The 72089-nt window shown below is 47.0% G+C and overlaps 6 pseudogenes; 4 read left to right on the forward strand and 2 right to left on the reverse strand.

The window, feature by feature from the left end:
* The first annotated feature begins 23830 nt into the window (after positions 1–23830).
* On the forward strand, positions 23831–23947 carry LOC136662571 (5S ribosomal RNA; annotated as a pseudogene).
* A 387-nt stretch (positions 23948–24334) lies between these two features.
* On the forward strand, positions 24335–24451 carry LOC136662569 (5S ribosomal RNA; annotated as a pseudogene).
* A 29-nt stretch (positions 24452–24480) lies between these two features.
* On the forward strand, positions 24481–24603 carry LOC136662757 (5S ribosomal RNA; annotated as a pseudogene).
* Positions 24604–47393: 22790 nt separating this feature from the next.
* On the reverse strand, positions 47394–47516 carry LOC136662839 (5S ribosomal RNA; annotated as a pseudogene).
* A 116-nt stretch (positions 47517–47632) lies between these two features.
* On the reverse strand, positions 47633–47747 carry LOC136662855 (5S ribosomal RNA; annotated as a pseudogene).
* A 15081-nt stretch (positions 47748–62828) lies between these two features.
* Positions 62829–62946, forward strand: LOC136662916 (5S ribosomal RNA; annotated as a pseudogene).
* The last annotated feature ends 9143 nt before the right edge of the window (positions 62947–72089 follow it).

Genomic DNA, 72089 nt, shown 5'->3' on the forward strand with positions numbered 1-72089 from the left:
ATTCTAAACAGTGGGTCCTGGTGATAAAGATTTGAAACCACTATTCTAGATCAAACAGACCAGAACCATAGACTTCTTTTTCAACCTCAAGGGTCACCTTCAGGGCCAGCCAGTTCATGGGTTCACCTAGTTCAATACATTGACCAATAGCTTCCTTCCAGGGTTTGCATCTTTTTCCAGCCCTACCTGAAGATCACATCTGAGACTTTGCGCATGCAAAGTATGCACCATACCACTAAGCCCCTCCCCCTTTCCCATGTAAATGTCAAAAGTGCATCCTCTCTTGTCCTCCCAAATTGAGATGGCAACCTAAAACCTTGGCAGCAGAAGAAAATGGCCCAAGAGACACCAAGCCTCCACACAAAGAAATGCTATTCTGTGTCATTATTTTTTTTAAAAAAAACAGCAACAGTGCCTAATGAAGTGTCTAAGTGATTAATTAGGAAACAATATTTGTATAAAACCTCATCACTGGGGACCAAAACGGCAGCAATAAATCCTTTGATGTCATAATTCAATGGACCACAAATCTCTCCTTTCTGTACATGGGAAAGAACAGAAGAGAGCAAATACAGATGTGACCAGCTATAGCCTGAAAGAAGGTTTCATTTTTAATTGTTCAGAGAACCTAAATGAGTGCTTATTTGTCATTCTGATTCTACTTTCCTTATAATGAACGAGTATCACTGATTTTTAGATTAAGGCAAAACCTTTTCATGCAACACGTCTCGGTACACAATACACTGCTTAAAATTTGTTCTTTAAAAAACAAACACACACACACACACACACACACATGAACGCACGCACGCCTTTGGTTTCTTGCTTTTGTCAGGGACGGGCTGTAGTCCTGAGATACGGCACCAGATTTGCAGACTGAGGTTTGAAGTTAAATCCCTGCCATTCATAGGGACGATTCTATATGGAATGTTTTTTTCCCCCAACCTGCCTGGTGATGCCAGGCATCGAAACTGACACCTGTCAATCAGTGTTAACATCATCACACTAGATCAGGGGTGCCCTAACCCCAGCCTGGGGGCCACTTGCAGCCTTCGGGGACTCCCAATCTGGCCTGCTGGGAGCCCCAATGAGCCTCTGGCCCTCTGGAGACTTGCTGGAGCCCATACTGGCCCAATGCAACCGCTCTCAGTGTGAGGGTGACTGTTCGACCTCTTGCGTGAACTGTGGAACGAGGGCTCCCTACACTGCTTGCTGTTTCAAGTCTGTGATGCAACAGCAGAAGCAATAGCAAGGTTGGCCCTGCTTTGTGCAAGGCCTTTTATACATCTTGAACTATTGCAAGACCTATGCAGCAACTGTTACCCTGCACATGCCCAATCTCGTCTGATCTCGGAAGCTAAGCAGGGTCAGGCCTGGTTAGTACTTGGATGGGAGACCGCCTGGTAATACCGGGTGCTGTAGGCTTATACCATAGTCTTTCGAGACTGAAGGTTGCCAACCATCTCCCTATACTGAACACTATCTCCCGATCTTGTCTGATCTTGGAAGCTAAGCAGGGTCAGGCCTGGTTAGTACTTGGATGGGAGACCGCCTGGGAACACCGGGTGCTCTAGGCTTATACCATAGTCTTTCGAGACTGAAGGTTGCCAACCATTGCAAGACCTTCAATCATTTGTATAAGCAGTGGTGTAGCTATTGAACGTGTAGCCCGGTACGGGGCTCAACATGATGCCCAGGAAGTGATGTCCCAACCGGAAGTGACGTCACACTTGGGCATTTTTGAAAGTGCAAATTGGGGGGAAACCTGCCTCCTCCGTATTAACACCTTATTGGTTCCATGCTGTATCATAATAATATCTCTTTGCCTCTCAGAACAATCAGTCTCATAGGTCAGTTCTGAGTTAAAGAAATCCACTTTTTGTTCCTTAAGGCAGTTGTGTTTTTGTTTTCGGGATAATTGGCCATACCTTTTGACAGAATACAGATATTCTGATGTGGTTTGTTTCATTGCATTCTGCCTTAAATTACCTTTCCAATGATATATAACATGATAGTATTATTCGTACATACCAAGATTTTCACAATTTTGGCCACTAGTGTCAAGCTCAGTTTGTTGCCCCCCTAAAGCTTGTTGCCCAGTGTGACTGCTACCCCATGTACCCCCTTAGCTATGCCACTGTATATAAGTTCCATCTCTAATACATTGATTTATTCAAATTTCAAATTTAAATTAATTCTTTTTTTCCCCGGCCCCTGACACAGTGTCAGAGAGATGATGTGGCCTCCTGTCAAAAAGTTCGGACACCCCTGCACTAGATGGATCAGCAAATGACTCATCATTAACTTGGACCAGATTTTTTCAAGCTTTGGCAGTCTTCCGGCATCCTCAGGTTTCCTGTCTTGCGAATTTCAAATGTCGGATGCATCCAACCTCGCAACTAGAAAGCACAGTGATAGGGGGTGCTTCAAGCAATGAATTTGGCATGAAACTGAGAAAAGCCAGTTAGGCAAAGAGTCATCATCATTTCCAACTCCACCTGCTGGTGTCTTTTTAAGCTGAACTGTGTCCCTTCCTCCTCAGGAAGTAATACTGATTGCCCTGTGAGGGAGAGGAAAGACCATAAGAATCCAGCAGTAGCATATCTAGCAGGAGGTGCAAGGGGGCAGAGCACACTAGGTTCCACCACCAATTAACATGTAGGGGGTGTCCGGGGCAGCCTGGCCAAGATGGCGGCTGCCTCCTCTTTTGTGAGGAACCCACTCAGCCCACCTTCTTCCTTGTTGGAAGGAAAATGCAACAATGGCTTTCCAATGTGCCCACTACTGCCTCCCTCCTCAGAGCCTCCAGAGGAAGGTGGAGGTGAGCACATTGCTAATCAGATTAAAACAGCGGCAGGGATCAAACACCTGCTTCTGATCCATTCCGATTTACAATGCACCTGATGCCACCTTCCTCCTCCTCTGGAGACTTAGGGCCTCCAGAAGAGGTGGAAAGCCATTGCAAAGCCATTGCCACCACCTTCTTCTCCAAGGAGTGACACGATGACATCACACCAGTACATGACCTCATGACGTCACTTCTGGGTTCTCCAGGTGATTCTAATCCAGGTTCCCTGGGGTGTTGGTACACCTCTTCAGTCAAGGACCCATCTAGTTCAGCTTCCTTTGTCTCACAGTAGCCCACTAGATGCTTCAGGGAATAATCAAGACCTGATACCTGTATCTTGCTCTGTGTGTGTGTGTGTGTGTGTGTGTGTCTAATGACACACACACACACACACACACACACTATAGATAGATAGACTCTCTCTCTCTCTCTCTCTCTCTCTCTCTATATATATATATATATATATATATATATATATATTGCCAGAACCACCTTTCAGAGCGCGATACCATAGTCTTTCGAGACTGAAGGTTGCCAATACAGTATATATATATATATATATATATATATAGTCAGTATTGGGAACTGTATTGGGAATATTGGGAATTGGGAATATATATATTGTCAGTATCGAGAACATTTTGGTAGGAAGGGGATCAGGGGGATATAAATATTTTAAATAAATATTTAGGGGTGGAAAATTTTGATCTAATTTAATTTTTAAAAAAATGACAAGCAAATAAATGTTTCGGGAACAGCAAGGGTCTTTCCAAGGTGGTACTGAGCAGTAGGAAGAGGCAACTCTTCTCCATGGTAATTTGGTTCTTGCCTGAAGGCTTGTCTGGGGTTGGTTCGATAAGCTCTTGTCACCGAGATGTGTCTCTGTGTCTTTGATCTCCCCGTGTCGGTTTGCTTGGGCAGTGAAGAAAGTGCATTTTGTCCAGTTCTCTGTTTCTGCCAGACCAGTGGAGAATGACAAGAATTCCTTTCAGGCAAGTGTAAAACACATTTAGTCCTGCTTTGCGGTTTGCACGGAGAAAGTGTTCAAAAGGTATTGGTCCAGTTTGGATGATGCCTTCAGCACTCAAATGGCCTCCCCTCCCATCCAAATGAGAACAGGATACTTTCCTTAGGGCCAAACTTTCCAGCACTGATGCAGTCACAAGGTAGCTCAGAGGTAAGCGAACAAACGTTCTCTTACCTTGAGGAGGTCTCCATAACTGTTGTCCCACTGCAGGATGAAGCGCACTCCCCATTGGCTCAACTGCATCAGCACTGGAAAGTTGGATTGGGCCCTTAGGCTGCACGATAGCTAACTACCAGGGGTTTGCCCTAGCCACTTCCTCGAGTCTCAAGCAGGCCTTTCCTTACTGTAGCAATAGGATACAGCAGCGGTTCCCAAATGGTGGGTCCGTGGCCCACCAGGAGGATCACAAAGCAATTTTGGGTAGGTCATGAAAATGACAGGGCAGATTAGGTTATGTCCATCAAGAGTTTAACAACCTGCTTCCCAGTTACCATTATAACCACAGAGGCTTGAGGGGTGGTGGTGGGGGAGAGCTGAGGCAGGGCAGAGGGAGGGCTGGGCTTGGGAGGGGGTGGAGACAGCAGCAGCCTCTGCCATGAATCCTAACCCCCTCCCAAGCTGGGCAGTCCGATATGGACCTCCTTGGATCTGTGCCTGCTCAAAAGGAGACCAGAGGGGACCCATTGGCACCACGGCTGCAAATGTCCGTTTACCCAGAGAAGACTCCTGGTACTAGCCTGGTACCCATAGGATCCATTTCAGCACCACCGGAGTCCTGGGCACTGCCAGATTTAGGATTGGGCTGTTATTCTTCTTGGCCTTGATACTTGACCTGGAGAATTTTTACTCTCCCCCTAGTTCAGGTCCAAGTGGACAAACACTGATTACCTTTTCTTGTACAGTTATTTAATTATTGACGACTCTCCTGCAACTGATTCCCAAACGCGCACACCATAATTCTTAACGAGAGCTCATTGGGCATTTCAACCCCCTCTCAGATACACGGTGAAGTAGAGACAAAAGCCCTCTGTGTTCTCTCTTTCAACTTGCAGCTCTTGAGGCATTCACAGCAAATGTTCCTGGCTAAAAATCACTAAAGACTCTAATGATCCATACCTTCCATCTCTTTTTCTTGTCATGTTTGATTCATTCCCTCGGTGAATCGCCTGCAACTTTTTGTCAAACGTCATAAAATCCAATATGGTCTCACTTCCTTGTTCTTACAGACTTCCCCAGTTATTGAATGATTAATAATCAAACGCAAGACCAAAAAACAAATAGTTCACAAACAAAGGCATCTATTATTGATTCTTTTATTTTTACAAGTCAATCTACGTTCTTGGAAGGATCTGCGACTCTCCAGGACCAGCAACGTTCTGTGACAGCATGTATTATTTAACCTTTCTTTGTGGGGCTTCCAGTTGGGCCAAATTCAGAATTCCAGAATTCCAGAATTCAGCCAAATGACTACAACCCTGAAGCCTCCTGACAGTCCAAGAGGTCAACTGAGGAGCCACTTCAAGCAGTAGACAGGCAAAGAGTGTCCACCTACACCCTGCCTTGACCACTCCAACTCATTCTCTCTGGAATTGAAGATGAGGACTGGAGGAGTGGCATGGAAGAGGCAGTGAGGACAGGAGAGTGGTGGATTAGCCTGCTCTCACCTCCATATGGTCACTTCCGCTCCATTTCCCTCTTAAAATGCAGGGAGAAGAGGGAGTGGAAATGGTGGCAGCTGGGGCACCACCAAGAATAGGGCAGCAGTTTCTGTCTCAGATACTGGAAGGACTTGGGTCTCAAACTAGTTACCTGGTATTAAGGATTTGCAAAAACTCCCTGATACTTTTTGCTTGATTTAAAGAAACTCTTTTGACTTCCTTTGAATCACAGAGTTGGAAGGGGCCACAAGGTCATCTAATCCAACCCTTGCCTATAGCTGGAAATCGTTCCAGAGCAGCACTTCCCAAGCAGTTCCATGATGCCCTGCCTGCTGCCTCTGGTTGTGGAACCCAGAAGTAAGTGTTGATGATGTAAGGACACTTCTGGATTGCATTAAAAACAAACAAACAAAACACCTTAAAATTGGCATGTAACCGCTCAGGAAGTGGGCCACGTGGCAACACACTATACAGAACCTCTGCTCCGTGATCTCTGGTGCTGTCTGCAAGTAGCATCATAGAGTTGGAAGGTGCCCTCAAGGTCATCTAGTTCACCCCCTGCCTGTAGCAGGAAATCCTCCTAGACCATCTCCATCAGGTGCCTGTTGAGCTTCTGTTTGAAGGTCTCGAGCGAGGGAGACTCCACAACCTCTTCGCCTTCAAAAATTTCTTCCTGATGTCCAACCAGAATCTCCTCTCATACTGTTGACTGCTTCTGACCAAAAGCACATGGACAGGATCAGGTCAAAAAACACCTCTGCTTTCATCCTGCTGGGACGTAAGCTCCGAGACCTTAGCAGAGCATCTTTACTTGACCAGGATTGGTTCCAGCATCACCGGTGGGGGAAAAATTGTGCTCTGTGAATCTCTGCCTTCATACTTTCCAAAATGGCGACCGCTACATCCTGTGGGTGCCAAGGCTACCATTTGCTCCCTTATCCCGGGTAACGCCTCTGAGGTGCCAGTGGGTCTCCACACCTCTGAGCCCATGTTTGAGCAGCTACAGAGTTGAGGGAACAGCAACCGTTACCCTGCGCATGCCAGATCTCATCTGATCTCGGAAGCTAAGCAAGGTCAGGCCTGGTTAGTACTTGGATGGGAGACCGCCTGGGAATCCTGGGTGCTGTAGGCTTATACCATAGTCTTTTGAGACTGAAGATTGCCAACCATTAACCAGAGTCGAGGGGACCTGAGTCGGGTCCCCGGGTTTGGGATAGGATTCAGGATTTGGCGGCAGACTCTGCCACTATCTCCACCCCTCCTCGCCTTCCACTGTCCCTCCTCTGCCCATTCTCTGCATCCCCCGGCCCTGAAAATACCGCTGGTGCTGGAAAAGCACCGGCTGCGCGGCACTGAGATCCTGTTCCTACTGGCATTGAACCAGCTTTGGTGCTCCCTCCTCCCCCAGTGTCACGGACACGCTTTACAGCAAGATTGTGACAGTTAGAGCCGGTGGTACATGTGTACCGCTGGCGACTGAGCCCTCAGGATCAGGCCCTGAGTCCCTGCAACGGGGAACCTGGGGACATTTAGAAAGATGGTCAGGGAATGCATTGGCATGAGCTGCGTGGCTAACCCATGTATTCGCATTCCCCCTTCCTCTAGATTCAGATTGAACATGAGGACACCATCTGTGGAAGAGTTATGCGCTGCTCCCTTCTGTTCCTTTTACCTGGATGCATTACGTCCCCACAGCTGCAGAGGCTTTAAAGGAGAGAGAGAACAACTCATATGTTTACAGCATCCCTTGAAGGCTGTTTGGGCTTGATATATTTATTTGGGCAATGTTCCAGTTGCTTCTTCTTCTTTTTTTGCAAACAGTATGGTAATAGCCACTAAGGACCCGTCATCAGTGGACAAGTTTTAAAAAAAAAGGCAAGCCTGCTCAAAATCTCCCATAAGCTCCATAACATCCCCTAAGTGAATTTATTAAGTGTTGAGTAATCAGCTCCGAGGCAGTCCCAAGAGCAACATGCTGTCCTGGTTTCTTTTAATTAACGTGGTTGGTCTACCTGCTGCTCGTTCAGAGCCGAGATACAGTTCGCTTCCTTGGGTGGATTCAAAAAATAATCGCTGGAAAATAAAAGGGAATGTATACAAGTGGACTGTTTGGTACGGATGTGGGTGGCAGGCCTTCTTCTACCTGGACACACAACGCACACGCACTGCCACACAAGCCCTTTTGAAATGAATAGCTCAGGACTGGGACGGCTTTGGCTGTAAAGTGTGGACGCTTGCCCAACGCCTGGGATCAGCTGAAGAGGACTACAGAGTGTATCTGAATCCTCGGTAAAATGAAGAGAGCATTGCTTCTGCTCTCTCTTTCTCTCTCTTCCCTCATATGCTACCTTTTTACTCACCATACAGACTCTGCTGCTGGTGTTTTTCTGTTGCCCCTAAGGTCTGGTAAAGAGGAGGAAAGTCATGCACACTGGGGCAAAAAATCAAAACTTCACATATAGGCTAATGGGTTCTGAGCTGTCTCTGACAGTTCAGGAGAGAGATCTTGGGGTGGTGGTGGACAGGTCGATGAAAGTGTCGACCCAATGTGCGGCAGCAGTGAAGAAGGCCAATTCTATGCTTGGGATCATTAGGAAAGGTATTGAGAACAAAACGGCTAATATTATAATGCTGTTGTACAAATCGATGGTAAGGCCACACCTGGAGTATTGTGTCCAGTTCTGGTCGCCGCATCTCAAAAGACATAGTGGAAATGGAAAAGGTGCAAAAGAGAGCGACTAAGATGATTACTGGGCTGGGGCACCTTCCTTATGAGGAAAGGCTACGGTCTTTGGGCCTTTGGGCCTCTTCAGCCTAGAAAAGAGATGCCTGAGGGGGGACATGATTGAGACATACAAAATTATGCACGGGAAGGAAAAAGTGGATAGGAAGATGCTCTTTACACTCTCACATAACACCAGAACCAGGGGACATTGAGTGTTGGGAGAGTTGGGGCAGACAAAAGAAAATATTTCTTTGCAGGATATGGTGACGGCATCTGGCCTGGATGCCTTTAAAAGGGGATTGGACATGTTTCTGGAGGAAAAATGCATTACGGGTCACAAGCCATGATGCGTATGTGCAGCCTCCTGATTTTAGAAATGGGCTACGTCGGAATGCCAGGCGCAAGGGAGGGCACCAGGGTGCAGGTCTCTTGTTATCTGGTATGCTCCCTGGGGCATTTGGTGGGCCGCTGTGAAATACAGGTAGGTGGACTAGATGGGCCTATGACCTGATCCAGTGGGGCTGTTCTTATGTTCTTAAGAGGGTCAAAGACTTCTGGAATTTCACTTCCCTAATTCAATGGAATGGCCTGTTTCACTGAAACTGTTTCAATGAATTGGGAGTGGAAGAGTGGCAGGGGCAGTGCCTGTATCACTGAGGAGCAGCTCCAGCTTTTGGGAGCCCTGGGGCAGAAATATGCTGTGTTCCCCCCTCCCCCCCTGACTACATGGCATTCCTTAATTATCAGCCCAGTCATAACTAAAAATCTCTGTGGGATGATGCATGGCTTCTGATGTATCCCATAGGGGATTTTCCCATGCCCCCGGGGCAAATCACAGCAATGGCCATGGGCCAACGTGGTCCTGCATCAGCTCGATCGCTGGCACAAGTCCACGTTGGCCCAGGAAGTCAGATCAGGCCTGGGAAGGGGGGTTGAGATTCGGCGTGCACTAAAACTGCCAAACCCGTGCCCCCCCTTTTGGGCCCGATCCACACTCCCCCATTCCACCCACCCCATTCAACCCCTTCCGTGTCTCCCCCAACCCCCTGCCTCCCCCAACTTGCATCGTTGGTACGCTCACCCTGACTGGAGATTTGCATTTGGCTATGGGGGGGGGGGGGAGAGAGAAGGAAATGAATTGCAATTGATGAAAATTCCCCATTATCCTTCGAAAGTGTGTGTGGGGGGCTGTCCCGTACAACCATGTGGTTGATACTAGAGAGGTAAAATGAAGTCAATACACCACCTTGTGGCTGACATGAAGAACTGCAGTTAGTTGGGCCAGATGGGATGAATATTAAAAAAAAAAATGTTGAAAGTAGGTGGAACGGGTGACTATTTTTTATGAAGCTCTTTTCAAAGTCCATCAGTTTCATTCCTCCCCCCAAAAAATATTGTTATTAACCATTCAGATGATTGCTGGAGGAAGCAACTTGGTTCTTCTTGGTCTAATAATAATAATAATAATAATAATAATAATAATAATAATAATAATAATAACTTTATTTTTACCCTGCCTTTCTCCCTGAAGGGACTCAAGACGGCTTACAACAGATTAAAAAACATAATTTAAAACAAATAAAAACATATTAACACATGTCATAAAAACAGCAGTCAGATAAAAATTAGGTAAAAAGAGCATAGAGCAGCAGCAAATCATAAAAGAATCAGGCCTGTAAAAAATATTAAAAGATGTTAAAAAAGATGTTAAAAAGGCCGAGAACTCAGAAGACTTGTTTAAACAGAAGGGTCTTCAGGCCTCGCCGAAAGGTCTCAAGAGAGGGAGCTATTCTTAAGTCAAGGGGAAGGGAGTTCTATAGCGTTGGTGCCACTACTGAGAAGGCCCTATTTCTTGCCGCCACCCCATGTACCTCCCTAGACGGCAGCACTTGTAAAAAGGCCTACAAGATAAATTGTTCATGTCTTCACAGTTTATATGAGTTGAACACAAAATGCACTGTAGGAATTTTAATTTTCTGCAATGGGGGCCAAGTATACTGAGGTAGTCCACCTTCTAACTTTTCTCCTGTTACTCTCAACAGCAATAGAAAGCAATGAGTCAAAAGAACACTCTAAAATATTCCACGATTGCTAAGCAGCTGAAACAAACCAATGCTGACACTGCTTTGAGACTTGCCTTTCCAGCGAGTACACCAGGATCCCGCTGGAATCTCAGACCTCACTTCTGAGACCTCTGTCAACCTATTAAAGAACGTCAATTGCTTTATAATTAAACAAAAGAGCCACTCAAGTTCTCATTTCATAATTAATGGCAGTCACCAGGGATGGAAATTCATCCCATTGTCACCCAAAATAACATCTGATGAAGTCAACATCTGGGACTGATTTTTGAAAGTAGCCTTAATTCCCCTCCCCGAAAGCAAACAGCATGTGTTAGCTGTCTCAGACGGGTGCTTCTGGGAAGCCAGCTGCAAAATTCAAGCCTTGCATACCTGTGTCTTTTGAGATCTCCGATCTGCAGCTCATGGAACAAGATCGGCTGCTCTACCTGCCTGTCCCATGAAGATCACAATCCACCATCCTTGACTGCACCAGTGCCAGCGGTGGACCTCCCCAGCCCCATGCCTTGGGCAAAGGTCGAGGAGCAAAAGCAACCTGGGAATGTCCTGCACCTGCTGTCCCAGGTTGTTTTTCTTTTCTTTCTGATTGCTTGATTAAAAAAGGTTGAATGTTTTTTAAATGGTTTTATGGAATTATGCTCTGTGGATAGCAGCCTTGGGACAGTGCGCGTGGGATAAAAGGCGACCCACCCAACAGCTGATCGATCAAACGCGAGTGTGAATTGCAACTCTTGTCACTCTTCAAGCGCTCAGTTCCCTCTCTGGGGTCTCCAGGAGTTCAAATGTCTTAGTGGGGAATTTCTCTAGCGTATATCCAGCCTGTCCCCAGCATAAATCAATGTGAATTCGCACATACGATTGACACATGAGCGCATGGCCTGCCATGGCACAGATATGTGAGGCTCATTTTGATCAGCTGATGAGACACAGTTGGACCATTTTGTTTTTCTGTTCTATCTTTAACAAAACATGCTCTTCTAATTAAAACACACACACACACACACACACACACACACAGAGAGAGAGAGAGAGAGAGAGAGAGAGAGAGAGAGAGAGAGAGAGAGAGAGAGAGAGCAACTCTCTCCTTGACTGCTGAAATCTCCTTGCTGGTCTTTCACAGCCTCATCTTGTGTGTCCCTATTTTCATGTGTGGAATTTTGGAGATGTCTGCTGTTGCATGGGGTGTTTGAGCTTCATGCAGTGGCATAGCTGGAGGGGGTGCAAAGCACTAAGTTTTGCAGGTAGCCTGGCTGCAGCATGCAAACTGCAGCATGCAGGAGGCCTGGCTCAGTTGGTAGAGCTGCTGCCTTGTATGCCTGAAGATCTAAGGCTGCCAGTTCGAAACAACCGGAAGTACCCGAGAACTGACGACACGCTGATATACTGATGAGCTGACCCTTGGTGGCAGAGAGGAGTTGCCGTCAAGTGGAGCATGGGTGGCGAAGGGCCAGAGAGAGGCCAGACCAGGAAGGAATCCAGCTGGAATGAGGAGTTCTATCCAGCGGGCAGGAGGTTCTATCCAGCGGGCAAGAGTTCTATCCAGCGGGCAGGAGGTCTGGTCTAGAGGGTAGAACCTCCGTCTGCCTGAAGATAACATCCACAAGGTCGCCGGTTCGAGGCCACAGGCACCGTGCGACCTTGGAGCAGCTGACAAGCTGAAGCCGAGCAATTCCATCTGCTCTGAGCGTGGGAGGATGGAGGCCAGAATGTGAAGCCAGATCAGAACGAAACATCTGAATTTGTTGTGGCTCTTGAAAGATAGAGCCTTCTTTCAATTGTAAAAATCCCTCCGGGGATTTAAATTAGCCTGCCTATGTAAACCGCCTTGAATAAAGTCTTGAATAAAGACCAAGAAAGGCGGTATAAAAATACCTGTATTATTATTATTATTATTATTATTATTATTATTATTATTATTATTATTATTATTATTATTATATGAAAGGCTAGAACTATTCAATTGTAAAAATCCCTATGGGGATTTAGAACAGCCTACCTACGTAAACCGCCTTGGATTAAAGTCTGAGGAGAAATCTGACGACCAATGAAAGGCGGTATATAAATACCTGTATAAATAGAAATAAAATAAACTGACCCTCCCATAAGAACATAAGAACATAAGAACAGCCCCACTGGATCAGGCCATAGGCCCATCTAGTCCAGCTTCCTGTATCTCACAGCGGCCCACCAAATGCCCCAGGGAGCACACCAGATAACAAGAGACCTCATCCTGGTGCTCTCCCCTACATCTGGCATTCTGACTTAACCCATTCCTAAAATCAGGAGGTTGCGCATACACATCATCGCTTGTACCCCATAATGGATTTTTCCTCCAGAAACTCGTCCAATCCCCTTTTAAAGGCGTCTAGGCTAGATGCCAGCACCACATCCTGTGGCAAGGAGTTCCACAGACCGACCACACGCTGAGTAAAGAAATATTTTCTTTTGTCTGTCCTAACCCGCCCAACACTCAATTTTAGTGGATGTCCCCTGGTTCTGGTATTATGTGAGAGTGTAAAGAGCATCTCCCTATCCACTCTGTCCATCCCCTGCATAATTTTGTATGTCTCAATCATGTCCCCCCTCAAGCGTCTCTTTTCTAGGCTGAAGAGGCCCAAACGCCGTAGCCTTTCCTCATAAGGAAGGTGCCCCAGCCCCGTAATCATCTTAGTCGCTCTCTTTTGCACCTTTTCCATTTCCACTATGTCTTTTTTGAGATGCGGTGACCAGAACTGGATACAATACTCCAGGTGTGGCCTTACCATCGATTTGTACAACGGCATTATAATACTAACCGTTTTGTTCTCAATACCCTTCCTAATGATCCCAAGCATAGAATTGGCCTTCTTCACTGCCGCCGCACATTGGGTCGACACTTTCATCGACCTGTCCACCACCACCCCAAGATCTCTCTCCTGATCTGTCACAGACAGCTCAGAACCCATCAGCCTATATCTAAAGTTTTGATTTTTTGCCCCAATGTGCATGACTTTACACTTACTGACATTGAAGCGCATCTGCCATTTTGCTGCCCATTCTGCCAGCCTGGATAGATCCTTCTGGAGCTCCTCACAATCACTTCTGGTCTTTACCACTCTGAAAAGTTTGGTGTCGTCTGCAAACTTAGCCACTTCACTGCTCAACCCTGTCTCCAGGTCATTTATGAATAGGTTAAAAAGCACTGGTCCCAGGACAGATCCTTGGGGCACACCGCTTTTCACCTCTCTCCATTGTGAAAATTGCCCATTGACACCCACTCTCTGCTTCCTGGCCTCCAACCAGTTCTCAATCCACGAGAGGACCTGTCCTCTAATTCCCTGACTGTGGAGTTTTTTCAGTAGCCTTTGGTGAGGGACCGTGTCAAACGCCTTCTGAAAGTCCAGATATATAATGTCCACGGGTTCTCCTGCATCCACATGCCTGTTGACCTTTTCAAAGAATTCTATAAGGTTTGTGAGGCAAGACTTACCCTTACAGAAGCCATGCTGACTCTCCCTCAGCAAGGCCTGTTCGTCTATGTGTTTTGAGATCCTATCTTTGATGAGGCATTCCACCATCTTACCCGGTATGGATGTTAGGCTGACCGGCCTATAGTTTCCTGAGTCCCCCCTCTTTCCCTTTTTAAAAATAGGCGTGACATTTGCTATCCTCCAATCTTCTGGCACCGTGGCCGTTTTGAGGGACAAATTGCATACCTTAGTCAAGAGATCTGCAACTTCATTCTTCAATTCCTTAATAACCCTTGGGTGTATGCCATCAGGGCCCGGTGACTTATTGATCTTTAATTTATCAATGAGGTCTGAAACATCTTCTCTTTTAACCTCTATCTGACTTAACTCCTCGGTTAGGAGGGGCCGTTCGGGCAGCAGTATCTGCCCGAGGTCTTCTGCCATGAAGACAGATGCAAAGAACTCATTTAATTTCTCTGCCATCTCTAAGTCTCCTTTTATCTCCCCTTTCCCTCCCTCACCATCCAGAGGGCCAACCGCTTCTCTGGCGGGTTTCCTGCTTCTAACATATTTGAAGAAGCTTTTATTATTCCCCTTAATGTTGCTGGCCATGTGTTCCTCATAGTCTCGCTTGGCCTCCCCTATCACCTTCTTACATTTCTTTTGCCACAGTTTATGTTCCTTTTTATTCTCTTCATTAGGGCAAGACTTCCATTTACGGAAGGAAGCTTCCTTGCCCTTCACAGCCTCTCTAACTTGGCTGGTTAGCCATGCGGGCACTCTCCTGGATTTAGTGGAACCCTTCTTTCTTTGCGGTATACACCTCTGCTGGGCCTCTATTACTGTTGTTTTAAGCAGCCTCCATGCACTCTGGAGAGACTGGACTCTTTTTACCCTCCCTTTCAACCTCCTTCTAACCAGCCTCCTCATTTGAGGGAAGTCCGCCCGTCGGAAGTCAAGGGTTTTTGTTAGAGATTTGCCTGGTATTCTTCCCCCAACGTGCATGTCAAAACGGATCGCAGCATGATCACTGTTCCCCAATGGCTCAGTAACGTTTACATCTCTAACCAGGTCCTGCGTACCGCACAAAATTAAATCCAGAGTCACCTGTCCTCTGGTGGGCTCCGTGACTAGCTGATCTAAGCCACAGTCATTTAGCACGTCAAGAAATCCGGTTTCCTTGTCGTGACCAGAACACAAATTGATCCAGTCAATATGAGGATAATTGAAGTCCCCCATGATTACAACCCTGTCCCTCCTTGTCACCTCCCTGATCTGTTTCCTCATTTCAAGGTCCCCATCAGATTTCTGGTCTGGAGGACGATAGCACGCCCCCAGTATTACATTGCTGCACAAGCCTGGTAATTTAACCCACAGAGATTCTACGGTGGAGTCGGACCCACCTTCAATCTCTACTTTGCTGGATTCTATCCCTTCCTTAACATAAAGGGCCACCCCACCTCCAACACGCCCCTGCCTGTCCCTCCTGTAGAGTTTATAGCCCGGGATTGCGGTATCCCACTGATTCTCCGCATTCCACCAGGAATGGCTCCCCTTTGGAGCCATTCCACATTCCACCTCTGTTTTGCTCTCCCCTCCTCCTGGAATGGCTCCAAAGGGGAGAGGGAGCTTGTATTCTGCGGTGAGGCTCCCTGAAAAACTTAGCGCTTTGCACCCCCTTTAGCTACGCCACTGCCCAAAGATGGTGCCACAATGGAGACAGAAGAGCATGTTTATGCACAAGGAATTGCTTGCATGTTCCTGAGGGACGCCCCTCCCCCATGCCTTTCCATACAAAGAAATGCTGGCAGAAAAGACGATTTGTAGCCGATGATCATTTTGATATCTGTGTTATGAAGGGGGGGAGGGAAGTGTTTCCTTGGAAGGAGAAGTCAATTAAATTGATACCTCCCCCGATAGGCCCGAGAAGCACACAGACATTCAGAAGGGGAGAGGTCTGACAGATGAGCCACTGCAGGATCCGTCAAGTCTGGGAAAATGTGATTTAAGGCCAGATTAAATGTGGTTATTTGTGGCAACAAGTAGAGGATGCACGTCAGTGCCAATGTTTTGCAGATGTCTAGGGATTTGTCTGCATTGAGACAGGAAAAGAAGCCCCTCGACCAAGGGAGAAAGGATCAATATCCACTTTTGATAGCACAGGCCCTGTGTAAATTTGCAAGCACCAGTAAAAAAAAAATGCTACAGAAGACTGGGAATTTGTTAACCAGATCCTGAAAGTGGCTACGCAGAAGCAAGTATCCATGGGACTTACTCCCACTTAAGTGTGCAAGGGGCTGCAATCTTAGTGAGTCCATCATACTTGTGGTTTACTCATTCCCCTTAGAACAATGTTTCTCAAAGTGTGGGTCAGGACCCACTAGGTGGGTTGTGAGCCAATTTCGTTCAAGTGCAGAGCTGTGACCAAGGCATCCTGGTTTGTTAAATCCTTAACGGTATCTAAAGGTGGAGGCTGTGGTTTAACTGTGGTTCACAAACCAGGATATGATTCTTGGCTTCATATGCTGGCTTGTAAACCACAGTTAAACTTTAACGGTATCCAAATGTGGAGGCTGTGGTTTAACTATGGTTCACAAACCAGGATATGAATCTTGACTTCATATGCTGGCTTGTAAACCACAGTTAAACGCACTTTGAAGTCTTAGACAACAGCATGGCATGGTGGATCAACAAGCTAAGATCCCTTTGTGTATGAGCTTTGTTTTGCTTTAAAAAAAAAATTGAAGCTGAACATTCAGGCCTGAAGTCCCATAGCATTCAGAAAAATAGATTTCCTTTGATGCAGTTTGCCATATCGCCTTCCAAAATGATGCCAGTGGGAATGAGTAAATAGAAAATAGGGACCGGGGCTCGAGTACCCTCCTGAGTCCCTAGGTGAGCGGTCCCCAAACCTTTTCATCTGGCAGCTCTCTTGACCTACTGGGCCATTGGCCACGGCTCCCCATTAGAGCTACAATCCTATACATTGTATAGGGCAGCCATTTTCAACCACTGTGCAGCGGCACACTGGTGTGCCACAAATGGTCTGCAGGTGCGCCATTACAATTTTGGGGAGGGTCATTTGTTAGTAGGGCCAATGGGGATGTGAGCCCCCCCCCCCACCAATAGCATGGTGTGCCTTGTCAATTGTCAAAAAGCTGATGGTGCGCCTTGACAATTTTAGTACCTTGTCAGTGTGCCGTGAGATGAAAAAGGTTGAAAATCACTGGTATAGCGCAATGGGTTTTTCACAAGTCTTCCGTGGCCCCTCTAGCTGGTTTCTGTGGCCCCTTGGGGAGCCACGGTAACCATTGACCTAGGTTACCTTGGGCAACCAAACGGCTTCACCTTGAAATACCTTCCTGTACCATACGTGGTGACTTTAGTGGGAATACTGGGCAAGAGACGTACTTTGCAATCTTTTAGCAAAAGGTCCTCTTAGACATGTGATCAGTAATTTAAGAGGAAAGCCTCTCTCCTAGCTGCAAAGAGAGAGAGAGCGGCCTGCATATTCATGAGAGCTGAAGATAATGGATCAGAGATAATGGGCATGTGTATGAAAGTTGCATATTGTTCCCGGTACATAAGAAATATATTTAGACGCAAGACAGATGTCTTTCTGGCTCCATGCTCCTCTACCTTTTACAGTTTGCCAACGGTGCTCTTAATGAGTTGGAGATTCCCGCGTATCCAAATGATTTTCCCCACCTCAGCGGGTGACAGAGGACATTAATTTTTATTTCACAAATGAAGGCTTCCGCTTTGAACAGGCACCAAATTGCAGGCTGCAATTAGTTACCCCGAATCTGGTTTTAACACGACGGCAGAGGCAATAGGGTGTTCTCTACCTGGGCATGTCAAACAAGACGGCAGAAGTTCTCCGTTCCGCCACCTCGTGGCAATAGTCCTGCCAAACTTCAGTGCGCAAGGAGCGAGGAGGTGGAGAGTCTGACTTCTGACTGCTGTGAGTGCAATATTCTGGCTACACAAGTTGTGTGAATGCAGTAAAATTAACAGCGATCCTACGCTCCCCCCCCATCAATATAGACAGGTGGTGTGGATTGACGGTTGAGCAGCCAGTACTGCCTGAAGAGCTAAGCAGGAGAACTTGTGGTTGTGTTTCTGGATAGGAGATGGCATGCTAGGCTATGACAGTACCCGTTGCGGCAGAACGGAGTCACTGTTGAGTTTTTTAGCCATACGGTGACAGAAGCATGGGAGTGGACCAGCTGGCAAAGAATGGAGAATGACCTTGAGGACCTTCCAGGCTTGATTTAGGATTGCCTACTTGACTTTGATGGCACACAGCCAGAGGAAAGAACCACACTGTGAAGGCAACACCTGGTGGTCGAGGATTCTGTGATTCACAGAATAAATTTGTAAGAACCCCATTGAAAAATGGTGGTTTAGGCTAGCCTGCCCACGTAAACCGCCTTGATTGATGTCTAGCAACAGAGAAAGGTGTTATATAAATGCTGAAATAAATAAATGAAATAAATATGAATAAATGCAGCTCCACCAAAATGGCTTGTGCTACATCCTGCAAGTGGGGTGGGGGGGGGCAATCCCAGAGGTCTCTTCTGGGTAAGGCTCTGATGTGTGGACAGGTATACTGGCCAGGTAGGTATGGACCCAAGTTAATGGAATTGGGTCCAGGAAGGGGGCTTGTATTTGGTGGACACCACTGCTGCCAAACCCCTTCCCAGGACTGATCCACCCTCCTCTCTGCCCACATCACCACCCTGTTCTGCCCTCTCCCTGCCAGCTTACCTGGGTTGGTGGGCCAGCAGCAGTTCACCACTGTGCATAAGATCACCGCAGACTCTCCCCCAGTGCTCCAGCGGTGTGTTTTGCGCACTGCCAGAGACCACTGCATTAAGGCAGTCTCTGCTGATAGAACGCTATAAGTCCTCTGCAGTGTTTCTCAAACTGTGGGTTGGGACCCACTAGGTGGGTCACGAGCCAAATTCAGGTGGGTCCCAATTCATCGCAAGGTGTATTTTATGTTCAATATATTAGACTTGATACGACCATGGTATGTGACACTGTTGGGGAAATGTTACAGAACTGTACTTTGAACCAGCTACTATGTGTCTGCTTTTAAGAATGATAGACACTGGGGTTTACTCCCAGTAAGTGTGGATAGGATCGCAGCCTGTGGGATGTTTGGGGAATCAGATCAGATCAGCAACAGATCAGATAAGATTAAACAGATCAGCAACTGCTTGAGAAGGTTAGGAAGGTTATTTTTATTTTTAATAATTTTTTTAATTTATACTTACCATAAACTTTTAATTTACGTGCAGTGCAATCCTATCTTGTGCTGGAACAGGCAGGCCAGGAGGCCTTGCTGTACCCAGTACAAGATAAGGCTCAGCCAGCGGTCAGGGGAAACTCTTCCCCTTACCCCCAGGGAAGCCACTGCAGCACCAAAGGGTCTCCTCAGACTTGCACCACCTCCTGAGGTAGCATAAGTCTGAAGAGAGCGGAGAGGCTTGAAGCCGCTCTGTGTTGCTTGGGAATGGGGTTTGGGATCCGGCATAACTGCCAGGTCCGAGCCCCACCTCCCACTCCCCGCCTGCCTACCTGCCCCCAGGACTGCCCCCACCCCGGAATTCCTCCCTCCCATCTCCTTAAGAACATAAGAAGAGCCCCACTGGATCAGGCCATAGGCCCATCTAGTCCAGCTTCCTGTATCTCACAGCAGCCCACCAAATGCCCCAGGGAGCACACCAGATAACAAGAGACCTGCAAGGCTTCCTGGGAATTGCAGTTAAGAACATAAGAACAGCCCCACTGGATCAGGCCAGAGGCCCATCTAGTCCAGCTTCCTGTATCTCACATCGGCCCACCAAATGCCCCAGGGAGCACACCAGATAACAAGAGACCTCATTCTGGTGCCCTCCCTTGCATCTGGCATTCTGACATAGCCCATTTCTAAAATCAGGAGGTTGCGCATACACATCATGGCTTGTACCCCGTAATGGATTTTTCCTCCAGAAACTCGTCCAATCCCCTTTTAAAGGCGTCCAGGCCAGATGCCATCACCACATCCTGTGGCAAGGAGTTCGCAGACCAACCACACGCTGAGTAAAGAAATATTTTCTTTTGTCTGTCCTAACCCGCCCAACACTCAATTTTAGTGGATGTCCCCTGGTTCTGGTGTTATGTGAGAGTGTAAAGAGCATCTCTCTATCCACTCCTTCCAATCTTCTTCCACCTGTTGCTTCCTGGATTCAAGAACGACAATGAAGCAAGGAAAAAAAAAATGTGCAGATAAGTGAGTTTAGGGTTACAGATATACCCTTGCCCACCTTTCCCTTCTTCTCCAGACTTCGCCTTTCACTCCGTTCTCTTCCTTTTCAAATCGCGACAGAGTGAGGAGCAGCAATGCAGGTGGGTAGATGTGTGCTCCCATCAAACTGCTGCCTGAGGCAATAGCCTCAGTTGGCCACCTGGAGGGACCAACCCTGCTGCAATTTCACTTTCTGATCCTCCAAGAAAGATGATGTCCTCAGTTGTCCTTCCTAATTCAGTATAGACGACCTGGATTGAACTGCTGAAATGGTGCGTTTGAACTTCCTTTGTGCCTCCTTCTAAGCGCGTGTGTCTGCAATTCAAGATCATATTATAATGCCATTGTACAAATCTATGGTAAGGCCACACCTGTAGTATTGTGTCCAGTTCTGGTTGCCGCATCTCAAAAAAGACATAGTGGAAATGGAAAAGGTGCAAAAGAGAGCGACTAAGATGATTACGGGGCTGGGGCACCTTCCTTATGAGGAAAGGCTACGGCGTTTGGGCCTCTTCAGCCTAGAAAAGAGTCGCCTGAGGGGGGACATGACTGAGACATACAAAATTATGCAGGGGATGGACAGAGTGGATAGGGAGATGCTCTTTACATTCTCACATAACACCAGAACCAGGGGACAACCACTAAAACCGAGTGTTGGGAGAGTTAGAATAGACAAAAGAAAATATTTCTTTACTCAGCGTGTGGTTGGTCTGCGAACTCCTTGCCACAGGATGTGGTGATGGCATCTGGCCTGGACGCCTTTAAAAGGGGATTGGACAAGTTTCTGGAGGAAAAATCCATTACGGGGTACAAGCCATGATGTGTATGCGCAACCTCCTGATTTTAGAAATGGGTTATGTCAGAATGCCAGATGCAAGGGAGGGCACCAGAATGAGGTCTCTTGTTATCTGGTGTGCTCCCTGGGGCATTTGGTGGGCTGCTGTGAGATACAGGAAGCTGGACTAGATGGGCCTATGGCCTGATCCAGTGGGGCTGTTCTTATGTTCTTATGTAAGGAATGTTCTTATGTTCTTATTTCCATGTGAACTTTCTTGATAATCAAGTTGGAGTTATACTGGGCTGCACTTCAAGTTCAATACAGCTACCTGGGACTTTATTTACTCCCCATTATTTAATGAGAACAGGTTTCATGCTTGAATCTGTGTTTGGTCTGAGGAAGGAGTGATATTAAAGATCATTTACTCACCTCCTTTATTTCTTCATCAATTGCATGTATTTTAATACAGAACCGAATCTGACATTCATATATTTGATTCCTCTGAACTCAGAGAGACTCAAATTGCTTTTGATTAGCCTGGGCTTAATTACTAAGCAGACTAACTTTTGAAGTACTCCAATGTTCCAGTTAGTTGCATTGATACGTAGTAGTGAGTGGGCTACCACCAGCTCAATTCACTCTGTAAACCAGTGGTTCTTACACATATAGCACCAGGACCCACTTTATAGAGTGAAAATCTGTCAGGACCCACCAGAAGTGATGTCATAACCGGAAGTGACATCATCAAGTAGGAAAAATTTTTAACAATCCTAGGCTGCAATCCTACCCATGACTACCCAGGAGTAAGTCCCATTGGCTGTCATTGTTAAAAGCACACACAGAGTAGCCTGTTCAAAGTACAGGTCTGTAACATTTCCCCAAATGTAGGCACGTCCCATGGTAGCATCAAACCTGATATATTAAAAATAAAATATTGAAATGAATGGGGACCCAACTGTAATTGGCTCGCGACCCATCTAGTGGGTCCCAACCAACAGTTTGAGAAACACTGGCTTAGAACTTTGGAACAAAATGAATGTATATCATAACAATACATTCCACTTTTTGAAATACATCATTTTCTCTTTTCTGTTTGTTCTACAGTGAGAGATGAGTAAAGGTGCGTTTTTTCAAAAGTTGGGGTTTTTTCAATCTTTCCAGCCCCAGATGAGAGAATGACCAAGTAGAATTTCCTTATCACTACAGAGCAGGAGTGCCCAAACATTTTGGCAGGAGGGCCACATCATCTCTCTGACACTGTGTTGGGGGCTGGGGAAAAAAAAAGAATTTACATTTCAAATTTGAATAAATTTACATAAATGACTATATTAGAGATGGAACTTATATGAATGAATGAAGGTCTTGCAATAGCTCAAGGCCTATGAAAGGCCTGGCACAAAGCAGGACTGACCTTCCATTGTTGTCGCTGCTACATCGCAGACGTGAAATAGCAAGGAGGAAGCCCTCATCCCACAGCTCACGCGAGAGGTTGAACAGTCATCCTCACACTAAGAGTAGTTGCATGGGCCAGCATGGGCTCCAGCAAGTTTCCAGAGGGCCAGAGATTCATTGGAGACTGGGGGCTCCCTGTAGGCCAGATTGGATGTCCCTGAGGGCCGCAAGTGGCCCCCGGGCCAGGGTTTGGGCACCCCTGCTACAGAGGACTTGCGGTTTATTTTATTTTTTTTCTCTGCTGCCTCTCTCACAGCTTGGCAATCATTATATTCACAGTTTGGACTGCAGCCAGCCACCCCGTTCACTGTCCACCTCTGAAAACAAAAGAAAGATGCTTTTGCCATCAGACCAGAGCTGGAAAAAAGAAAATGGAACTTCCTTTTGGCATTTTGAGGCCTTCATTCAAAGCAAGTTGGGGGAGTAGAACTGCCAAGATTCAAGGTTGCAAGACTCCTCTGAAGTTCAGAAGAACTAAGCTTTCACTGATGTGTGACATCGTTCATGTCATCCAAGCCTTACAGAAGTTGAAGTTACTAACTCCCATCAGGCAGAGGGGGGGGGGAAATCGAGATCATGGCAGTAATGTGGAGGGAAGAATGAATTTTAATGACAGCTGCCGTCAAAGAGGCTCAAAAGGCTATATGTGACTTATATACCCATGGCGAGAAACAGCCTATTACTGCCATCACACTCCGCTATGTCGGGCCAATCTTCCCACTTCATTTAGGCCCAATATCACTGGTTCAGCTTTGAATTAACTTTCTTTCTTTCCCCCCAGTCTGCTCATTGAAAATAGCTCGTCCTGTCCTCCTGGTGGAGAGACCGGATGCAGATCTTATTTCCAAGGTCCTTTCATGCCACTTGGACCATCCTTTCAATCCCTTCATTTGCTAACTGTAAGCCTCGCAGCGGGTACGGCTTCAAAGAGAAAAAGCGCAATTGTCACTTAATAAAGTGGGCAGAACGTAGCGCAGGTTCTGTAGCACCATGAGAGGTGCCCTGGAGGTGACGGTGTCTACTTTCTGGATGAATGTGCAAAGAGTGTCTCAATCGAATGTCAGTGCTTAATCATACGACCTCAGTTTTGGAGTTGAGATAGTGGTTCGTGTATGCTTTTGCCTGGAAATTCCATTAAAAGCAGGAGTAGCTGCTTAAAAATAGAACTACCACGAACTACCCCTCATGAAGCTACGGACACTCTCTCTTTTGAACCCACCTATAATGGCCGGCATCCACCTTCCCTGGCAGCCATCTTCTGGGTGTCTTCCATCTCTTGGGAATAGTCTGCTTTCCCAATGAACAGTTCCCTGGAAAAGCAGAGAAGATGAACCCAAAGCAAATTACCTCCGATGCAGCAGCCTGCACCACCCAGGGTGGGAAGAGTTGAAGGCACATTACGTCGTGCTTTCTCCAGAAGCTTGAGCTGTAGTGGCCATGCCAGTTATCTGCTCCGCCTGTTCAATAAGATGCTTCCAAGAGATATTTCCAGTAGCCTTGAATAACAGATACTCCTAGGCAACAACTATTACCCTGCACATGCCTGATCTCGTCTGATCTTGGAAGCTAAGCAGGGTCAGGCCTGGTTAGTACTTGGATGGGAGACCTCCTGGGAATACCGGGCGCTGTAGGCTTGTACCATAGTCTTTCGAAACTGAAGGTTGCCAACCATCTCCCTATACTGAACACTATCTCCCGATCTTGTCTGATCTCGGAAGCTAAGCAGGGTCAGGCCTGGTTAGTACTTGGATGGGAGACCACCTGGGAATACCGCGTGCTGTAGGCATATACCTTAGTCTTTCGAGACTGAAGGTTGCCAACCTGTTGCTTATTCTGGTTTTAAATTGAATTTAAGTGTGCCAGGCTTCTAATGGCCCAGGGGTATAGTCAAGGGGGAGAAGGCAGGCTCCTCAACTGTTACCCTGCACATGCCCGATCTCGTCTGCCAGTTATCTGCTCCGCCTGTTCAATAAGATGCTTCCAAGAGATATATCCAGTAGCGTTGAATAACAGACACTCTTGGCAACAACTATTACCCTGCACATGCCTGATCTCATCTGATCTTGGAAGCTAAGCAGGGTCAGTCCTGGTTAGTACTTGGATGGGAGACCGCCTGGGAATACCAGGTGCTGTAGGCTTATACCATAGTCTTTCCAGGCTGAAGGTTGCCAACCATCTCCCTATACTGAACACTATCTCCCGATCTCGTCTGATCTTGGAAGCTAAGCAGGGTCAGGCCTGGTTAGTACTTGGATGGGAGACCGCCTGGGAATACCGGGTGCTGTAGGCTTATACTATAGTCATTCGAGACTGAAGGTTGCCAACCCGAAGGCAGAGTTCTAAGACTTCTCCTACAGTTTATCCTGCACCCCAGTTGTGCCTCCAAGTGTACCAATTTACTTCCTTCCAAATCAGTGATTTTCAACCATTTTCATCTCATGGCACATTGACAAGGCACAAAAATTTTCAAGCCACACCATCAGGTTTTTGACAAATGGCAAGGCTCACCATGCTGCCAGTGGGGGACTCACATCCCCCATTGGCCCTACTAATAAATGACCTTCCCCCAAATTCCTGTGGCATACCCGTGGACCACTCACCGCACACCAAGGTGGTATGGCACAGTGGTTGAAAATGGCTGTTCCATATAAACGAATATGAATGTTCCATATGAATGCATGGGATCCATATCTATGGGGAAAAATGAAGGACAGCAATTGAGGGCACTGTTGTGAAGGGGACCAAGTTGCACCGTATCCTGACTAAGGGGGCTTCATCGCCCACAGACAAGGATTCCACATGTTGCGTTTGTAACACGCACCATCATAGCAGAGAAGGGTCATACAGTAACACAATGGAGAAGTGACGGGTTGCTGGAGCCCTGGGGCAAAGCCTTCTGCTGCCCTGGCAAACTTACCAGCAGTGGCAGACAACAGCTTCTGCTCCCCACCAGCCAATGGGAACATCCACTGAAGGGCCTGAGATCACTCACAGATCTCCGGAGAGCACTCCCATTTGTAGATAGGGGTACCAGTCACAAGAGTGCTGTGAGCTTCTTGGTCCACATGCACCACCACGGTCACTGTTACCAGAAGGTTCAGTGTCAGCAAGGCTGGATGGGGCCCTTCAGGGGTGTGGGCCCTCAGCCAGCAGCCAACCTAGCTAATTCCTGATGTTGCCTCTGGGGCCATAGTTCAGCGGTAAAGGAAATACTCTGTATGAAAGCAGTTCCTGGTTCAATCCGGAGTGTTCAGGTAGAGCTAAAAAAAAAACCCCTGCCTGGAACTCTGGAGAGCCTCTACCAGTCAATGTAGGTATTACTGAGCTAGACATAGCTATGGTTTTACCTAGTACAGTGGGCCCTCCTCATCCGCGTGCTCCACACACATGGATTTTAGTACCTGCGGTTTCCAAGTCTGTGGCTAGACAGATGCAATTGGGAGGACCTCTAGGAAGGTCCACTGAGGTCCTCCAGCCATGGATTTCATTATCCATAGAATTTGATACCCACAGGGATGGGTGGGTCCTGGAACAGATCCCCTACAGGTACTGAGGGCCCATGGTATAAGGCAGGGGTGCCCAAACCCCAGCCTGGGGGCCACTTGCGACCCTCTGGGGCCCCCTATCAGGCCCTATGGGAGCCCTCAGTCTCCAATGAGCCTCTGGCCCTCTACAGACTTGCTGGAGCCCATGTTAGCTCAATGCAACTGCTCTCAGCTTGAGGACAACTGTTCGACCTCTCATCTGAGCTGTGGGATGAGGGCTCCCTCCACGACTGGCTATTTTGCATCTGTGATGCAGTAGTGGCAGAGAAGGAAAGGCTGCCCTTGCTTTGTGCCAGGCCTTTTATAGGCCTTGAGCTACTGCAAGACCTTCATTCATTCATATAAGTTCCATCTCTAATAAATTCATTTATGTAAATTTATTCAAATTTGAAAGGTAAATTAATTCTTTTTTTTTTTTCCTGGCCCCGTCACAGTATCAGAGAGATGATGTGGCCCTCCTGCCAAAATGTTTGGACACCCCTGGTATAAGGTAACTTCACAGAGATTTGCATTTTGCTAAAATTGAATAATCGGCCCCCATGCTTCGTCAATTCTTTTCCCCCCAATTCTTCTGCTATACCTAAGTGGTTCTCAACCTCAGAAGAGCTGGCTCCACTTCACATTCAAGTAAATGATTCTAGAGTGGGAAAATCAGGTCCACCGCAAGTCAATTCTTTTGCTTCTCACCCAAATGACATCTTTTCCAAGGAAGCTAGAATCCCCCTGTGAATCGGCGAGTGTGTACCTAAATAAAACCTGAGCCATGTCAAAAAACCCATAGTGCTTTGTCTTAAATCTCACTCTTTGACAGACAGTGGATTAAACAGAAAATGAGTTACATCTCCCAGAGCCATATAAATGTATGTTCCACACTGCACCGCAGCATGACAAATAGCTTCTGATATAGGGGAATAAAAAAAAAACAACCAGGACTGAGAACTGAGCAGGCATCAGTGTTTGTATCTGCCATGAAAATCGTCTCTCGTGCCATTGGAAAAGAAATTGAAATGCACACACTTTGAATGGCACAACTCATGAAAATCTACAACAGCCACAGTTCATTGGATTGTGTAGCTGCAGGGGTCTGTGTGTGGGGGGTGATTGGGGAGCACAGTAAGGGGATCTATCTATCTATCTATCTATCTATCTATCTATCTATCTATCTATCTATCTATCTATCTATCTATCTATCTATCTATCATTTTCTTTCCCATCTTTCTTTGGAACACTTGGAGATGCTTTGTGGAGCTGGTCTATTGCTGGTCTCGCCTATTGTGATTGAAATGGCGGCCCTGTGAAACAGGAGTGGGCAGCCAGATTTGGTGGAGCTGCACGGAGGGCCCGTGATACAGTAGCTTCCTCCCAATATCAGAACTACCGTCAACTATACTCATCCTTGAGCTGATGGCAAACCTTTGCACGCCATTGTTTCAGTGCTCTGGTTTGGGGATGGCCAAGCATCCCGGTGTTTGACCTGAAGTGGAGTCTCAAGTTTTTACATACACGCCAAGTGAACGTTCACACAAGCTCAGGCCTTTCAAAACTATCATTTTGCAATCTCCCCCCAAGGTTTGGTTGTGTGCAGAAAAGGCTCAGCTCTTGCGAGCATTGAACTCATGCCAGCCCAGGTTCAAAGGAAAAGTCTGATGCACAGGCAATTCCCTCTCAAAGTATCACAACTTTCACATTTGTTTCCGTTCCTTTTGAGCCGAGACAGGATTCTGAGCTCCCCTAGTTAAATGCTTGCAACACGGCTATTCTAGCCGTAATAACAGTGGCAGCTGAGGTCTTTGGGTAACTGATCAAGGAAGTGGTCTCTTGGGTGCCAAGAGATGCTTTATAACCTCTTCAGCAGAACTATGATGAGCTTTCTCCACTGCATTCAGCCACCAGAAATCTGTCCTTCCTGATTCCCTGTCACTGTCCTCATCCTAATCTTATTTGACAGGTGCTAGCAAAATCAAGTAACAAGCAGGGACTAAGGGGCAAGTAGGCTTTCACTTTGAAGGAAATCCATCAGAAACAATACATTCTCAGCATCTCGGTGGTGCAATGTTTCACATTCCCAGCTTCCTCATGCTCCAGGGGTTTCCTCTGAATGTCCTGGATCCATTTACTCTGCTGGATCTACTCAACCTGTATTTCAGACATAAGGCTTGGCTGAAAGCTTGAGGACATGTTGCCAAAGGCTTGAGTAGAGTTAGATGTGTTCAGAACCTTCTAGATCCAGTGTGCATGATCCATAGATCCATATGATATATGGATCACATGTGATCATATGGATCACATATGGATCCATATGATCCATAGACTTAGCAGGATGTATTGTACTGTTTAAAACAGCAGGAGAAGCCTCAGAAGATTTTTCGTGCTGCTGAGTGCTGCGCAAGGCTCCATGAGTATTTTGGGGAGGGAGGGGTGGTGTGCTGGAGGGGAGTGGCATGTCATACATTCTTCCTTGGATTCCAAAGAACCTCGAGCCCACAGCCAGATCTGGGACCTGGAGCAGCTCATGTTAGGTTCCTATGCAGTATGATTAAGTAAAGTCATAACATGAACTCTGAAGCCTAGAAACATTGCCTCCAGACTCTCAAGCTCTTCCAAAATTCGCTGAAACACCACTCTTTCATTTTGATTTGCTGACATATGTGGTCAAGGGTGATCACCAATTTAATGATAAACAATATGTGTAATTGAGCTTCAATTTTACCACTGCCTTACCTTCCCCCAATATTGCATACTTCCAATCCTAATATAGAATGTCTTGTTCGTTTAAAATTCAAGTTAGAGAATAGCTGAGATGCCGTTCACATTATGCAGGCAGTTGGCACCCTTAGAGCATGTCAATATTCCTATATGGGAAGCATGTCTGTTTCACAGGTTTGACTAAGGTTTGCTCGCCTTAGGCAAACTGGAATATCAAATTCACTGCAATAAATTCTCTCTGAGTCTTTGGTTCCTCCTAATACCCGGTTGCCCTGGGGCAATTTACCTGCCCGGCTTTGATACTACAGATGGTTATGGATTTCCATATCAAACTAACCTCGTCACAGAAACAAATTCAGTGGAAGTAATTCTTCCATTCTCTATAATCCTGGAGTCTGATTCTTTTATTTTCCCTTTATCCCTCCTTTAAAAAAGAAAAAAAATCTTGGTCTACTGTAAAGTGAGCAATGTGGTCCCTCCAGTACTGAAGCCGCAAATTAAGACAACATTGCTAAAACAGTAGCTGTACTTGACCCCTATCAGGGAAAAAACACTCATACGTGTGTGTACATAATGGGGATTCTGAAACACATGTAATTGGAAGCAAGGTCTGGAGTGGAATCCCACTGGGATCAAAGCATAAGATTTTGCCATTAGAGAGAAGAGTTTCAAAGCAGACAGCAGGGGACTGGCACTTTCCAGATTCTTGACAGGGGCTTTAGCCCCAAGTGAGAAACAAAACTGTCTTTTTTTTTTCTTTCCTGAAAGCAGGTTAAACTTCAGAATCAGAGGAAACAATGAGATTTCCAAACAGGTTTCCCCCTCTAGTTACAGTGATCCTCCTGCAGAGAGCTTTTAATGATTCAGGGTCCAATTCTATCCAACTTTCCAGTGTACCAATGGGGTATGCACTGCATTCTCTGATGGGGAGGCATTCACAGAGGCCTCCTCGAGGTATGGGAACTTTTGTGCCCTTGCCTCAGGGCTGCATTATGGTGGCACCAGTGCTGGGAAATTACGGGGCTGGGACACCTTCCTTATGAGGAAAGGCTACGGCGTTTGGGCCTCTTCAGCCTAGAAAAGAGATGCCTGAGGGGGGACATGATTGAGACATACAAAATTATGCAGGGGATGGACAGAGTGGATAGGGAGATGCTCTTTACACTCTCACATAACACCAGAACCAGGGGACATCCACTAAAATTGAGTGTTGGGAGAGTTAGAACAGACAAAAGAAAATATTTCCTTACTCAGCGTGTGGTCGGTCTGTGGAACTCCTTGCCACAGGATGTGGTGATGGCATCTGGCCTGGATGCCTTTAAAAGGGGATTGGACATGTTTCTGGAGGAAAAATCCATTACGGGGTACAAGCCATGATGTGTATGCGCAACCTCCTGATTTTAGAAATGGGCTATGTCAGAATGCCAGATGCAAGGGAGGGCACCAGGATGAGGTCTCTTGTTATCTGGTGTGCTCCCTGGGGCATTTGGTGGGCCACTGTGAGATACAAGAAGCTGGACTAGATGGGCCTATGGCCTGATCCAGTGGGGCTGTTCTTGTGTTCTTATGTTCTTAGATGGGATTGGGCCCTCAACCACTTCAACCAGTTCCGGTGAAAAGATTCCAAAGTGGGCCTGCCTCATTAGAAACATAGATTATTGTACCGCCACAAGAACACATTTTAAACGCTGAGATCTTATAAGCATACATAAACGTTAGGCGTTGAGCTCGGCCAGTGGTTCTCAAATTTTTTTTGCACCGGGATCCACCTTTTAGAATGACAATTTGTCGGGATGCAGCCCAAAGTGATGTCGTTCCCCTGGAAGTGATGTCATGGCTGGAAGTGACATCATCAAACAGGGAAATTTTCAGCACACCCCATACCACAAAATCAAATCAATCAATTAAGTCAATGGAAAGCTTACAGTTGATTTAAAATGAAGAAGAACCCTCCTAACTTTCCCAAGCTGTTGCTGATTTGTTTTTTGTTTTAAATCCCCCAAACATCCCGAAGGCTGCCATCCTATCCACACTTACCCGGGAGTCAGCCCCACGAATTAACATTGTTAAAAGCATATACACAGCAGCCTGTTAAAAGTATGGATCTGTAACATTTCCCCAAAGGCAGTCACATACTATGGTAGTATCAAGTCATTGTATTAAAAATCAAATATGCACTGAAATGAAAGGGGATGTACCTTTTTTTACCCCTGGTCCTGTAATGAAGTGCAAGCAGTGACTCAGAGTATCAAACAAAGTTTTTCCCTGATGGTATACATTCATTTAAAAATACACTCCACCCACTCCAATATGGTCAAATTGCTGTTGTATACGGTATATGGTAATTGCTGTGGTCTCAGCTGTCTGAGACATGGGAAGCCCTGCAGCTTACAATGCAATCCTATGCATGTTTCCTCAAAAGCAAGTACCATTTCATTCAATAGGGCTTACTCTCAGGTAAGTGCATATAGGATGGCAGCCTTTGGCCCCATTACTTTTCAATAGAAAAACCAGGAATGGAGACAGGTGATTATCTGGTTTCATGGCAGACCTGGATCCTTTCCAAGGGGTTGGCTTGGACACCCCATTTTCATATGGGAGTCACTTGCAAGCATTTGCAGTACATTATGCATCATTCGTTGTGCATCTCTTTCAGAAGCATGTTGTGTGGGAAGAACCGCATAAGCGTTGGAGGACCCATGAACTCAGTGCAGGGTATGACGCGGAGGTACTTTGGAGGTACAGCAGTAGCTCCAATATGTTTTATTCATTCCACTCCCATCGCTGAGCTTGCTTCGTTCCATTTCGTCGAGTCAGAAAACGAAAACTTTTGCTGAAACGGTCATTGGTAGGGCTCCATCAGTGTCAGAAGTGGAGTCACAATACAGGGTGTCTCCAAAAAATGTGCACACATTTAAGGAGCTCTCATTCATACACACTTCCTTGTAGAAAATCTGCAGCTCCAGCTTCTAAGGCAGTGGTCTCCAAATCCAGGGTGCACTGGAATAATCATTCCAGGCATGGTGGTGGCAAACCCTTTCTCCCACCAGTTTTCATGAGGGATCATTGCAGAGCCTCAGCTAAGGGGAGCCACTTCTGCTTCTTACGTCCCCAGAAGGCTCTGCACCCTGATTTCCCGGTGAAGTGGTTCCCTGGCTTGAGGTTCTGCAATGATCCGGCATGAAAACTGATGACTGCTGGGCAGAACAATAAGGTTTCATCACCACTGCGTTACACACAGTATGATTTTTCTGAAGGGCCAGTTTGTAGACCCAAGATCTAAGGGAAACCCTTGAAGAAATGTGTGGTACAATTCCAGCGCACATGTCGGCGGATGCCTTAGTCAATGATGTAAGCGGTGTATAAACACCAACTGGGAACATTTTGTGCACTTGGTCCAATTCATTAAAAAGAAATTCCGATTGCAAGAGAAGAGATTCTCCGGGCAGGAGGTCTGGTCTAGAGGGTAGAGCCTCCGTTAGCCCAAAGATAATATCAGAAGGTCGCCAGTTCGAGGACACTGGCGGCTCCCTGAACGGCTGAGAATGGCGAGACCTTGAAGCAGCTGACAAGCCGAGCTGAGTGATTCCACCTGCTCTTGCTGTGAGCAAGAAGCGTCTTGGCTGCCCTCCATGTGAGAGATGGAGCTGCTGTCAGCCTGCCTGGGAGGCCAGAAGTGAGACCAAACCAGGAAGATCCATTCTGAAATGTTGTTGGTTCTTGAAAGGGAGAACCTCTATGTTTGTAAAAATCCCCTTGAGGGATTTAGAAATGCCTGCCTATGTAAACCGCCTTGAATAAAGTCAGAGGAGTAATCCGATGACCAGAAAGGCGGTATATAAATACCGAGTTGTTATTATTATTATTATTATTATTATTATTATTATTATTATTATTAATAAGAGATTCCGATTAGTCATCAAGGAAAAATTCCTGATGGGAAGGGCGGTCCAGCAGTGGAACAGATTGCCAAGGGAGGTGTTGGACTCTCCCTCACTGGAGATCTTCAAGCAGGGGCTTGACAAGCCCCTGTTGGACATACCCCCGGAGGATTTCCTACTATAGGAAGGGGGTTGGACTAGGTGACCTATCAGACCCCTTCCAACTCTATGATTCTATGATTAGCGCTGTGATTCTCAAACCTTTTAGCACTGGAACCCACTTTTTAGAATGACAATCTGTCGGGATCCGTCTGCCTTGCTTGTAGACAGATTTGCTGCATTCCAGCATGCACAAATATCAGCGTTGATTCCAAATCCCCATCCCATTGTCTCCATGTTGCTGAAATGGTCCAGTGGAAAGGCAGAAGCCAGTACGGTTGGTTCCAGCGGCGTTGCAGGAGTTGCCAGAACGTTTGTTTCCGCACTGTCCAATGAACATTCGAGACAACAGATATGGGAGAAAGGGCAACTTTATTTCATGTTACCAAGAGAAGCAGAGGCTGAGACCTGCAGCATCCGAGGCAGCGAAAGCCCCTGTGGTGCGGGGAGGGACCTCTGGGCAGTACCAGGGCAGGAGGTCTGGTCTAGAGGGTAGAGCCTCCATTTGCCTGAAGATAACATCCACAAGGTCGCCAGTTCGAGGCCACCGGCACCGTGCGAACTTGAAGCAACTGACAAGCTGAGCTGAGCTATTCCATCTGCTCTGAGCGTGGGAGGATGGAGGCCAGGATGCAGGCCAGATCAGAACGAAACATCTGTATTTGTTGTGGCTCTTGAAAGATAGAGCCTTCTTTCAATTGTAAAAATCCCTCCGGGGATTTAAATTAGCCTGCCTATGTAAACCGCCTTGAATAAAGTCTTGAATAAAGACCAAGAAAGGCAGTATATAAATACCTGTATTATTATTATTATTATTATTATTATTATTTCCACCAGGCCAAAATGGGCAGGGATGGTGATTTGATTCATAAGATTCAGACCCAAGTTGTCAAACATGTGTTTCATGGGCTCTTGCTGACAAAAGGCACACTTGCTCTGAAATTGGAAGTGATCATAGAATCATTGAGTTGGAAAGGACCTAATAGGTCATCTAGTCCAACCCCGTGCCTTAGGCAGGAAATCCTCTTAGAGCATTTCCAACAGGTGCTTGTTGAGCAGGAACTTGGGAGTTTTTCTGGGGAACAAGTGGTTGCTAGGGTTTGTAAGGAACCGATCGGCCCTTCATGCACGGCTACAGTCACTTGAAGAACAGCAGAGCTTTTGTTTACTGATGGGATGGGGACATCAGGGGAGTGTTAAATGAGAACTCCGACACACACACACACTGCCAACAGCTCCACTTTTTCTGTGCAGCTGCGTCTGATTTGTTTATCAAAAATATTCTGACTCGAGCAAAACAGAGTCACAAAAAGGCTCTGGCTGAGTCCCAAAGGCTGTCCATTAAGACTTGTGCATGAATCAGATCAAAGGGAGTGGGGACTCAGAACTTGACTCAAGTCTCGCCGTGATGGATTGACACATCCCTGAAAATGGATGACGAATTCTGGCAATTTCTCAGGTGGATCTGAGAATCTCAGTTATTTATCAACATGCAGGCAGCAGCCACTACTTCCCCAGAATTTCCTTCAACATTTCCCCATGCTATCAGCACTATAACCAAAGGCCCTGGGCTCTGTGAGCAGCTATCCTATGGGGTAGAGCCACCAGAACTACAAAGTGAAACATCTCCAAGAGGAATGAAGTCCCAGGCCTTTAATTGGCCCCCATCCACCCCTGCTGGCAACCCCCAGAAAGCCCCACCCTCAAAACCTCAAAGGGGGGGATATCATTAGGATCCCCACAGTTTTCTGCTGAAAAAATCAAATCATATTTTAATGATCTCCTTTATGTTATCCTAGTCGTGGGACCCGAATTCTCCAAGTTCATATCGTTTCAAAGCTTAATTTACTCCTTAGTTGAATTCCTCTCTTCAAAAATAGAACATCAGTTTAAAACCAACACTATCTCATCCTTTTTAATTCATTACCATCTCCCTTCCGTGTTGGAGACACTTCTCCTATGCGGCTTTAGTCTAGTTTTTAGAGAGTCTTATGCGATTAGATTGCTGTAATAGCAAGGAACATTAGCAGAAGCAAAGTTTATGTCCTGATAATTGTCTATCATTATTTTTTAAAAGATAAAGGGGGGGAGAGATGGGTGGGGGGGAAACAAAACTCCCAGACTGAAATGAGTTTCTGTACCATCTTAGTTTTAATTGTGGACTTAATTCCTTCAGCGCTTTCATTGCTGCTTAAATTTCCACATCATTTGCAGTTGAGAAGGTCCTCAGCTACCATGTAATATATTTGAAGGAGACCAGAGGGGGAAGCAGCCCAAGGTTACGCCATCATTTTTATGCCATGGTCAGGGTCAGATGGATCTTACATGAGAGGAACACCGATCAAAGATCAAACGCAACAAATATCTCACCGAAGAGCCAGCACCGATCTGTTCCCGAATGGGCACACTGTTAGTTCGGATTTTGGAGAAGCGAACCACAGACAGGAGAATTCAGAGGACTTCTGACAAAAGTAAACATTTACTCGTTTGCAAACAGGACATCCCACGCACAGGTGGAGGACCCTGAAGAGTTACAATGATGCAGGTTTTATAGGGCATTCTAGATATGGGAGGGGTACAAGAGCACACAAAGAGAGGAAAACATCCATGGGAAAAATAACAGACCAACAGGCAGGAAAACAACATTTGGCATTTGTTATCAGTTCAGGATGTTGATTTGAGAAGGGCAATTCTATGCGCATCGACCATTTGTTTACAGACATATCCATTACAGAGGATCCGGTTCTGTATCACTTCCCTTTACCCTAACACTTTCATCCTTATTTGTTTATTGCCATTGTTTATGGCTTTCTGTTCATCCTTGGGGCACATACTAGGTTTCTTGCAGCCAGCTTGTTCTCTGAGAGGGATATTAGATGTTGGCTGGTAACATTCTTGGACAAGGGTCAGAGAGGGGCTTTTAGTCAGAGAAGGGCCTGGTGGGTATTTCAATATTGTGAGCTGGGCATTTTGGGATCAGATCCATTTGTGAGACTGAGAGGGAGAACATCCATCTCCTCTGACTCCCCCTGGAAGACCCACCTCCACTAGTTCTTCTCCTCCTCCTGCTCCTTAGGTTTGAAAAGGAAAAGGGGAACAGAGTGGAAGATGAAGAGTGCAGGACAGTGGTAAACCAAGACATGGGGGTACTGTCGTCCAGGGGTCCCCAATGTGTGATTTGAAACACCTTAGGCTGTCATGGCTCAGTCACAGGAACACTACGAGATGTCCCCGGTGACCCCTCCTATCTGTCCTCCCCACCCGGGCACCACCACCTTGGATCTCACAAAATGTCATGGTATTTGGGTGACCACATCTTGGATCTGATGAGATTTTGCAAGATCCAAGATGGCAATGCCCAGCTGAGCCCAAAAGAAAAGGCTAGGGGTTGGTGGTGGTGTTGAGACCCAGATAAGTTTGGGAACCACTGCTGTAGTTCACAACTCCATATTTTGACTCCAGTTGGGGGAAGAAGAACTGTACAGGAGAACAAAGTGGTGGGTTAAGAGGAGCAGCACTTGGTCATTTGCCTCAGGTGTCTGGGAGATCTTGTGTCAGTCCTGTGAGGAGGTGGACTGATGATATGGTAGAATATGTTGCACTACTTCAGGTGGCAGGTGAAAGACACCAGTTTGGAAAGGTCACTAGTCCTTTTATGAGTCTTTTAAGTAATTGACCAATGCCACATCTCCAGCTCAAACCAGCAAAGTCACCATTATGTCCATTACGTCTCTCTGTCTGAATACAAAAGGGGGGATACCATAAACCAGCTTTTCTCAATGCTATTTCCCTGACGTCCCATTTGCCACCATGCTGTCTTCAGAGGTACCCCTGGAAGTAACGGGCCATAACGTCATTTCCAGGTACTTCTGGATGTGGAGACCATGATGGGAGCTTCTAAGGTCAGTAAGAGGCTCAGGCTGGGCGAGTGAGCTTTATCTTGCAGTCAGAAAGCATGCACTACAGCTCTGACAGCAGGTTTAAGCTTCCTGTTGCAACTGGAAGCTCCAGTTGCAATCTCACCGCTGGGCTATTGATGCTACCTCATGCCACCCAAGACCCGCCCAGCATACCACCAGTGGTACGGATACCGCAGGCTGAGAACCCCTGCGATAAACCTTTCCTATTCTCAGAGCACTAATTCAGGGCCACTGGTGTACATGACTTTCCCACCTAAAGGGTGGGAGATGTAGACAAGATGGTGTTGGAGACTTATGCTTTTTAACGCAGGGAAAGGGGCCTGACTTTAGGGCTCACACAGCTTCACAAAAGCAAAGAAATCCAATTTTTCAGCCAGCCACTAGCCCCGTATCTGCAGATTAAGAGTCCCTGAGTAAAACCTGGTGTAACTCTTAGGAATGCAGATGAGAGCCAACCCAAAAGCTTCAAAAGTCTGATATTATGAAGCAAGGTCATCATCTGGTTAAAAATGCAGAGGCTGTCCCCCATTACTGACCTAGCTGAAGGGGATTTGGTATCTTAAATTAACTGAGGTTTGTTAAGTCATTGACATCATTACAAAAGTTATCTAAGAGTCAAGGAACAGAAATCGCATAATATTGTGAATTGGGGGGGGGAGGGAGAACGTTCCTTTCATCCAGTCTTTCTTTTGAGGAATTCAGGACAGCCAGGACAAAACTAATCACGTACAGACCTGCTTGGCTTCTTCACATTTGCTCCGACATACGCCTTGCAAAGCAGGGTCATGCCTTGGTTTGAGGGATAAATGGCTGGAGCATGAGTGTAGCATCACTTAGAATGATGATGGGAGGGCATTTTTGCCCCATACCTTACAACCAAAGTAAGGGAAGTTAGGCCATTGGTTGAGGTCATAAATGGGGAGGGAATGGTCTCAGCCACACCATGGTTTTCTATACAGCTTGAAAATAGTGCCACCCGCTTCCCAAGGGTAAGAGCCTGATGATAGCCAAGTAGTAAGGTTCTCCCTGATTGGTCTTTGAAAGTTTTTTCTTCATTAGCTCCAGACTGTCTGAAAGAGTGCATTGCTTTAACTGCTTTGGCCATTATGGGCAAGTAGAGCGCAGAACAGGGGTTGAGGCACGGCTCTCAAACTTACCAGGGTCATGGAGCCCTTGAAGCCTTCCTGACTCAGCCAGGTGTCACCATCTTGAATGGTGTCAGGTTCAAGATAGAGGCGCTCAAATCTTACAAGATTTTGTGAGATCCAAGATGGTGGCACCCAAATCTTGTGAGATCCAAAAAGGTGGTGCCTTACTGAGCCAGGAAGAAGAGGCTGTGGGGTTTGGGCACTGCCATCTTGGTTATTGCAAGATTTTTTGAGATCCAAGATGGCGTCACCCAGGAGAACAGGTAGGACATCCCACAGGACAGATAGGACACCAGGGACATCTCACATTGCCCCATGAGTGTGCCTCAATGTCCTAAGGCAGCCATTATCAAACCACTGTGCCATGGCGCACTGGTGTCCCGCTAATGGTCTGCAGGTGTGCAGCAAGCGTTTGGTGGAGGGTCATTTGTTAGTAGGGCCAATGGGGGTGTGAGCCCCCCAATAGTAGCATGTGTGCCTTGTCAATTGTAAAAAAAAACTGATGGTGTGCCTTGACAATTTTAGTACCTTGTCAGTGTGCCATGAGACAAAAAAATGTTGAAAATCACTGCCCTAAGGTGTCATGATGCACACTTTGGGAACCTTTGGGTTAAAGATAGGGTTTGTGGTGCACCCTGAAGTAAACTGATTGGTCAAAGGGAACACAAGACCAGTCTCCAGAGACCATCCACAACAGGGATGTTGGGTGGGAACTCTTCAGCCAAGGACATTATAGTCAACCTTTTTAGTTTGGGGAAGGTGTCTTATCACAGCTCCTCCCCACTGGGCCTTGTGCCCACTTAAGGCTGATTAGTTTTCCTTGGTTGACTCACCAGTGTGTTGGCATTCTTCAGTCTCGGAAGACTTCAGTCTCAGGTGTCACGCTCTGAATGGTGGTACTGGAACAGAGTGTCCTCTCCAGTGCGCGAAGCCTGGGTAAAGTAGGTATGGAGGATAGGCTGTAACCCATGCAGCAAATCCCCCCTCTCCATGTCGCTGGAATGGTCCAATGGAAAGGCAGAGCCCAATACGGTTGGTTCCAGCGGCGTCGCAGGAGTTGCCAGAACGTGACTGGGTTCAGCCATGAACTGCCTCAGGGACTCTGGCTCCGGATTTTGCCTCGAGGTTGACTCCTGAAGCCTTTTCCATAACTGGATGTAGCCACAAGGCAGTGGAGGTTTGGGATCAGAGTTTTCCTTCTCTCAGATGAGCTGCCTTCCCAGGCTAATGGGTCCCATCTACTCAGTGGCTGTTTAGTCGCCTCTTACGACAAGTACAGCCAAACTGAGGGCCTATTCTTATCCCCAGCCCCCAGGGGAATACTGGGAATACTACTGACTCACCAGTACAGCAAGCAAAAGTCAGAGTCCAGAGTCAGTAAGCCAAGTCACAGTCCAAGGTCAGTTTGTCAGTCAGCCCAATCAGTTACTTAGTCTCTCCTCTCCACGTTCACTCCTCCTACAACCCACAATCCTTTCTATCTCAGGTGTTCCTTATATCCTGAGGGATCTCCTTTAGCCTCTAATGGCTGCAGCTGTGCAGCACACCTCCAGCTACCACCTGGGCCTTAATCCTGCATTCACTTAGAGCAAGGGGCACTGTGGACACCACACCTTATCTCCTTGGTAATATCTTCCGCGATGTCACTACAGAAGGCAGTGCAGTTCATAACTTATGTTGGATTTCTCTGGACCCTCTTTCCAAGGGTGGATGAATATAAGCTCAGATGGTCACTGATGACCTACTGCTTGGACTCCAGGTGGGTATGCTCATGTAGGGGAATAGTCAATAACTGGCAGTCCCCTCCGAGAAAGGGGTCTGCACTGAAAAGGTGGGTTGTGTTCAGGGGAGTTAGGATTTGCTACAAGATTGGATAACTGATGCCAACAAAATTGCAGCCCACTTATAAGTGAACCGCTTGTGTTTTGTCTTATTGTAGGCGTGCGGGCAAAGAGTCCCATAATCTTTGCGCTAATCTTGCCGCAAAGATTTATGGCATTTCATATTGCCAGCAAACCCGTCTTGCTGCCCTGTTACGGATTGTTTTAGAACAATTTGGGAGATCGTTGCTGTAATAAAGTTGATCTATTTTACATGTTGATGCTTCTTTCAAAGTCAGACAAATAGATCTATTGAAACATGAGCACTTTTAATAATGTACTGGAATAACAAAGATCAAGGCAGAATTGCACCTTGTGCATATTCTTCACTGCTGATGTTGGGAGTTGAACGTTCTGGAAAGACTGAAGGGAAAGTTGCAATAATGAATAGTGATCTCACATTTTATTTTTTAAAAAAGAAATAGATACAGGACTAGTGATGAAATTTTTGGACTTCTTAGCTATGGACAGAATCAGAGGTAGTGTCAGAGATTGTTGGCCAGGTTGGAAACTGGTCATGGGCGCTTCTTCATCAGAGAGTCCACCAGGGTGACATGAATCTCCTACTACCAGTGGCAGTGCTAGCCTGAGTTGCCTGTGAGATTTACAACCCAATCCTCTCCTGGACTGGCCCAAAGAGGCTACTGTGCCATGGCTCTCAATGGGCCTGCTTGGTTCTGCACCTGCCCGTTGGCTACCATAAATCTGAGTGGGTCCAGGGTTGTGTGAAAAGGCTGGTAATATTGCTAGCGCTGCTACCATGGATATCTGCCCCCAGTCTGCACTTGGCGCATCCCAGACCAGCCCAAATCCCCTCCCTGATCTCCCCCCAGAAAACCCCCACACTGACTTACTGGCTCCAGTGGGGGATGGACATTTTTTTGGTGCAAGCCTAGGGCAGCCCCAATCACGCACCATCCCTGCAAATTCTGTCAGAGGAAGCCCTGAATTGGATTGGTGCATTATGCCATTGCTTATGCAATCGCCTGCAATACCTCTGCCAACATCTTCATCAGCAAATGGAAGCGTTCCCCCAGAGTTTCCAGAATCACTGCAGGACCTGTAGGGAATGCTTTCAGTGACAGGTGCATAGGGCAGCAGGCTTGGAGGATGCAGGGATTCAACATGCCATAGGAGACACCAGTAGAAGGTTTTGTCCCAGGGCCTCGAGCAACCTGATACCAGGGATGTGCTCTAGTCACAGTGCTGAGTCATGAGTCAAGTCACGAATCAATGACCCCATGACTTGAGTCAAGTCTTGAGTCATAGCACAAACTGTAGTGACTTGACTTGTGGAAAATTTTGATTAATTTCAAGCAATTTCGAGTCAAGTCCTTGAGCAAAAAAATAGACTTGAGTCTATTCGGGCTATGAGTCCAAGGCTGGAGTCCAAGACACCAGCTCAAATACCACCAGTGGTACAAGTACTGCTGCTTGAGAAATGTAGTTCTACATCAATCATAATTTCTGAACAGACTTCAGAGACCAGTGTTTCTCAAAACTGTGAGTTGGGACCCACTAGGTGAGTCATGAGCCAATGTCAGGTGGTTCCCCATTCATTTCAATGTGTGTTTATTTTAAATACATTAGACTTGATTCTCCCATTTGGGAAAATGTTACAGATCTGTACTTTTAACAGGCTTCTCTCTCTCTCTCTCTGTATATATGTGTATATGTGTGTGTGTGTGTGTGTGTGTGTGTGTGTGTGTGTGTCTCTATCTATCTATCTATCTATCTATCTATCTATCTATCTATCTATCTATCTATCTATCTATATCTATATCTATATCTATATCTATATCTATATCTATATATATATATATATAATTTTAGCAATGAGAGCCAATGGGGCTTAATGTATTTTAAATACATTAGACTTGATTCTCCCATTTGGGAAAATGTTACAGATCTGTACTTTTAACAGGCTACTCTCTGTTCTACATATATATATGATTTTAGCAATGTGAGTCAATGGGGCTTACTCTTGGGTAAGTGTGGATAGGGCTGCAACCTCTGGGATATTTGGAGAATTTTTTTTTTAACAGATCAGCAACTGCTTGGAAGGGTTAGGAGGGTTCTTCTTTATTTTAAATAAATTTTTATATTTATACTTATTGTAAATTTTACTTGATTTGATTTTGTCTTATGGGGGCATTAAAAATTTTCTTGCTTTATGGTGTCACTTCTGGCCATGACGTCACTTCCTGGTTAATGACATCGCTTCTGATGAGTCCCGACAGATTGTTATTCTAAAAAGTGGGTCCAGGTGCTAAAACGTTTGAAAACCACAATCATAGACAGACCCATGTATAATGCACTATAAGAATTCAATCTTGATGTTATCAGTGCATGGGTAACTGCCAGAGCAAGCTGGATGAGGAAAATGCTTGGAAACTTCAGAGTTCCAGATTCTAATATTTTTCAGGTTCTAATATCTTCTTTTGGCATATCAATAATTCCATGAGGTTCTCCACTCAAAGCTATGTTTCTTACCTGCAGCCAGCATGTCCAAATTATTTCGTCCCAGCTTTGATTTCAAACAGAACAATAACACCAACATTGACATGATCACACATGAAGTGCTGTGACCCATAGGAATCTAGTAAAGGGCTCTTAATATTTATCATCAAGGGTCATCCAAGTGTTAGCAAACCTATGGTCAAAAAGGAAGGAAAAAGATAGCCTGGAAGGCCTTTTGAACCCAATCAGTGGTATCACTAGCGTTTGCATCACCCTGTGTGGGAGGCCAGAGCATCATCCCCCATGATGGAGACCTCCTCTCATGAAATGGGTGGGGAAATGCCCCTGGTGCTGGGCATGGTAAAGTACCATTGCTCCATTCCTGCTGGGTTTTTTGGGCTATAACTTTTAATAGAATAAAGATATTTTAACATAGTTTGTTTCATTGCATTCTGCATGAAATTCCACATCAGATGAAATATAACACGAATACAACGTCAAATAAATATAATGTTCGAAAATACCAAGATCTTAAAAACTTTGGCCAGTATGGTGTCACCCCCCTTCACACATCACCCAGTGCAACGTGTGCGTCCTGCACCCCAGTAGCGACGCCACTGAGCCCAATCCTCTCCAACTTTCCAGGGTTGATGCAGCTGTACCGACAGGTTGAGCACTGCATCCTGTAATGAAGGAGACCATCACATTGGCCCCCTCAAGGTAAGGGAGTGATTGTTCCCTTGCCTTGGTTCTGCATTGCACCTGCATCAGTGCTGTGGAAAGTTGGAGAGGATTGGGCCCTTTTATTTATTTATTTTTCAATCAAGCCCATCTTTTAACGGAGCCTCATTTAAATACAGTTAACACACATCGCAGATACTCCTGACACTGAATTATTTAGTGCACAAACACCTCACTTGCAGAGAGGAAATTTTGTCGATAAAAAGAAAATGTTTACTTTGGGAGGCTGTTGTCTCAATTTGCACAAACGTGTAGGGATGAAGGGCGCGTGGTGAAAAATTAAAAGACTCGCCTCCTATGAAACGAGTCGGATTTTCATTTCAGAATTTGCCATCTCCAGCACTATGAATTCATTTGTCATGTTGACTTCTGGATATCCAGCTGATTTTCAAATTCTACTGTCCTCTGCTTGTAGTGTTCCTCTAATCACTTCTAGAATGATCATTAATTGATTGATTGATTGATTGTTCTCTTCTCTTTGATAATCTCACTGCGCTACTCATAAACAAAAGGACCACATGACATTAGGTCTTGGGGAATCAGAAGTTAAAACTAAGGTAGCATGCTTCCCATACAAGATGACCAGATGTCATCACCGCCAAAGAGGACAAGGCACCCCAAAATGTAGGACATCCATGAAAAATGCAGAACAGGACCAAAAAAAAGCTGAAAACACTCGTATATTGATTTCACGTGGTTAATTTAAACCCTGTATTACTTATTATTAAATTTAAGACGATATTACATAATTTATTACATATTATTAATTACAAGAAGGTTATGAGCTGCCTGCAGGGGCCCTCTCACAGGGAAAAGGAGGACCTTTAAGTTCTTTTCCAGGACACAAGACTTAAAAAGAGGACATGTCCTGGAAAAAGAGGACATCTGGTCACCCTGTTCCCGTATGATGAGTGCTGTCTTCTTTTGAGCCGAATAGCCCAATCCTAACCAGCGCTGGAACAGGGAGGCCAACTGGCCTGTGCGGTATACAGCATGGGGTTGACTGGCTCAACACGGGGCAAGAGAAACCAATTCCCCTTATTCCAGGTAATGCAGTAGCAGCTTCATTGGGGCTACTTGGATCTGCGCCACCTAAAGAGGTGGTGTAGATCTGAGCAGCCCGGTGGTGCAAAACAGTGGGGTTAGGATCCAACCTAAGTGCCACATCCTGGCCCCACCCCCTTTTGACCCCAGCCTACCCAAGTTCCTGCCTGCCTCCCACTGCCTGTCCTTCCCCCTCTCTGTTCCACCCTTCCCCCACCCTCCCCAGACCCCTGTGCAGGCCTGACGCGGCCAGTGCAAACGTACCTCTTCTCCAGCACGATAGCCCTGGAGGTGGCCTCTGGAAGCCGGCACACATTTGCGTGCCATCCTCCCAACAAGGGCCAGTTTGGATTGCTCCCTAAGTAACTCTAGGATCCAACCAACCATGGGACAAAATAGGTCGAAAGAGTGGAGCATGAACCAAATGCATGACTTCTGGTTAGAATAGATATGCTCAAAAGAGCGGACCGTCAAAAAGTGAGGGGTGCTTTTCCTGAAAATGACTTAGGGCACAAACCTAACCAGGCCTGCTCAGAAGTAAGTCCTATTTTGTTCAATGGGGCTTACTGTCAGGAAAGTGTTGGTTAGGATTGCGGCCTTATTTTCCATAGCAAACCAGTTCAAAACAGTTAGATCCATGGAACCTGCTGCCCAACAGCATCTGTGAACAATGCAGCCGGCGTTAGGGAGGCCGATTTGTCAAAGGGTGTGACGAACATCGTAATTTGTGAGGCCTGTTCACAGCTTGCTGGCTATTACTTGAAGTCACAAATCACAATAACTATTTGGCTGAAATGGTGAAAAGATGAACCCGAAATGGTTCTAAAGCCAATGAGCCATTAAATGGTTGACAGTAATCTGCTCGGGAGCGGAGAATGGTTAATTAGCCCCCAAATACAAGTGGGAGAGCTCGCTGCTCTCGGCTCTCCGGGGCCAGCGTCGGCGCTAATACGAAACCGCGTACTGCGTCCCTAGCAATGAGTTTCTCGGTGGAGATACCACCAGCAGGGCCCACTGCGCACAATTGCCTGGGTTTTATTGTGAGCCTTCTGAAAACCTGCTTGGGGGGCGGCGGCTTCCCATTTCCTGCCAATCAGCTTTCTCATCAGCAAAACGAGTGTAACAACATGTAGCAATCTGCCTGGTGGAGGTTTTTTTTTCCCTATTTCTTTTTTCTTTTAACAAAGCTTCATTAATTAATGTTTGCAAAGCACTTTAATAAGTGTTGGAGTAAAAAAAAAAAAAAAAACGACAACGCAAGACAGATAACACCCCAGAGGAGATTCTGCCGGAGAAACAACTGGTGAAGATGCAACACCAGCAGGCGGGTTAATTTTCTGCTCTTACGCCGTCATGATTTGTGGACGTTCTGGAGGTGTCCCTGATAGATCCTTCAGGGACGTCTACGCCCAGGGCTCCTTGCTGAATTCATTGGCAGCGTGAATTCATTCATTCATTCATTCATTCAAGGATGGGACTGGTAGAGAAGAGAGCGACTGTTTCATAAAGGCCCCTTGGTCCTTCTTGAAAGGAACGCAGAAGGCTGCCACCTAGCTCTCCAAGGGCCTTTTCTACCCTGACCTGAAGAAGTTAGGGACTGAACTTGAGACCTTCTTCATGCCAAGAATGAATGAATGAATAGAATGAATGAATGAAATGACCATAGATAGATAGATAGATAGATAGATAGATAGATAGATAGATAGATAGATAGATAGATAGATAGATAGATAGATAGATAGATAGATAGATAGATAGAATGAATGAATATCTATCTATCTATCTATCTATCTATCTATCTATCTATCTATCTATCTATCTATCTATCTATCTATCGGGGATCATGGACGGCCGAGTGGAAAAAGGGAGTTGGGGCCAGGATCCGGCAGTTACGCCGAATCCTGACCCCCAAACCTGGGCAGTCCTGGGCTGCTTGGATTTGCGCCACCTCATCAGGTGGCACTGATCTAAGTAGACCCATCGGGGCTGCTGCAGTGCGACTTGGGGTGAAGGGAAACATTTCCCCTTGCCCTGGGCTGGCCTACAGTCAGCCCCAAACTTGCACTGGATGTAGTGCAGGCCCACTGGCCTGCCAGTTTCCAGTGCAAGTTAGGATTGCACCCTAAGAAACTTATTTCTTAGCATCTGGGGTGAAATTCAGCCAGGAGGATTCTGTGTGCTTCTATTTCAAATGAAGACACACCCTAGCCCAGTCTTCACATCAACACAGCTGCTATAATCTCCTCTAATCCTTCGACCAGCCTGACTTTGTTACTCAGTAGTTGGTGTTTGCTTTCAAACCATTTCCCTGCTCCCCTCTGCCAACCTAAATATTGGATGACTTAAACTGCTAGTTGCCAGGAGCGAGGAAAGATTTCGAGACAAATCAAGGGAGGAAAGAGGAAGGAAGGAGCCAACAGAGCAAAGAAGAAAACCCCAAACTAAAATATGACACGTTGGCACCTCTGTGATGTTTACCAGGCCACAGAAAGAGCCTTATTACTTGGATGTCTGGTCGTGTTATCCATCCAGCAGTGAATGTGCTTGAAGTTGATAGAACAGTCACGAGAAAAGGGAAAGTCAAACATCAGCAATCACCCAACACCAACTGTTACTAAACTGATAGTCAAAGATAAAAAAACAACAACAAAAAAACCTGCAGAAAATAAATTGATGCCACGGTGGAGAACTGAATAAAATGAACCATGAAGTAAACTATGGATCTCCCGGTGTGGAGAAGCAAACAAACCCTGACCGAAGGAAAGGATTAGAGAATCAACCCAGCTCTGCGTGAGCTGCACAGAAGGTTTTCCACGCCATATTAATCTTACCACTTTCTTTTTGTATTTACAAGAGTAGATGAGGATTGGAGGCCATCTCAGGAGAAAAAATGCTGTATCTTGGCAGCTTTCTCCTGGAACCACAAGGCTAACCGTTAAGAGCCTGGGTTTAAAAGTGCCAGTGGCATAGCTAGGCTCCCCAACAAGGTGCGTCACCGCGGTTTGGGTTCCAAAATGAATTTGGGGAGTTTATCATTCCACTCCTCCACCCCTGTGCAAAGGAGAGGTGAACTCCCAACTGTGCAAAGGAGAGGTGAACTCCCCAGGGCTCGAGTGAGTTGCCTTTGCCCACTGCCGACATCTGGAGGCTCTTCTAGAAGAAAAGGGGACATTGGACTACTTGTTGATTAATCTGGACTGTCATTGCTTCATCTTGATAAGGTCATCTTGATCGGTTGTTTGCATAGAGCTAGTAACTACCTCCCACCCCCCAATTTGGCACTCATTTTAGGACTCCCCATTTTAAGTCTCCCCATGGCTTCCCCAGAACTGAACCAGATGTAGTCGTGCACTGAACCAGTTAGTCATTGTTTACAGCAGTGGGTTCTCAACCTTTTGAAGCCCATGGACCACTGAGGCAAACACTGGAGCGGTCATGGACCCGTGCAACTCCCTCCCCAGAGGTATCACTAGGTTTGCATGCAAGAGCTCACTGTGTCACTCCCATGATGGACCTCCTCCCTCCCGTACCAGACCATGCAGAATAAATTACAATATCATGGTTGGCAACCTTCAGTCTCCAAAGACTATGGTATAAGCCTACAGCACCCGGTATTCCCAGGCGGTCTCCCATCCAAGTACTAACCAGGCTTGACCCTGCTTAGCTTCCGAGATCAGACGAGATCGGGAGATAGTGTTCAGTATAGGGAGATGGTTGGCAACCTTCAGTCTCGAAAGACTATGGTAGAAGCCTACAGCACCCGGTATTCCCAGGCGGTCTCCCATCCAAGTACTAACCAGGCCTGACCCTGCTTAGCTTCCGAGATCATGGTATAAGCCTACAGCACCCGGTATTCCCAGGCGGTCTCCCATCCAAGTACTAACCAGGCCTGACCCTGCTTAGCTTCTGAGATCAGACGAGATCAGGCTTGTGCAGAGAATATCATATGTGCAGCCTAAATGGAGTGGCATCACTAGGTTTGGTGTCAACCCCCCCCCAATTAACAATATATAACAGTACAGGCCACCCAACAAATCAATCAATAACAACAAAAACAGTGGCCAACTTGATGACACTCACATAACTGAGCAAGCATTCTAGTATTAGGACTGATACAAGGACATGAAAGCTGACACAATACAAGGACATGAGGTGGTATGGTAAGTTTCAGTTACTTCAGTTGCTGTATTCAGGGGACCCTCATCCAATGACGTGAAGCCCCACTCCCCTTTCTAGGGAACCTGTTCCTGATCTTATTTTATCTCTTTGTTCCATCCATCTGCCCTCCTCCATTCACCTCCCCTTCTAGCCATCTGAACTCCCTCCCCCTGTTGGTCATCTATCTACATCTGGGGCATGGTAGAGCGATACTTATTGAGCCCCAAGGCAAACTTCTCAATTTTCCTCCAACTGAGCCTGCCTCTTCTCAGCTCAGGTTCTTTGAAGAAAGGTTCAAAAGCAGCACTTGGCAGTTCTTGCTGTAGAGAAGTCCTGACTCGATTGTCCACCCTGAACACCCCCCCCCCCCACACACACACACACATACATAACACCACCCTGCAAACATGAACTTGTCCCATCTCTAGCTTAAATGAGTCGAGCTGGAACTGTTTAATGAGTTTACCGGTCCTTTGTCGATTGTTGATTTTAGTGGTGCTTTAATGAAGTTTTAATTATGGTTTTTATTGCATTTTTAAATTGGATTATTTACATGAGCTGCTTGGGGAGCCCTTTGGCTGAAAAGTCAGATAAAAACAGAGCATGCAAACCTGCAAATAAACTTATGGGACAGTTTAGTTTTGCTGTGGTCCTGCATGTTGAAGCCTTATCCTTATCTAATGATATCCTAGCAAGGCCCTCCCAGATGTTCTTGCCCCATCCACTTATTCCTCCTCTTCCTCTCAGGAGCCAGCTTTTCATTGCTTCTCATTGCTGAGATGTCACAAAGTACTTTTATCCATGTCACTTCAATGACTTGAAGCTCTTACGCTCCAGTCCTATCCCCTACCACTTGCACAGATGCAGCCATGCCAGGGAAACTTGTGCTGCATTCTATGGTGAGGGAGCAATCAAGAAATCTGCCTGATGCCCTCTGGGTCACCTCAGACTTATGGCAGGTCTAGGAGAGTAAGCAAGAAGTGTGGGCCAAACTGTAACTATATTTGCCATTGAAATTCAGACCCTCTGGCCCAGTTCCTGCATCCTGCCCTCTCCTGACCCATCCATCCATCCATCCATCCATCCATCCATCCATCCATCCATCCATCCATCCATCCATCTTACTCTCCCATGACATGCCCCCATGACAACATACTGGCACCAGCCTGATCCAACAGCTTCAGCAGTACTGCTGCTTTACACGGGAGACTCAGAGTGGCCTGTTGGCAACATGTTTTGCGTGGTGTCACATGATGTCACCATGCTACAACATGGTGGGCTGTAAGTTGGCATATTTCAGAGGAAGCCCATGCCTTCCCCTCCCTGTGCGCTGCTTGCATTCCTCCCCTCGTTGCTCAGTGTGCATCTTTTCACTGCAAGATAGTGGCTGGTTCCCAAAATCCTACTCAGACTTTGGGATGGCCGATGAATGTTTGTGGAGGTGGGGCCTGGGGGTGGTGATGTGTTCTGATGGTATCACAGCGATCGTGACGCCACAGGAACCCAGGGGATTTCCCCCTTACATGGGAGGGGTCCTTGGAGAGAGTCCACGAAGCTCACAGCCCCCTCCATGGGAATCCTGATGCTGAAAATCACTCCGTTTGGAGATCGGAGTGCACTTCCAGTTTTCACACGAACACCTCAGAACACCTCTTAGATGCGTTCTGAGGCATGCGTGACCTCCACGCACCTCAGATGCAACTGGAAGGCATCTGCAGTCATATCCAGAGGTCCTCTAAAGGACCCCCATGGATCTCATTATCTGTGGGAGGTCCAAGAATAGAACAGCTGTGGACACAGAGGTCCAACCTGTATGCTTGTCTATGTTTAGGTTTTACGCTGATGTTAAGTCACTGTGCAGATTCTTTCAGATCAAAGACAGGAAAGAAAGGAACTAAATACATGATTTTGGGTGCTATGACTCCCTCCTCCCCCTTTGACTTTGACGCATGCCCTATGGCAACATTTGACAACCTCCACTGGCCATGAACCCATGTGCAAATGTCCCTTAACTGGTCCCACTGAGCTGAAGTCAACCCACCTTATCCAAGTTGGCATCTTTAGGTATTCATCATAGGCTACGTATGCCTGGAGGAGAGAAGTGGCAGAAGCTTTCCGAATCCTTTCATTTGCCTTCCTAGCTGAAACTGGCAGCCGGTCCCGAAGCGAGCTCAGAGGCCTGAGAGCTTGCCTCTTCCAATGAGGAACACAGATAACGAACCAGCGCAGATCCAATACTTCTAACGCCGGCTGACTTAATCCCAGCTGTTGTCCATTTTTGATAGAAAATTTGTGCTGATTTCATGGTGGCGGGATGGAAAAAAGTCACCATGTTTCATGGCTATTTCATGGCTTTGAGGAAAGGATGTGGTGTACAATGATTTAATTAGGACCCCATAATAAAATTGCTTTTTTTTTTCCTAAATGGCTGCCTGTTTGCATTACGATCAAAAGGACCCAATTACTATAATTTCCTCTAAATCTGTTTAGTGAGCTCGGTGTTGGTGGAAAAATGACAGAACGAGCTTCAATCTTTTAATTAGAAGGCTGGAAATTTGCTACATATTATATATTATTATCATATAATATATAATATGAAAATATATATTATATATATTCCCTTAAACATAAATGTATTTCCATAATACAGTGATGTCTTGCAAGACGAAATTAATTCGTTCCGTGAGTCGTTTCATATTGCGAAAATTTCGTCTTGTGAAGCGCGGTTTCCCATAGGAATGCATTGAAATTTAATTAATGCGTTCCTATGGGCAAAAAAAGTCAGAACAAAGTCAAATTTGGTTTACAAAGTTAAGTGCTCTTTAAAGGCATACATACTGTACAGAGGATTTCAAAAATTTCAAGCACAAAACTTCAATGCATCCTGGGTATTAACGGTTGTGCGAATTAAAACAAACCAAAAAAAAAAAAATGCAAAAAAATTCGTCTTGCGAAGCATGGCCATAGAAAAATTCATCTTGCGAGTCACCAAAAAAATTGCAAAATGCTTTCGTCTTGCGAGTTTTTCGTTGCGCGAGGCATTCGTCTTGCGAGGCATCACTGTATATAATATGGAAATTTGCTACTTATTATTATTATTATTATTATTATTATTATTATTATTAGCTACATATCCAGTGAGGTTTTTTTTTTTTTAAATTTCAGGATATATTATTTGCAGTAGCATAGCTGCAGGGGAGCATGGCCGAAAGTTTTTCAGAGTGCCTCAATACACTGTGCAAACTGCCCCCCTCTTGTTTTACAGTCATTCCAGGAGGCAAGAGCAACATAGAGGCATCTCGTCTGCTTTGTTCTCACCACCAGGAACTGCTCTGATAGTGAGGGGGGGGGTAAACTTGCATGGTGCATTGAGATGCATTGCAAACTTAGTGTTCCCCCGTAGCTACTCTACTGATTTAAAAACTGTAGATTCAATACAGATAGCCTGTGGCCATCTTGCTACTTACAGCGCCATCCTCTGCGTGTCTACTCTTCAGCAAGTCCCATTGGATTCAAAGGGGTTTATGCCCAGGGAAGTGTCTATAGAATTGTAGCCTTAGGGTCCAAACCTATCCAACTTTCCAGCTTCGGCGTAGCCGCAATGCAACCCCGTGGCAAGGGGACACATGTCCCCATACCTTGAGAAGGCCCCAGTGACTGCCCCCAGTGCACACCCCGCTGGCACAACTGCACTAGCACTGGAAAACTGGATAGGATCGGGCCCTTAGGCAGCAATAATATACAGGCTTACCTGGGGGTAGGCACTGTTGGATGCAGTGAAGCTTACTCCTGAGTAGACATGCCTAGGCTTGCACGGTTAGTACTAGTTCTGCATCTCAAGACTGGCTTGAGCTATTTTTGGAGCAGACCTGGCTTACAGGATCGCAGTGGTACCTACTTCCTTCAAGGAAAAGAGGATGGGTCAGGTAGAGTAGCTGGACAGACCAGGTGAACCGATAGGTGGCCAACCCATAAATTTACTGCTTCCCCCAGCTTGCAACAAACCAGAAGTTTGTTGAGGTTATGGTTTGAGTTAGTACTTGAAGTTTGGGGAGTTCAGGGCTTGCAAGGGCTGGGGAGGTAGCCTATAAGAATTAAGCTTCCCCTGGGTTGAGGGACTGGCTGTTTAAAAGAGATGGGGTTGTTAAGGGATCATCCCCAGGCCTGCAGGTAATTTGCAGGCTGGATGGTATCAGGCCCTGAAGCCTTGGCCTGACTGCGCACAGCATCATGGGAAGAGATGATGCAACATCTGGTGATGCATACCAGGTGACTGTCTCCAGGTATGTCACCCCATGTGCCATCAGCGTGACTAAGCACTTTCTAGTTCACTCTGATTGGCTGTGGCAAGTATATACTCCAGCCAGGGCAAGCTGGGTTGTGGGAGATGCAGAGTGGAGTTTGTGCTGAAGGCTACATCAGTGTGATCCGTGAATTGTGCGCTATCTGGACTGTTGCTGTATATACTGTACATAGTAAAGAGACGTTTGGTGGAGGACTTCTGCCGTGTGTCGTCTTTGTTCCTGGGAGTGCCTATGCTCCGGCCTTGAGAGATAGGTAGAGAGTGCAGCTGGACAGCTGCTTGCTACGGAAACTATACCCACCTCATAACGGGTAATTTGCTCTAAGGACTCATGCACTGTTTGGTGTCTTTGGCCAGTCAGGTGAATGTGTACAAGAACTCTGTGCTCAACACGTGGCTTTTGACCTGGGAACTGTACCCTGATCTCTCTTGGAGTATGAAGGCCCTTGAGATAGTAGGATTCGCAAGAACAAACTGGGAACGTGCATTGTGACTCACTGAGAGTGCTTGCCCAGTAAACCAGGAGTGTGTAAAATCGGTCAGAGAGATCCTGGACCCTGACATGGTATAGCAGGGGGTGGATAGGGGATGTAATGGGGGGGGCACTTGAAAGGCTTTGACCCAGTGTTCTCAGCAACCTGACAAGACACCATCTCTGAACACATTACATATGCTGTGTATCATGCATATTAGTGACTACATCACACAGAACATAACAAGAATGGCTGCCTGTAGGTGAGCTTCCTTTCGCTACCATCCAGTGTGAGGTCAGCTCCTGCCACAGAGCAGCTACAGAGAGCCAGGATGTGGAACAGCAGTCACCAAACCCGTGATCAATGTCCGTCAAAAAAGCAGTCCCAGTTAGACCAGAGCTTACTGTTCTACCTTTGTGCCATGTGAATTCTCAGTAGATCTGGGCACTGAGATGCTCTGAGCAGTCGCTTCTATTGCCCAGCATCCCAGAAGGCTGTGCACAACAGAACATCTGGGCAGATGGGGCTTTTGAGGGCATCCCGGTGCCCAAATCTACTGAGAATACACACAGCCTGGAGGCAGAATGGTAAGCTCCACTCACAGAACAGAGGGTTTTCCCCAGACCCTGGATCCAGTCCCCAGATTGGGGTCTAGGAAGTCCTGATGTAGAATACAGCATGGATTCCAGCTGACAGCATGTCTGGGGGGGGAGGGGTTGTATTATTTGATTCCGCTGGAGACGCCATGGGGGAAAAAAAATGGGAAGGCGTTAAAGGCCTAAGCAACAATTGACCATTTGATCATTCCTCATTGCAATGTTCAGAAGATGTGGTGCCCTTCAGCATTTTGTAGGTCAGGAGAGAAAAGCTCTTGTCCAGATGCTTAAAGAAGCTGCTGTTCCCTGCATAGCAGCAGCTTGCAAAAGGTGAGATGAGGGTGTTATATGTTTTCCGAACAGGATAGCAGTGATCAGAGTTGAGCCAAGAGTCACCTGCTCCTTTAAAGGTTTATTAAAACAAGCCACCACAAATTGTGTACATCTGTCTGTAGCCAGCATGGGGTTATAACCTGGCAAGCACAGAGCTCCATGAGTCATACTTTTGCTTTTCATGAGAACAGGGTGTTGTTGTTTTTTTTGTGCTATAGGTTGGCTTGCAGGCTCAACTGTACATACTGTTCAGTTCTTACCTCTTAAGAAATGGCTTAGCGGGACTGACCTTAAGATCCACAGAGCCCAAACGGGAGCAATTTTTTGGTGGGGCCCCCCGGTTCACAGCCAAGATCTGTAGAATCTTAAGAGAAAGAAATAAAATTTATTATAGACTTTCCATTTGCACAAGGACTTTGTCAGCCAGGGTGACGTAGTGGCTCGGGAGGTGGGCTTAGACCTGGAAGATCCAGATTCAAATCCCCCCTCAGCCATGAAGGCTTCCTGGGTGACCCTGGGCCAGTCACTTTTTCCTCAGCCTCACCTACCTCACAGGATCATTGTGAGGACAAAAGGAGGGGAGCAGCTGTGTACACCTCCCTGAGCTCTTTGGAGGAAGCGTAGTATAAAAATGTGGGGGGAAAAAATATTTTGATTGCTTTCCATTCTACTGTTGGCAACCTTCAGTCTCGAAAGACTATGGTATTGTGCTCTGAATGGTGGTTCTGGATCAGCGTCTAGTGTGGCTGAAAAGGCCAATTCGGGAGTGACAATCCCTTCCGCACCGGGAGCAAGTGCAGTCTGTCCCTGGCCTGTCTCCCTGGCTCTCGGCCTTCCATAGCCTTCCATTCTACTATAGAGAGAATATTCTCTACTCTACTCTACTCTGCTCTACTCTACAGAATGGAAAGCAATCAACATGCAAAGTGCATGTGAGTTGATGGGCCAAATGGATCTAAGCCAGTGGTTCCCGAACAGTGTGTTGGGACTCACAGGTGGGTCACGACCTGGTTTGTGGTGGGTCACCAAAGGGGGGGGTGGAAAGATCAGATAACTGCTTCAAGCCCTGAGCTATTCAAAAATCAGATAATGCAGCAGCCAATTACCCTGCAAAGAGCTCAGCTCCTGCAGTCTGCAAGACAGCTGCTAACTTCCCTGCAATGAACTGAGCTCCTGACATAGTGCTCCCATGCCCACATGGTGGCACTATTTATATAGGGTTCCCCCATATCCATGGTTTCTGTATCCATGGGGGGGGGGGTTCACAGAACTCCTCTGGACACGGGGGGGGGGGGGCACCTGTATATTAACACAACCAAACCATAATGCAGTGTAGTTTTGCAAACTCTTCATACCTTTCCAGAGCAGTACATACTTCAACTATTCCAGTTCAGGAATGCTCTCCTCCGTTGGCCTCCATACCCAGATGAGCCTACCCCATTGAGATCAGTGGGCCATTTGCACCCGGCACTTATGGCTTGCCCTCCCCCCCTTCACCTCCCCAAGCAAAACAGCCTTTGATGATATGCAAGGAGATGTATGTTCCCTTCTCTCGCACTTGGATTCCATGGTGGGGGGCAGTTTGAACCAATCACCCATTCAGTAGTCGCTCCAGCTTAGGGAGACCTTGGCATGAATCCCACCAGTGGAGCGACACCTGCTGCTTCCAAACAATTGTGTCCAGGCACAAGTGGAATGGGAAGGTGTGTGTGTGTACGATCATGATGATCTTGTGGCAATAAGGATACAGCCCTCTTCAGGTCTTTGGTTTCTACAGCAAACTAATAATCTATAGCAGTGCTTCTCACACATTTAGCACCAGGACCCACTTTTTAGAATGAGAATCTGTCAGGACCCACCGGAAGTGATGTCATGACTGGAAGTGACATCATCAAGCAGGAACATTTTTCACAATGCTAGGCTGCAATCCCACCCACGCTTAGCCAGGAGTAAATCACATTTAGTATCATTGTTAAAAGAATATACATAGTAGCTCGTTCAAAGTGCAGGTCTGTCACATTTCCCCAAATGCAGTCACATACTGGTGGTAGACTCTTCATTCACAACAGGAGAGGAAACTGAACGCTTTCCACATGCGCTGCCTCCGATGCATTCTTGGCATCACCTGGCAGGACAAAGTTCCAAACAACACAGTCCTGGAATGAGCTGGAATCCCTAGCATGTATGCACTGCTGAAACAGAGACGCCTGCGTTGGCTTGGTCATGTCATGAGAATGGATGATGGCCGGATCCCAAAGGATCTCCTCTATGGAGAACTCGTGCAAGGAAAGCGCCCTACAGGTAGACCAGAGCTGCGATACAAGGACATCTGCAAGAGGGATCTGAAGGCCTTAAGAGTGGACCTCAACAGGTGGGAAACACTGGCCTCTGAGCGGCCCGCTTGGAGGCAGGCTGTGCAGCATGGCCTTTCCCAGTTTGAAGAGACACTTGGCCAACAGTCTGAGGCAAAGAGGCAAGGAAGGAAGGCCCATAGCCAGGGAGACAGACCAGGGACAGACTGCACTTGCTCCCGGTGTGGAAGGGATTATCACTCCCGAATTTGCCTTTTCAGCTACACTAGACTCTGTTCCAGAACCACCTTTAAGAGCGCGATACTATAGTCTTTCGAGACTGAAGGTTGCCAACTGTGGTAGCAACAAGTCTAACATATGAAAAGTAAAATACTGAAATGAATGGGGACCGAACTGAAATTGGCCCGACCCACAGTTTGAGAGACACTGTTCTATAACCTCTTAGCACACAATTTCCATATTCTATTGATTGAGTGCATAAACTGGAGATTGCAAAAACTGGACATGCAAAGCCATTTTAAAGCAGCTCACAATAGAAATGTACAAAGAAAACCCAATATTCCCAATATCTTATTTAATTTAGTACATATGCAGCAGAAAGATACCCATTCAGAATGGTACCTGGATAGGTCCAGGTGCTGCCAGTGGGCATATATGATGGCATGTAAAAAAAACTAGGTAGGGTCTGGATTTAGAAGAATAAACCTTTCTATGAATTCTTATAAGCTTCCACTGATTTTCTTCTAATCTGGATATTTTCATACCCATGTGAATGACTCAGGACACTGTTGGTTTGGGTTTAGAGATCTGGTGTGGAAATATTGAATTTGTAATGTAATAACATAAGAACATAAGAACATAAGAACAGCCCAGCTGGATCAGGCCATAGGCCCATCTAGTCCAGCTTCCTGTATCTCACAGCGGCCCACCAAATGCCCCAGGGAGCACACCAGATAACAAGAGACCTGCAAGGCTTCCTGGGGATTGTAGTTAAGAACATAAGAACAGCCCCACTGGATCAGGCCATAGGCCCATCTAGTCCAGCTTCCTGTATCTCACAGCGGCCCACCAAATGCCCCAGGGAGCACACCAGATAACAAGAGACCACATTCTGGTGCCCTCCCTTGCATCTGACATAGCCCATTTCTAAAATCAGGAGGTTGCACATGCACATCATGGCTTGTAACCCGTAATAGATTTTTCCTCCAGAAACTTGTATATTGCTCCATCTCACATAGCAAAAACCACCAGGATGGAGTTAGACATTCACGATCATCTCCCTCATAGAGAGAAACTCAACAGAATCAGCTATGACAGATTATTCTTCCTGATCGGCAAGTATCCGAATAAAAACAGTGAAATTGTGGTTCTGGGGAGCACAAACACAATCCCATCAAATGGGATTACCAGTGGCAGGTGTCGTACGGCCTACTCCATTTCTTATACTGTATCTCTGCTTATCATGTTGTACCTCCTGGGACCTTTTCCCAGCTCCCTCAGCCAATGTTTTCATTTGGTTGGCTGTTGTGAGAATTGAATTCCAAGTTGGGGAATTGAAGTTGGGGGATCTTTGCTCCACCCCTGGATTGCAGTCCAGGAGAGAGAATGGTGCCTGCTTATTGGACAGGGAGCCAGGGAAGAGAGGCACAAGCAGCCGAAGGGCTATTCTTTCTGTTCAGTGTCTCACAGTCCAATCCTAATCTGGCTGGAGCGTGGGGCTGCCACGGTGCCAAAAATGGCTGCCGTGGCATCCTGAGCACTAATTGGGCAGTGCTGTTGGCACCTTGGGAGAAAGGGACTTATGTCCCCTTCCCCCAGGTAAGGCAAGGAGCATTGCAATGGGACTGATTCTGCGGTAACCCTTGGGCTGCCGTAGAATCGAGAGCCTCCATGTTGGGCCTTCAGCTTGACATAGAGGCGCTCCTACGGTCCCACCTCCCTCCTGTCCCACACCCTCTCCTCAGTATGCCTCCTCCTTGCCCTCTATCCACCCCCACCCCAGAACGCTTCCTCCCTGATTCCCCCACACCCCCACCTACTTCTCCACTGCCCAGCGGTTCGGGTGACCGCAGAGTGGTGGAGCACTGGTGATCCACTGGCGCTAGTCCAGCACCGACTGACGCTGAACTAGCACCAGCACTGAACTGGCACTGAGCAAAAGAGTGCTTTGTGACACGTTTGCGACATTCACTGCCAGCGGTGCGCTGGTAATGCAAGCTCAGAATTGGGTTCTCAGTCTGCTGTGGGCAGAAGACTCTCCCACTTGCCTAGGAAAGCATACTGAGATTAGCCTTTGGGAGGGATGAGTATGCATTTTGTTTCTTACCTGATCAGCCTGGGGTGAGGGTTTTTGTTTATTTTAGGCTACCCCAGACCGTTGGAGCTGATGCGGTCTTAGAGATTCAGTTGGTTTAGCAGGTTTTGTCTGGGAAGGTGGTTAATAGGATATTTCAGTGGTTCCCAAACTGTGGGTCCGCAACCCATCAGTGGATCATAATCCCATTTTTGGTGGTCTGTGAAACTGACAGGGCAGACTAGGCTATGTGCCACAAGGGTTAAACAAATTGCTACTCCTGGAGGGACAGCAGCTCCCCAATCTCCATTATAGCCACATCCCTTGGCTAATACTAGCAGCTCCTAGGGCATCGATTTTCAACCTTTTTCATCTCACAACACACTAGCAAGGTGCTAAAATTGTCAAGGCACACCATCAGCTTTTTGTCAGTTGACAAGGCAAACCACACTACTGGCTGGGGTCTCACATCCCCCAATGGCCCTACTAACAAATGACCGTTCCCCTAACTCCCCTGGCACACCTGCAGACCATTCACCGCACACCAATGAAAACTGCTGCTCTAGAGCCTCTAAAAACTTTGAGAACCACTGGGATATTTGATGTTCACTCTGTGCAAGATGATTTGGGGCCTGATCCCTCTCCAGGGATTGGCTAAGGGATGTTGGATGCAAAGTCAACCTCAAAGGCTGATCTTGAAGGGACGATGCTTGGAGTTCCCGTGACTTCTTATAGGGGTTGGTGGTGAGAAACTGGGATTGTCGGGAGACAAGCTGCCCGCTTGGAGAGCAGTTGCCTGAAAAAGTGTGAACGTACCTCAGTGAGATGCCATCTCCTCCAAGGTGGGTGTGTTAGGGCAATGAGGACTTGTAGCAAGGCCAATAAGGCCAATAAACCTGTTGTCCAGGTGTAATTCAACCTCCTTGACTCACATCTTCTTGGGATTCTTGGGCAAGCTGGATACCAGTGGACCTTACATGGAACAGGTGTCATGTGTTCCCTGTGCAGTGACCACCATATACATTCTGACTTCCTTCTTGTCCCACAGGTCATGTGTTCCTGTGTTCCCATGGCTACTTCCTGTTGTGGGTCCATAACTTCCTGTACCCAGCTCAACCTCCTGTCTTTCTCCATCCCTGCCACTTTTGACGCTATGCTTTGCGTGTCTTCCTCGGCTCCATCAGTTCTCGTAATGGCTTCATTGCAATTGCGCTGGAGTCGATAGAAGTCAGACTCATTTTGCCTGGCTTAAAGGCAAGCCATCCTGGCTGGAAAAAACACAAAAAAAAACAAGATGCAAGTCCCCTAATGACTCCAGAAAAGTATCCTGCGTAAATATATGAGTCTCGGCACTTAAAGCAGCATGGCGGTCTTCTCTTGCCTCCGCTTGCCTCTCTGTGTCCGAGGCAGAAACGTCGGGGCATATTGATTACCGGGACAACACTAATGGCATTTGTTTCTCCACAGAATTAACCTTGACAAATACATTCTAACGACTTTGCAGAGCACCGTCTTAATGAGCTTTGAATGCCTCCCCCTTGCCACCCTTTGTTTGGCTGCACAATTTGTTTTAATTGTGTGTGATTGGAAGTTTGCGCTTATCTTCCCTTAAAAAAAAAAAATCAAAACGCAAATACAACCCTCCTGATTTGAGCTTTTCTTATGAGTTTGCATTTACCGCATGCATTTGTTGGTGGGTTGTTTGTTTGTTTATAATAGCTATGCAAACACAAAGAGTGAAGGTAAGAGGTTTGTGAAATCAGTTGATCTTAATGGGAACTGAATGTGTTTCATTGGTGTTTAGTGGAAAGACTCCAAAGCAAGCCTGGCTTTCAGTCCAGGCTGAAAGTTCAGCAGGCCATTAAGGATTTGATCCGTGATACTCTACACATCCAAACTGAACTCTTGGGTGTGAGCCGGTTGCTGGGGGTCCCGGGACATATATTGCCTCTCATCTGCCCCCCTCCCCCAATGTCATATGGGGTGCTATCACTGCCATTGGAACTGAGAGCTGTGACGTCATTCGTGTCACCAAGTGTGGGAGGCCAGTGCATCACCCCTATGATGAACCTCTTCCCATATAGTGGGTGGGGCAACGCCCTGGGTAGCAGGCGGAGTGATGTACCATTGCCCCATCCTGCTGGGTTTTTTTGGCTATAACCTTTGATAGAATAGAGATATTTTAACATGGTTTGTTCCATTGCATTCTGCATGAAATTACACATTGAATGATACATCACATGATGGTATTCAAAAATACCAAGATTTTGAAAATTTTGGTCAGTTATGGTGTCACCCCCCCCCCGTGTGCATCACCCAGTGTATCCTGCACCCCCCTGCACCCTTTGCATACCCTAGCAATGCCACTGACTGAGGGCACAGAGGTTGGCTTGTCCAAATGGTTCTCTGTCGGGCATGGGTCCTTGGCCAGTGCCTGACCTGATTAAGCTTTGACAGTGTTCTTCAGGGTGCATACAGGTGTGGCTCCACAGGTGGAGCCAGGCAGGACACATGCCAAGACCCTTGTCTTGCCAAATCCCAATCCACTGGGCCTTGTGCCCCGCTTAAGGCTGATTAGTTTCCCTTGTTAAACTCATCAGTGGAGCAAGCAAAAGTCAGAGTCCAGTCCCAGTCCACAGATTCCAAGTAAGTCAGTCCAATCAGTGAGAGTTGCCAAATTAGAGTCCAGAGCCAATAAGCCGAGTCACAGTCCAAGGTCAGATTCCAGGTAGTCAGTCAAATCAATCAGAGACGCCAAGCCGAGGTCCAGAGTCATTAAGCCAAGTCACAATCAGATTCCAAATTCAATAAGCCCAGTCAGTCTGCTCTCCAACCTGCACTCCTTCTACAACCCACACCACTAGTTCCTCCAGGTGCTGTTTATATGCTCCCAGGTTCACTTTAGCCTCTGGTGGCTGCAGCTGTGCAGCACACCTCCAGCTACCACCTGGGCTTTAAACCTGCATTTACTTAGAGCAGGGGGCACTGTGGACACCACACCCTATCTCCTCGGTAATATCTTCTGCAATTCCAATACAACCCTCAATCGTGCTCCTCCAGCTCTGAGGTGGTACTGGTCTTCAACTGCCACTTATCGCCTGGTAAGCCAGTCAGGGCCCAATGAAAAGGCTAACTGTGAGGTGGTGGGGAGTGAGTGGTAACAGTGAACCCTGCTTCATGGGGACCCATGGTCCCCCCCTTGCATCCGCCCCTGACTACACCATCACCCTGCAGCTGAAGCCACTGCAGTGTGCATAGATCCACAGCACCTTGTGGTGATCGGTTTACTAACTCCAATTTTTGTGTGTACCCCATCACTGATGCCAGAGGCAGCAGCTGTGAGTGGTGTGAGCTGGGGCTTTGTTCTGAGCCCTCTTTGAAGGGCCGGGCACCATCCCAGCCACCTTGTGCCCACCCTGGCATCCACCACTCCAACCATCACCACTTCTAGCAGGGTCAGGCTGGGGAGGGGGTCAGTGCCAGGTGGCCACCACGACAGGTAGACCATCTCTCATGCTGTGAAGTCCACTGGTTGAAAAGCACAGCCTTAAAACTAATAAAACACAATTAGACCTTCCAGGCACTCAGACCACAAGCTGGTATTGACCACATCACACCTGTGCACTAACCCCAAATGGTATCCATTCACCCTGTGCTTATAGGAACTAATATATACTTTTGACTTAAGGGTACATAAGAACATAAGAACAGCCCCACTGGATCAGGCCACAGGCCCATCTAGTCCAGCTTCCTGTATCTCACAGCGGCCCACCAAATGCCCCAGGGAGCGCACCAGATAACAAGAGACCTGCAAGGCTTCCTGGGAATTGTAGTTAAGAACATAAGAACAGCCCTGCTGGATCAGGCCATAGGCCCATCTAGTCCAGCTTCCTGTATCTCACAGCGGCCCACCAAATGCCCCAGGGAGCACACCAGGTAACAAGAGAACTGCAAGGCTTCCTGGGAATTGTAGTTAAGAACATAAGAACGGCCCCACTGGATCAGGCCATAGGCCCATCTAGTCCAGCTTCCTGTATCTCACAGCGGCCCACCAAATGCCCCAGGGAGCACACCAGATAACAAGAGACCTAACCTAACAAGAGACCTAACAAGGGTAGCAATGTTTCTTTTGATATGTGCACAGGTTAATAGCGCGGATGAGTTTGTACCTGCTAGTGGAGTTTACGATTCGGCAACACATTAATGTCTGATTTACATAGAAACGAGATCTCAAAACTTGGCTCATATAAGCTTTGTTAAACAATTTAATGGGAATGCTTTGGTTGCAACCCTGCTCCATTAAAAGTCTAAGAGAGCTTTGCAATCACATAGGAGAGAACTTTCAGAGGAAGTTAATGGGTAGGGGCAAGAACTGTTTGCATAGAAGGTGGCACGTCTGGATAGGGTTGGATCTTATGAAAAAGATTCCCCTCTCCCACAGCATGTGAGTCCTATTTGCAATCATTTTGCTATTAAGACTTTGCAATGAAGCTTTATGGCTTCTGTTTGATGAGCATTCACCCTGCAGTAAGTCCTAATGGGCTTCATTGAATAACAGCCCAATCCTAAGCATGTCTACCCTGCACATGCCCGATCTCATCTGATCTTGGAAGCTAAGCAGGGTCAGGCCTGGTTAGTACTTGGATGGGAGACCGCCTGGGAATACCGGGTGCTGTAGGCTTCTACCATAGTCTTTCAAGACTGAAGGTTGCCAACCACTACTCAGAAGTAAGTCCCATTAGAGTCAGTGGGGCTTACTCCCAGGAAAGTGTGGATAGGATTGGGATATAAGTAAGCTAGAGATTGCACTTTGAAGAGGTGTGTTGCTACCCTATCTGCTGAGAAGATGATTTCCAGGACTGGCCCAGCCCCATCAGATTGATTGACAACCCAATCCAACGCTTCCCTAGTGCCCAGGGCTACAGGGACACCAAAATGGTGACTGCTGTATCCTATGGGGCCAGGGAAGCAGCACCAGGTCTCCACAGGGTAAGGAAACAAACGTTCCCTTACCCCTTGTAACACCCAGGGAGCCCCAATGGGTCTCCTCAGATCTACGCCCACTATTGAGCAGGCACTGAACTAAGGAGATCCATGTTGGGTTCCCCAGCCAAAAAGGGGGCTTAGGATACAGCAGCAGAGCCTGCTGCTGTCTCCACCCCCTCCCAGGCGCACTCCTCCCACCCTCCCACTGCCCAGTTCTGTCCCTCCCCACTCTCCCCCTTCCCTGAAAAGTCCTGCCGCCAGCCATCCTTACCGGCTCTTGGTGTCCCTCTTCAGGCATTGAAGCCCAGCACTCTCTTCTCTACAATGGTTAAAGGGACAGGCACTCTGTCCTCCTTTCCATCTGGCCACTCTGCTACTACTGTCCTCAACACTTCCCTTTTCTGCTCCATTTCCTTGAATCTAGTGAGTGGGGGAATGGAAAAGTTGGCACCTGGTGTGTCATCGGGTAAGACATTGAATCTGGAGTTGCATCTGGAGAACATGTGCATCTGCTTCAGGTGTTGGGTGTTCTAGGACCAGCCCTAGAGATTTCTTTGATTCTCTCATGTGGTTCCATCCTCACTGCTGGGCAGCAGAGGCTGGGGGAAGTTTCTTGAGAGTAGCACCAGACACCAGACTGGTGCCTGGTGATGGTATGGGTGGATCCAAGCTGGGGGCCATGGGTGCACGCCCCCCAAATGTTTGTGCCAGCAGAGGGCAAAGTCAGACACCAGGGGAACACCCACTGGGTGGAACCAAGTTGGGGAGCCCAGGGGTGTCCGGAAGGTAGGAGCCCAGGTCTACCGGTTGAGGAAAAGCTCAGCCATGGAGGCCATGAGCTCAACCAGGAGGTAGATCTAGGCTCCAAGTCTGGGCAAGAGCCCAGGTCTACTCACCTGCCTCAAGTACCACCGGTGGTACCTATACCACTAGTTGAGAAATACCGCTCTGTACCACAATGGCTCTTAAGGGATGTGCTCAACAAGATCTAATCAACGCAGTGAAGCCTTGGCAACATTCCTTGTAAAACAATAGTACTTTCACAGACTCGCTAGAGAGAGAGAGAGAGAGAGAGAGAGAGAGAGAGAGAGAAAGAGAGAGAGTGGGAGAGCTGCCTCTTCCCATTGCTCCTCTCCTGGTTCCACGCACCTGTGCACCTTGCAGACGGCTCCATACGCTTAATCAAAAAGAAATCTAATTACCTTAATTTACTCCATCGAAAACTAAGCGGGTAAACTATATGTTTAATTATAAACTTTCCACCTTAGACAGCTATAATTAATGAGTCAAGAAATTGTGCAATATGCCTCAAGCAGCCTTACATTACTCCTGAGGTGCTTGGAGCCCACCAACCAGTCATTTCTTATTAGTATTAGAAGCAGAAGCGCCAACTGAAAAGCATTAATCATGAAACGCTGCACCACTCTGAGACTTTTAATTGCATGTAGCGTACAACGCGTACTTAGGTTTGCACACGCGGCCTGGGTTTTGACAACGGTTTTCTTTCCACGCACAAATTTTCCGGCGGCTAACAAGAAGTTGACAGGGCCGCTTTCCTACTCATGCGTCCCTTTGTGACTCTTCTGGAGATCTGCAGAAGACTGCAAGGATTGGCCTCAAACCGGGCGCTGCTTGAGTAGGGCTGCACAGGATGTTCGCAGGCGCTCGTGCTTTTGCTTGGCGCAAAACGGGGGCTTCCAGAAAGGCTGGTGATTCCCTAAACCCAGCAACATGCGGTGCAGGGGCGGAAGGTGAGGCAGAACTGGCCCACTAGAGTTCTTTGGGAAGTGCCACCACCACAGTTGTGATCACACAAACATTTACAACCCATGTGCTCCAACCACTCAGAGCGGGTGTGCTGTGAGTGTTTGTGCTCTCACAGCTTCGGCAGTGGCGGCAGTGTTTTCTGAAGAACCCCAGAGGGCATTGCTGCCTCACCTTCCGCCCCCACCCTGCATGTCACTGCCTTAACCCAGTGCTATCAAACTCGTTTCATACAGAGGGCCGAAGTTAGCACTCATAAGAACATAAGAACAGCCCTGCTGGATCAGCCCAAAGGCCCATCTAGTCCAGCTTCCTGTATCTCACAGCGGCCCACCAAATGCCCCAGGGAGCACACCAGATAACAAGAGACCTGCAAGGCTTCTTGGGAATTGGAGTTAAGAACATAAGAACAGCCCTGCTGGATCAGCCCAAAGGCCCATCTAGTCCAGCTTCCTGTATCTCACAGCAGCCCACCAAATGCCCCAGGGAGCACACAAGACAGCAAGAGACCTACATCCTGGTGCTCTCCCTTGTTCATGTTCCCTGCTGAGGGCTGGAAGTGACATCATTAAACTTAGCTTAGCTCCACCGGATCCAAAGCCCTGCATTGGGCCTCTCGGCCTGCCACGGGACTGCTTTACTCTGTGCTGGCTATATAGCTAGTGCGGAGTCAAGTAGTCCCATTGCAGGACTGCTAACCTTACTGGGGGAAGGGGATGAATAGAAGGGAAAGGGGACACCCGAGGAAGCGTTGGGAGCTGCTGACGGTTGCCTAGCATGCTCAGGATGCACAGCAGCCATTTTGGTGCTGCTGAAGTCCTGGGTGCTGGACTACTTAGGATTGGAAAGCGTTCAGTTTCCTCTCCTGTTGTGAGCGAAGAGTCCATGACTCACTGCAGTACAGAAGTGTACTCAGGATGCAAGCTCTGTAAACCTGGATCTTGGTATGTTCCGTTAGCTTCTTGTTGGACCAGACTCTCTTTGTGAGTCTGGAAAACGTTTTCCACATGCGCCACCTCCGATGCATCCTCGGCATCACCTGGCAGGACAGAGTTCCAAACAACACAGTCCTGGAATGAGCTGGAATCCCTAGCATGTATGCACTGCTGAAACAGAGACGCCTGCGTTGGCTCGGTCATGTCGTGAGAATGGATGATGGCCGGATCCCAAAGGATCTCCTCTATGGAGAACTCGTGCAAGGAAAGCGCCCTACAGGTAGACCACAGCTGCGATACAAGGACATCTGCAAGAGGGATCTGAAGGCCTTAGGAGTGGACCTCAACAAGTGGGAAACCCTGGCCTCTGAGCAGCCCGCTTGGAGGCAGGCTGTACAGCATGGCCTTTCCCAGTTTGAAGAGACACTTGGCCAACAGTCTGAGGCTAAGAGGCAAAGAAGGAAGGCCCCTAGCCAGGGAGACAGACCAGGGACAGACTGCACTTGCTCCCAGTGTGGAAGGAATTGTCACTCCCGAATTGGCCTTTTCAGCCACACTAGACGCTGTTCCAGAACCACCATTCAGAGTGCGATACCATAGTCTTTCGAGTCTGAAGGTTGCCAACAAACAAATTTTACTCAGGATTGGGCTGCAAGTGGTGCAGTCCTTCCATTAGGAACAGATTGCAGTCAGAGGGGAAAACAGCCCTTACTGTCCTCCATGTTGATGTGGAGCCTGTCCATTCAATTGCACACCAATTGAACCGTTTGAATGCTCTTGTACATAACTGGCGTGCAAGAAATCGCATCAATGATCCTTGCAATGCCACTGGGCAGAGACCAAGGAAGCAGTCATCTAGTTTCCATTGGAGTCATGGAATGCAAGCATTCGCTGCATGTCCTGGAGGTACATGAACTTCAAACCATAAAAAAAATATATATATTCCCCCATGACCAATGGCTTCACTGTGCGCATCGATTGCCTGCATAAAGGCCGTTTGCACCATTGCTTTTTCTAGCGCCAGTTGTTGGCACACAGGATTGGGAGAGTTGACCTCCAGGGACCCTATAGAGACAGAAGCACAATTCGATAAAAGGAAAGGAGAAAAACGACAAAATAAGCCAAGAAACAAACAGAATGGATAGAAAAAGGGGATTGAAGAGGATGATAAAGTTGGTTGGTTATGGAGCCTGTGGGAAGATAAAAACAGGATTGATCAATAGTCAGGTCATCTTCTGCCCGGAATAGAAATCTAATGTTTTTGGAATTAGGTTGTTAGGTACTAGTGAGTCAATGCACATACCTTAGAAGAGAGACACCTCCAAGATCACAATGGACTCAGAAGTAAACCCAGCATAACTCTCCCCACCCAGAAGGAAGGGGCTGGAAAGAAGCATTTCTCTTTTCAGATTTTCTAGCTGGTACTTTAAACTTTCCTTCTTATTGCTCACAGCCTTTTTGCTGCCTAAAAGAATGGAAAAGCTGGGGAGGGGGGGTCTTATTTCTATAGCTACAGGCAGGGCTTCTTTTCTAATGGAATGCGGGGGGACAGAGTTCCGGCACCTTTTTGCAGGGGCCCCTCCCCTTTGGAGGCATTCCAGGAGGGGGGGGAGCAAAATAGAGGCATTTGCTGGGCGGGTGCTGGGGGGTGAAGGGTGAGCGGGCACCTGGCCCCTGCCTGACCACACAACTACCCCCTCCTGCCCCATCTCCAAGCTCTTGCCTGAGCCCAGCCTGCCTCCCCTCCCCCCGCGCTCTGCTTTCCAGCGCAGCTTCCAAGCTGGTGGAGGGCGCAGGGGACACGCACCGACACCGAGGAGGACGGACAGTCAGTCAGGGAGACGGGCTGCGGCACCCACGGAACGCCCAGGTACTGGCTTGGTGGAGGAGGAGGGGAAGGAAGCTGGCTGGTGCAGCCCCGTGCCAATCTGCAGCAGGAGCCTAGGCATGTCTACTCAGAAGTAAGTCTCATTGTGCTCAATGGGGCTTGCTCCTGGGAAAGGGTGCATAGCCTTGCAGCCTGAGAGCCCAAGCATGTCTTCTCAGAAGTAAGTTCCATTGTGTTCAATGGGGCTTACTCCCAAGGAAAGTGTCATAGCCTTGCAGCCTGAGTAGACAGGCAGAGAAAGAGCTCTGAGGCTGCAGTCCTCTCCACACTTTCCTGGGAGGAAGCCCCACTGCCTCTAGTGGGACTGACTTCTGAGTAGACAGGCACAGGATTGGGCCCTGAAGCTGCCATCCTGTCCACAGTAAGCCCCATTCACTAAAGTGGACTTCTGAGTAGACATGCATAGGATTGGGCTCTTAGGCTGCAATCCTAGTCACTTTCCTGGGAGTAAGCTCCATTGACTAGAACGAGACTTACTTCAGAGTAGACATACCTAGGATTGGGCTCTTAATCCTGGCAGAGATATATATCTGCACCCGTTTTCACATGCTAAGGGCAGGTGAAAAGGGATTCTACATGTGTACAGCAGGCTGTCCAGCCTTGCCAGAGATCCTCCTCGTCCTTCCCCCACAAGCATGCCCTCCGCCAGCCAGCGTTTGCAGCTCCTCTCCAGCAATGCACAGCAGCTGCTCAGGGCAGCAGAGAACATACAATTGCATGCCAAGCGCCTTCCCAAAGACACAGAGTATTCTGATAACTGAATTAAACCATATTTAATCGCTTGTTTGCAAACGTAGCTGTTTCTATGTGCACCTAAGGATCCCTCTAGTGTAAGAATTCCTTTTTTGTTCTTACTCCCACAGTTGCTTAGAGTAATTTACTACATGGAACTTACATGGAACTCATGTAAGCCATTTTTCGGAATCCATTCACTGCTTCCTCTCCTCAAAGTAGTGCCACCCTACATACTACACGCTACAAGTGCACCTGTACAGTATTTTTCCCCCTGTGTAGAAAAAGTAGCTGGGGGGAAGGGGATGTGGAGATTGATAGCCCAATCCTATGCATGTCTACTCAGAAGTAAGTTCATCTTTAGGGGGGAAGCACATAAAAAATATTTTATTTCTCCAATAAAAAATGGTTTAAAAATAAATAAATAAATAAATAAATAAATAAATAAATAAATAAATAAATAACAGATTAACAAGTTGTGAGTTCCTGCACCTTTTTATTTACAAAAAAAAGCACTGGCTACAGGGATTTTCGGATGTGAAGGTCATTTGATAGTGGAAGAGGAAAAAATCCCATTTTTGAACTCATTCTGGATAACTAACCAAAAAAATCCAGGGGAAAAAAAAACATTTCATGGACACAATTCGGTACAGAGCGAAGCTTAACAAGGCTACCTCAGAATGCCAGGTGCAAGAAAGGGGCACCAGGATAATAATAATAATAATAATAATAATAATAATAATAATAATAATAATAATAATAATAATAATAATAATAATACAGGTATTTCTATACCGCCTTTCTTGGTCCTCAGATTTCTCCTTAGACTTTATTCAAGGCAGTTTACATAAGCAGGCAATTTTTAAATCCCCATAGGGATTTTTACAATGTGAAAGAAGGTTTCTATCTTTCAAAAAACCACAACATTCAGGTGTTTCTTTCTTGATCTGGCCACACATTCTGGCCTCCATCCTCCCACGCTCAGAGCAGATGGAATAGCTTGGCTCAGCTTGTCAGCTGCTTCAAGGTCGCACGGTGCCAGTGGCCTTGAACTGGCGACCTTCGGATGTTATCTTCAGGCAAATGGAGGCTCAACCCTCTAGACCAGACCTGCCCAGGATTTTGATCCCCTGTGGTCTTGCACACTTCCTGAGGCATCTGGTGGTCCACTGTGTGGTACAGGAAGTTGGACTAGATGAGCCTTTGGCCTGATCCAGTCAAGCTCTTTTAAAAAAAATTACTTGCCACAGTTTGGAAGTATACTTCCAGGAAAACCATGGATCACAAATATTGATTCTGACCTAGCAAACGTATACTAGAAAACGGATCCTCCGAGGTCAAATTGTGCAGAGATTCTTGTCTCATGAATAAGTGTATCAATATCTACCAGATGATAGTTATGTGCTACCTCCAAGTTCAGCAGCAGCATGCTTCTAAATGCCAGTTGACGTGGGAGCAATGGCAAGAGAGAGCTCTGCCTTTATCTCCTGGTTATGGGCTTCCCAGAGGCAGCTTGTGCCCACTTTGTGGAACTGGATGCTGAATGAAATGGATCCTTGATCTGATCCAGCTGTTGTTGGCAACCTTTAGTCTCAAAAGACTATGATATCACGCTCTGAAAGGTGGTTCTGAAACAGCGTCTAGTGTGGCTGAAAAGGCCGATTCGGGAGTGACAATCCCTTCCACACTGGGAGCAAGTGCAGTCTGTCCCTGGTCTGTCTCCCTGGCTGTGGGCCTTCCTTCTTTGCCTCTTAGCCTCAGACTGTTGGCCAGGTGTCTCTTCAAACTGGGAAAGGCCATGCTGCACAGCCTGCCTCCAAGCGGGCCGCTCAGAGGCCAGGGTTTCCCACTTGTTGAGGTCCACTCCTAAGGCCTTCAGATCCCTCTTGCAGATGTCCTTGTATCACAGCTGTGGTCTACCTGTAGGGCGCTTTCCCTGCACGAGTTCTCCATAGAGGAGATCCTTTGGGATCCGGCCATCATCCATTCTCACGACATGACTGAGCCAAAGCAGGCGTCTCTTTTTCAGCAGTGCATACATGCTAGGGATTCCAGCACGTTCCAGGACTGTGTTGTTTGGAACTTTGTCCTGCCAGGTGATGCGAGAATGCGTCAGAGGCAGCGCATGTGGAAATCCAGCAGGGCTCTTCTTAAGCTCTGATATCTAGCAGACCTGGCCCACAAAAGTCTGTTAGACTTATGGTGTCACAGCACTCTCTGTGTTTTCTTGGTAGAATGAACCCCTTTGGAATTCCATCTGTGCTTTATCAGGGCAAAGGGGCTAGGTACACGATTTTGCAGAGTTTGCCTTTATAATATTTATGCACTCACGTCTCCTCCTCACCCATAGCTGCTCAATTTTTCATGCCAAGATCAGACAGTGAAAGCAAACAGTTTTGTAAACTGGGAGTAGTACGCTCACCAAAGAGGAGGAGAAGGAGAGGACGCGACAAATCTTCCAGGACCTCTTGGATTCTCACCAAAGTCTCAGCAGCAGATGTAGTCTCCCCTCCCCTTCATTCTTCTTGCTTCACCGATTCTTGAACCAGGAATCCCCGGGGGAGCCAAGTCTATCAGCTATTCCATCAAACTCTGTAATCTGCCTAAGGATTACCCCATGAGTAGCTGTAATTGTAAAACTCTCTCCTTTTGAATGCCTGTGAAATAAGTCACTCTGTTCCTCAAGTGCATCATGTATTATTCCGAAGTTCATGACAAAAGCCTCCAAAGAAAAGCTTTCTCTCTCTATCTCAAGTCTGATGTGAACTACATTGTTCACTGCTTGCTGTCACACTGGGATTCTCTGTAGAGCTCTTAAAGTACAGTGGTACCTCCGAAAAACTCACAGAACGAAAGCGTTTGCGATTTTTGGTGACTCGCACAACGAATTTTTATGATCCGTGCTTCGCAAGACGAATTTTTTTGTTTGTTTGTTTTGGTTTGTTTTAAGGGGGGGGATCGTCATGCCAGTTTATGCTCACATTCACCCTAAGGAAGGGGGAGGATCGTCATGCCAGTTTATGCAGTTTATGCAGTTCACCCTAAGGAAGGATGATGAGTTCTTGGGTTTCCTCGAGCAGCAGCGGGTCAGTCAGCATCCCTCCCTCCCTCTCACACACACACTTAAGCTCTCTTCACCACCCCTCACTCACTCACTCACTCACAGGGTCAGGCTCCTGTGTGCCTGTCAGGGGTTGCACGTTCTTGTTCCCGCCCATTTTTGTGCCCCCCCCCCGCAAGCCTGGAACATCACAGCCTTCTCTCTCCCCAAGCCTGGAGCATCCCAGCCTCTTTCCCCCCACCCCAAGCCTGGAGCATCACAACTTCTCTGCAACACAAACACTTTCCCCCCTCTCTCACACACACAGGCTGCCCCCTTCTCTTACACACACAGATGCTCTGCCCCCCCCACACTCACACAGCAGGGGAGGGGTGCCTTCACTCACTTCATCCAGTATCTGAATATAAGCCCCCCCAGCAACCTGCCATCGCAGCCTCCCCCCCCCCGCATGCCTGATC

This window comes from Tiliqua scincoides, chromosome 11 (assembly GCF_035046505.1).
Source record: "Tiliqua scincoides isolate rTilSci1 chromosome 11, rTilSci1.hap2, whole genome shotgun sequence".
Taxonomy (NCBI): domain Eukaryota; kingdom Metazoa; phylum Chordata; class Lepidosauria; order Squamata; family Scincidae; genus Tiliqua; species Tiliqua scincoides.